At 39.7% G+C, this 72,089-nt stretch overlaps 1 protein-coding gene across 1 annotated transcript; it reads right to left on the minus strand.

The window, feature by feature from the left end:
* Positions 1-8,519: 8,519 nt before the first annotated feature.
* Positions 8,520-60,254, minus strand: LOC148025518 (flowering locus K homology domain-like). Its single transcript, XM_087692687.1, has 7 exons — positions 60,074-60,254; positions 59,212-59,538; positions 57,515-57,770; positions 42,770-42,918; positions 42,365-42,637; positions 40,971-41,165; positions 8,520-9,043 (listed from the first exon to the last, which is right to left on the minus strand). Exons 2-7 carry the CDS (start codon positions 59,524-59,526, stop codon positions 8,882-8,884), a joined length of 1,350 nt encoding a protein of 449 aa, XP_087548813.1. The 5' UTR covers positions 59,527-59,538; positions 60,074-60,254; the 3' UTR covers positions 8,520-8,881.
* Positions 60,255-72,089: the final 11,835 nt, after the last annotated feature.

Below are 72,089 nucleotides of genomic sequence, written 5' to 3' on the forward strand. Positions count from 1 at the left end.
AATGCTTAAGCAATTATTGCAAGAAAAGTTCAATTAGGATGGCTACTTTGTAGAAGGTTTCAAGAATGGATCTAAACTGGTTGCAAAAGGCAAATGCGTAGGAAGAATATTTACATTGGATCTAAATGTACTCGAGCTAAAGGCTATTATATTTGCACAAGGTGCAGGCGTTGTGGCGAATATTGACATTTGGCATAAACATATTGGCCATATAAATATGCAATGGTTGAAAAATATGCATTCACATGAAATTGTTACACGCTTGCCTAAGTTCAAAGTGACTATGTAGAAAGTATATTAAGTATGCCAATTTGAAAAATAAACAAGGTATACATTCCCTTGTAATAAACATGTAAGCATGTATTTACTTGATGTTATACATTTAGGCATATGGAGTTCAATGAATACCACATCAATAGTGCTAGAATAAGATGTAATATTTATTAATGATCATACAAAGAAGATATGGATATATTTCATAAAGGAGAAAAGTGAGGTGTTCTCTTACTTTCAAGGCTTTAAAAATTAATTCAAGAAAAAAATAAGTGTGCAAATTAAGTACATAAGGTCGAATGGAGGGGGAGAGTACCTCTCCAAAACAACATGGAATTCAAAGGCAATTCACATGCAAGTATACTCCACAACAAAATGGTGTTGTTGAAAGGAAGAATAGGTGCATGGCAGAAATTGCACAAGTCTTGATGGTGGCTGAAAAGGACATGCCTCGTTCTCATTGGACTAAAGTTGTCTCTACAATTGTGTGTATTATGAACAAGACTCCCATGAAAAAGTTTAGCCATTAGCTATTTGGTTTGATATCCTATGTTGTAAAGCCAGTAGGATAGTCATTCAACATATTGATGCAAAGCAACAACTTGTTAATGCTTGGAAGCAACTTTTCATTGGTACTGCCTCTCAAAATTTTGAGAATATGCTTCTCTTTTCTTGAATATCTAGTTGACTCCTTATCTTTATAAGGATGATTTTATTCCAACAAGCTAAAATTCCAACTTGTTTTTCAAGTTTTAGAACAAGGGCCTTTGTTGTTGGTACATGTGGAAGCTTTCACTCAACCACCAACACCCTTGGACTGCTTATTATTTCAAGCGTTCCAAGCCGAGCACTAATGGCTACCTCTCACATAGCCGATGCGTCATCCATATCTACGAGTATAGTGAGCTTACCTCCATGCCGATCGAGTTACCTCCTCTCTCGCGCACTCCGGTAGCTCCACGATTCAAGTGCAAGCTTCAAGCAAGCTCCATCCTCAAGCTCCATGCTCCAAGCTCCATTGCCGCGAGCAAGATAAGAGAAGAGAAGAAGAGAGGAGAAGATGCAGAGCTTCTCCTTCCCGGTCCCTCACCCTCACACACTCACTCCCTTACACTCTCACACTCTCTCTCTCAAGCACAAGCTCAAGCAAGCAAGAATAAGAAGAAGAAGAAGAAGAGGAGAGCCACTTTTGGCCACACACAAGAATGAGCTTCTCATTCACTTTTCAACTTTATATACAAAACCCTAAATCCCTTTTGGGCGGTCATCCCCTTATCCCCTTCTTTACATGGCCGGCCGTGGCCTAGGCCCTTTTTCCCATTGTCCTTCTATCTTCCTAGCTTCCCTTCCACCGCCCGTCTACATTTACAAATTTCACGGGTGAGAGCCTAGCGCTCCTTGAATTAAACCATGATGCGCTTGCGCTCTTTTACGAAAGTATTGACTTGCATTTTTCCTTGCGCGCCTTTCTCCCTTATTTAGGACTTTTCTCCTTGTGCGTCTTTGTCTTCTGTTTCACTTTGCCTTGGCCTTTGTCTTCTCCTTTAGCTTTTCCGAATTTTCCACCTTTGTTCGTTTGAGCGTTAACAGTACAACTTATGGAATAGTGGCACATCTTCTCTATCTTCTCATGATCGAGCTACTAGTCAGTTTGGTCTTAATGAAAAGGAGGCAAATTCACTTCATGTGATACTGTCAAAGGTGAATGATGAGTGGACCACTTCTCCTTTTGAAAAATGGAATCAAACTCTTCAAGTATCTAGTTAATCATATAGGTGAATATCTTATGGAGGCTAAGAAAATATCTAACTTTCAACGGGAGGCTAATTCTAGGTTATTTCTAAGATCCGTGGAATTTCTGTGCATGTTTGATCCAAGAGGTACCTTTAGAACATGGAAGGAACCTCTTTCAAAATCAATGTTCTTGTTTGGAGGATAGTAACTAATAGATTAGCAACCCAAAATCCGACTTACTAAGTTCTTATAAGTCTCACCTATGTGTGTTTTGCAAAAGGAAAGATGAGACCACCCACACCGAGATGGATCCATCAAGGAACTTGCCCTCTTGCTTTCCTTGAGGTGTTTTAATTATCTAATTATCCTAACACAATTATGTTTGACATGCAAAGACACCTTCCTTAATTAGCCATTAAACACTAATTCCTCCACTTAAATTATGGCAACAGACACAAAGACAACATCAAAGCAATCTTTTGACAATAGCTATAAAGCAATATACTTATCTTGCACCTTCTCCAAGGTACAATGTCAACCTGGCATTCCATCCCTTAGCCCAAGATCCATGTCCAATCTCAAGCACATGATCCACCAATCCACCCTTATCTAGTATCAGGGCCTTCCAAGAAGTCCATCTTGGGTCACGCAAGAGTTGGGGAGTATGTGGGGTTTACTAGCTAGAGCGCCCTTGGCACCCTCACCTCCTCCTGGCCAACAATTCCCTACAAAGAGACCTCTCACATATGGGGTCAGTCCCAACCCCTCAAGCAGCACGGTTAAACAACCCCTTGATTAAGGGCTCCTACCACGAACCTTAGGGGAGGATTAGTATGTAACTATATATTTTCCCATGAGGTAGAATAGCTTTTGTGTAAACACAATCAAGCAATTAGCTTATCAACAACATTTAGGAAAACATTCATTTTCCATACTATCAATCCAAACAATCACTTGGATATTCCATAAATGTCAACCAACCTTCGTTAGAAAGGCCATCTCTTCAAGACAAAATAAAAAATTATTTCCTAACAAATAGTGCCTATCAACAAGGCAATAAAAAGTCATTTACTTCACCTTTCAAAAGAGTGTCTTTCTATCTTAACATTAGAAGTTTTTATTCAATTTCCTAGTGTCTATGCCAAGTATAATTCTTTTGATGGTTTAGCCATACAATCAAGCTTCATATACAAACTATAAGCATTTCTAAGCCATGATATTTATTACTTGCACACTATTTTATTTAACTCATCATTACGAGGGTACCTTGTGAGCTTAAGTAGCAATTGGGTTTGCGAAAATCATCTCGGTTACGCCCTTAGAATCCAAAGTGTTCTTTTTCAGTGACATTCGTCACACTATATTTGGATGCTTCCGTTCTTTTGTTTGATACTCATACTAGGCCTTGGACAATCATAGTAGTTTCAACAATTCGATGAGCATCTAGGGCAAACGTCAATACTCTCTCTCTCTCTCTCTCTCTCTCTCTCTCTCTCTCTCTCTCTCTCTCTCTCTCTCTCTCTCTCTCTCTCTCTACACACACACACACACACACACACACACACACATATATATAGGCACCTAAGGAATGGTATCATAACTTTGATGCTTTTATGCACAACTCATGTTCTAAGCACAATAAAAACATGTTATTTCGATAAATTGCTAGAGCAATAGATAATCCAATGGTAGCTTGGACGGCTATGGAGAGTGTGACGCGCGGAAAACAAGGCTACTTCTGTAGTGTTATGGATCTGTCTTTACATGAAGATGGCCCATGATGGTAGGCTTATCATTTTGGTACTATATGATGATAACTAGAAGTGCTCATGATGAGCTAGACGCTTTGAAGACTTAGCTCAAGATGAGTTTTGAGATAAAGAACATGGAGCATGAATCTCTTATACTTGGTATGTGCATTGTACAGAATCGCTCTAAGAGACTCCTTTACTTATCACAAGCCCGAAAAACAAGGTTACTTCCGTAGTGTTATGGATTTGTGTCTTTACACAAAGATGGCCCATAATGGTAGCCTTATCATTTTGGTAATGTATGACGATAACTAGAAGTGCTCATGATGAGCTAGACGCTTTGAAGACTCAGCTCAAGATGAGTTTTGAGATGAAGAACATGGGGCGTGAATCTCTTATACTTGGTATGTACATTGTACACAATCGCTCTAAGAGACTCCTCTACTTATCACAAGAGTACATTCATTAAGTCCTTGAGTGGTTCCATTTGCAAGGTGGTAAGCCTATTGGCTGCCCGTTACCTTCTCATGTAAAGATTAGTCAAGCATATTGTCCTCAGCCAAATGATGAGAAGGTAGCCAAGATCTAGTATACATCCGTTGTAGGCAGCTTGATGCATGCTATGATAGCCACTAGACTTGACAAAGCATTTGCATTGAGTTGTAGCTCATTATATGGCTACACCTAGCATGCGACATTGAGATGTCTTGGAGGATATCATGAGATACCTTAAGGGTACTAAAAATATGTGTATTTGCTATGATGGCCAAGCTATTGGAGTCATAAGCTACATAGGCTTTGATTATGCAAAAAATGCAAATAGTAGAAAGTCCACCTCTAGCTATGTCTTCACCTTTATTGGGGGTGTTGTTTCTTGGATGTCCAGGATACAAAAATGCATAGCTTTATCTACTACCAAAGCTGACTACATTACAGCTACCGAGTGTTGTAAGGAGGCACTCTCGATAGACTGTCTGGCGGCAAACCTTGGTAGACCCAAACCTTGGTATGTGACTAACTCCTACATTGCATTTGGACTCTCTGAGTGCCATTCAGTTGGCACAAAATCCAATCTTTCATGTTAAGACCAAGCATATTGAGGTCCATTATCACTTCATCAAAGAGAGGATTGAGAACAAGCAAATAGAGCTTGTCAAGATCTCGACTAATGAGAATCCTACACATCTGCTCACTAAAAGTCTCCCAATGGAACGCTATCTCTTAAGAAGATGGACATATGATAAAGTGACATTTATTCCTCATTATGTTATACTTCTATGTACAATTTGTACTTTGTTGCTTTTTTCTTGTTTTCTCCACACTCTTAGCACATTTGCTTTAAGTGGGAGGTTGTTGAGGATTAAAGGCTTGCTCACTAAAAGTCTCCCAGTGGAACGTTCTCTCTTAAGAAGATGGACATATGATAAAATGACATCTATTCCTCATGTTATACTTCTAAATACAATTCGTACTTTGTTACTTTTTTCTTGTTTTCTTCACACTCTTAGCACATTTGCTTTAAGTGGGAGGCTAATGGGGATTAAAGGCCGCCTATACGTAGCCATCTATCTATATGTACTTGCACTTGCTCCTCACACATATATATTACAAGTGGCAACCCCCAACTACTATCACTTTTTCTTTATTCTTACTATGACAATATAATAAGAAAAGGCAAGTCTCACATTATGACAATCGGAATCCACACATACCATCTTCCTCTCTTGATTGAACCTCCATAGCTACTGAATCTCTTTCCTTTGGTTCTGCTTCTTTCTTACTTTCACTTCTGCTTCCACTCTTACTTCTACTTTCCATGAACAATTATACACATGGAAAATGGAGCTTTTAGTAGCTTGTCAATCAGATGCCACCATGACACATCAACTACAAGCATGAAAGTGAATTTGGCGACTCTTTAGTCAACTACTACTAACTACTACCTCAACACATCATCAACTATAGCTATCACCCACTTTCGTAGTACTTACACCTCTTCTTGATAATGGCACTAGTTATGGAGAACCATTAATTAAAAAGTAAATGGAATGCAAGATAGCTCCCTATAACAATTATGTGTATTTGACTAGCCATTGATATTGATTGTAATGCTGCAATGGTGAGTTGCAACATATAAATGAGATACAATTATAATCAAAGGTACTGTTGTATGCCACATGGATCACTGTGCCAAATGTCAAGCTTCAACCTTGTCAAAGTCGACAAGATGCTCTAAATTGACGTGGGCAAGGATAACATTATTAAAACAAGTTAACAACTCAAAGAGATTATTGGTACCAAATGTTCTAACTATGCCTTTGCCAATGCAACCTCTTGATAACACTTGGTGCTCACAACTCATCTCTATAGCAAACTGCATACTGCATGGATCACTATGCCAAATGTCTGACTTCAACCTTGTCAAAGTCTACAAGATGCTCGAAATTGACAATTATTAAAACAAATTGGCAACAACTCAAAGAGATTGTTGGTGCCAAGCTATGCCTCTACCAACACCTATCTTGATAACATTCGATGCTTACAACTCATCTCTGAGCCAAATGCCTCCTCTTGAATACTACCACATGGCTTACAAGGCAACCTATTATGTGCATGTGCTCAAGTGTAATTTGACTAACACAATGTAGAAACTATGCTAGACATTTAACTTGTTATAAGAGTGATGTCAATCTATCATTATGTGCATAAGTGCAATGTTGACTTACACCATGTAGAGACTATGCTAGGCATTGAACTTGTTAGTGATGTCAATCTATCATTACTCTATTGAGACTAGTGGAAGAAACCATAGATAATGTAATTAGCCCCACAATAGAAAATACACGTATGTTATTGCAAAAACATACAAAGTTCACAGAGTGCAATGCAACCTCTTTTTTTGTAACCAAGTGGTTACCCTAGTGCTAAGCCACTAATTTTATTAACCCACTAACCCGAGTTCAAATCTCCGTTTTTCTATACCTATACTAGATGGTTGTGCAGAATGTAAGAGTTGAAGCCAATACTTGGTCACCATGTATTGAACTTTAACAACTAAGCCAAATCCATTGGTCAAAATGTAGCCTCTCTCTCTCTCTCTCTCTCTCTCTCTCTCTCTCTCTCTCTCACCGTGTATTGAACTTTAACAACTAAGCCAAATCCGTTGGTCAAAATGTAACCTCTCTCTCTCTCTCTCTCTCATCCCTGATCTCCATTTGTGCAATCATTAAGGCCAAGAGACAAGAGTTAGTAATAAGCAGATACTGCGAAGTAAATTGATCCAAGAATATAAAGCTTTAACACCAATTTTTGGTGCAAAAAGGCAAGATGTACCAAAACAAAATAAAGGAATGTACAAGATTAACCACGAGACTCTTAAGTGTTTGGTGCCACCACACCTTGCTATGTGTTACAAATACATAGGAGTCACATTGTCTAGAATCCATGCAAAGGAAGTTGACATATAAAATACAGTTTTGCAATAAAGATCATTCACATGCCCTAAACCACACTATTCTTAGGATAAAATGCAAAGCTAGTTTACACAACCACTTGGCACATCTTATTTAGCAATACTTTCACAAATTATCACCACTAAAATACAGCATGTGTTACAGAAGTGCATGTATCATAAGACTCCATCAGGTCAATCAAAACAAACTACTTTTACAACACGCATGCATGTAATGCATGACAGAGTACTTCAATTGCTAAGTCAAAACAAACAACTTAGATAACGTATACGTGTGATGCGTAGCAAACTAGTTCTTCAATTGCTCAGTAAGAACAAATGACTAGAGAAACAGGTCTGTATGCACAATGGAATAGCTCTTCATTGGCTCGATTAAAACAATCAACTTATGAAAGAGGCTTGTATACAATTGACCTGGTAAGTAGCTCTCAAGGCATCTGTATTTATAATCAAGTAGTTATGTTGCCAACAACTAGATAGATCAACTAGTACACAGTTGAGAGAGCTTTATACTTCAGATGCTCACAAAACTACCATTTGTCTTGGGTGGCACTCTACTAGGATATGCTCCTTTCCTGGCTTTGCACAAAATGGCCCAGATTTGAGTGATCCTCTTATCATTATTCTTAAATGGTTTTACACTGACAACGCCCCCCCCCCCCCCCCAAAAAACCAAAAAAGAGAGAACCCTGTCTCTGAAATTGATCCCCACAAAATGTGCAACATAGAGTGAGACAATGAACAGTCTACGCACCCAAAATCAAGTTTACTTACATTTTACCTTCAGCGTGTAATTAGTAATGGCAGACCCCTTAACTGCAAGAATTACACATGCTCCACAAACCCCTTTAATATAAGAACTCTACCCTTCGGATCTGTAATAAATGCATGGCATTTGATAACAGACATTATCACAACATTATGGTACGAGCTATGGATGATCAACCAAACTTATCTCCACAAATGCTGCAAGGTTTAGCTTTCTTAAGGAGATCCTCTAGCATGTTCTAGTGATTGAACCTTCTAGCTTACTAATCACAAAAATACATTTAGCTAATCTGCATATCACTAATTTGTTTAATATTGTATTACAGAGCTTTGAAGTTGTTTATTGAGCATTTAGCTATGGTTCAAAACCCAACGAATGTGAGCATCAAAATTGCAGTGACGGCACTAAAAACGCATTCAAGTATGGCCTCAAAAGCTATCAATGTCCATTCTGATGGAGATCCTAATCAGATTTGCAGGCCAAACAGATAGATCACTGTAACACCCATGGAGGTTGATGACACTAACAATAAGAATATAATTCTGAATCAAGCCTTCATACTGAATTCACAAGTTTCAAAAAATCTACGGTGACTCAGATATGCAGATGTTCTTTCTCCTAAAATTTTCATGTGGTTTCTTAAAAGCTTCATGCATTACCCACTGGATAAACATAAGAACACACCATTGCATTCCAGCATGATGATTTGTGGAGGAACTTGGCATAAAACTAGAACAAAAGTGAAAGCTGATAGCAACAATCACTATGACAAACTACAAAAGGGTAGACGTCAATCAGCTAAGTTCCTGAATTCGGGCTCTGAAGATTCGTAACTCAAAGACATCACTGCTTTTCAATACTGGGAATACAAGATCCTTGCCTCTAATAAGTGTAATTCCCACTGTAAGGGGAGCCATAGGTGCTAGCAGAGAGACCTGTTGTGCCACCTGTTGAAGAATATAGACCTTGTGAATTGTATGAACTGTATGAAGGTTCTACTGAAGAATAAGAAGGAACTGGCATAGATGCTCCTGCCATAGAATTCTGCATTCAAGGACCAACAGCACATAAGAAACTAGATCACAACAGAAAAATGAATGAAACGAGTTGGAACAGGAACACACTTATTAACAGTAAATTTATTATACTGACAGGCCAAACATTATTTACAGTACTACTTATACTCAAAAGCCACACATTTATTAAAAATAAATTTGTTTCTTTGCAAGAGTTTGTCTTCAAATTTGAACACATTCAAGCCATTTCAGGGTTTGGGGCCTAGGCTCTGTAAATAGGATTTCAAACTCTGTTGCATAACACTTTTTGCACTCTTGGAACCTAGGCCCTAGGCAACTCTGTCCACACACTAATGGTGTGGGCTGGTGGTATGTAACATCAGCCATTACAAGTTGGGGTGAGAACTTAGTTGACATGCTGTTGGTTCCCAAGCTCCAGGTGAGCCCCATTTGGATATATAGTAGGTAGTAAGCTCAATGCCCATCCTCTATGTTCATTTTCATGCTTGTAAGGCTGGGAATGTTGGAGACCTATGTGGGCATATCATTGTTATCAAAGCACCAACTTCCTCTCACCTATATGACACAATAACATGTATAAAACCACTAGAAGCTCATGGGACCATGATGGTCCTCACTTGAAGAGTCTTTTCCACTCCCAAATAGGGTTGTATGGAGCACGTCCAGCTGCAGTACACATGGGAGTACACGCAAGCAATCGGTAAGTATGGTGAGTGCCTTTTCCTTACCTGATACTTATGTATGAAGATTGTGCTGGTATGGTTGCCTAATTGACTGCATGTAATCTTTCCTGTTTTCCACCTGAATGGTGGTGAAGACAGCTCAAGAAGCTATCACTCCAAGGGATCATGAAGTGGAACCAAGATCGCCTTGTCACATAACTTGAGAGGGTGAAGCCAAGGCCCAAAGGCCAGCTACCCAACCGGTGCTCATTCCTTATTCTTAGGTGGTGCCTTGGATAGCTCTGTTGCAGCTCTGTGGACAGGCCTGTTGTAAACGAGCACCTTGAACAGCACAATGACCACATGTGGCAAGGCCCAGCATTGACTGGTGAGATCATCACAGCACCATTGGAATGCTAGCATGACACAATCTCATGAACAGTACCATGTTAAACGGCTATCCACAGCATGAAGCAACATGATCATCTCACAAGACACTTGTTTGGCAACAAGATTGAAGACAAGTCCTGCTTATGATCACAGGTCCAGCACAATGAGCAGCTGTATGGCCTTACAAGTCCTAACCCAAAACTTGGGCAAGCATGTGTCAAATTCCAAATGTGGGGTGATTGTACACAATAGATCTTTGTATGAGAGAGAGAGAGAGAGAGAGAGCACCCAAAACATGGAACAATGGACAGATAGATGTCGAGCCCATGAGATGGCCTACAAACCCTTCTCCATGGTATGGTAGACTAATCTAGGAGAAGACAACAAATCCTAGAAAATAAAAATATATGGTCATGCTTGCACATGTAGATAGATATAGCAACCTATGACAATATAATGAATCCCACATCATATTTTAAAAGGTTTTAAATGTAAAGCTCATCGGAAAGCTTGAACCCTCATGAAGGAAGAGCCTTCACAAAAAGATATGTCGAACTATCTTGTAAGTAACCAGTCCAATCACAATCCATGAATTCACACAAGTGAAGAAATTTCCTTGAAGAGAAGGCTTAAATCCTTGGTGTCTTTTAGATGTACGGAAACACTCTTCACTGCTTGCCAAAGATTCACAAAAGGGTTGTGAATGATCTCAATTGACTGAGAAGCCGATACTATGTTGGTGATGTAAAGAAAGAAATCACAGCAACAGGCTACTGTAAACAATGCTTAATACTGAAATTTGGACAGCATTGATCCCCATAATAAGGAAATCAGTAAAATAAAACGTGTGGAATAAATGAAGAGAGAAAACAAAGCACAATGGTACTGAATCATACATAATAGCCAATGTATTGGCAAAATTAAAATGCAATGCTCAATAGATCAACAATGAATAATAACACACTTGATGTACTCGGATTGCATAAAATGTCCTTTTCTAGAAAACACTAAGCCTAAATGACTTAGAATACAAAGCAAGAAAACTTCTCATCTCTCTGACTTGTGTTCAGCCTATCCCACCGGTATTAGCTTTCTCTTAGCCACCATGTGTTCAAAACTTTAATTTCTGTCTGAAAAAACTCACTCTTCTATACAGTGATATATAGTGTGTGCTTTCTAAGCCCTTTAAACACACATAGTACCCAAGAGTTTTTGAAATAGGGAAATAGAGTGTGCTTCAGAGTAACAAAACGGAGTTTCAGTCCAAGGTGGAAACATTGAAATGGGACCCAAAATTTTATGTTGGTTTTTGGGAATAATTTTAACATATATTAAGCAGCAACACCATTTGCAACTCTAACCTTTGCACAGTTATACTTAAATTCCTAAGCAATATAAATGATAAACATAATATTGTAAGAGATTGACAAGCCCAAACTACCAAAGACACCAAGACCACAATACATGAGTTTCAAGAACTTTCACAAAATTGGTACTCAATATAAAAGATTGACATGATGTCAATAGACTCAAAAAAGTGTTCAGTCTTGAGTCAAGACTCAAGATTCAAAACTCATGAATACATAGTAAACTGGAATCCCATTGGAATAGGTAGAATGTGAACAATGTGTGCGAAAGTGCGCAATGGAAAGAGGAAAATGAACATGAACAGTGCGATTGGTGCCCAATGTTATTAGTGATCAACCCAATGATGATGCTACTAAATTGTATACAGCATGGGGCAAAATTAAGGATCAGCATGCATTGATTTTCTTGATATGGTGCATCTGCCAACTTCATCTCTATTGGCAAGGCAATGATTATCTATTTAACAGGTAAAGCAAAGCATAGAAGACACTTGGACATTGTGTTCAATGATATGCATGAGCATAGGTTGGTTATCAATGACAAGAAAACTAAATTCTTTTTGCATGAAATCCACTTTTTGGGACCTATTGTATCTATTGATGGTATTCGCATGGACCTTACAAAGATTGAGGCAATATGATCATGGCCACCTTTGAGAAATGTGCATGAGATCCACAACCTCTTGAGTTCATATTCTTACTACAGGAAGTATATACAAGGGTTTGTTGAAATTGCATCTCCATTGCATGCTTTGCAAAAGAAGAATGCGCCATTTAGATGGACAGCAGTGGAAATTTCAACATTTGAAAAGTTGAAGAAAAAGATGACTTCAGATCTTGTGCTTGTGTTGCCCGATCTAAGGAAGTCATTCGTAGTTCAATGTGATGCATGTGGTAGCATGCATTGGGCTTGTTATTATGCAAGACAACCAAGATGTGGCTTATGAGAGCAAAATTCTCCACATTGCAAAAAAGAATTTACAAGTCTATGAGAAAGAGCTCTTAGCTATAATTTATGAATTGTCAACGTGCAAACACTATTTGTTGGGGGTTGATTTTACGATGCAAACAGACCATCAAACTTTGATAGTCGTTTCTGAAGCAAACAAAGTTATCAGAGAAGCATATGAGTGGGCAAATCTTCTCTCTATGTTTCATTTTCAAATTGTACACATTGCTGGTAAAAAGAATGTTGCGGCCGATGCAATGTCACATAAGCCACAAATTTCAACCGTTGGCATGGTTTACCACATTGAGTTGAATGCCATGAAAGAGCAATCTCCTGCTGATTTGGACTTTGCTAATGTTTATGATCAGCTTTGCAATGGCTAGAGGCATGAGTACTTTGTGCTAAGAGATGGATCTCTAATGATTGTGTGTCAAAAGCCGTTAAGGCCAAAAGTTATCACTAAAAGTCATGCTCCTCCGTATGCAGGACATAGAGGTATTTGATGCCACCATCAAGACAACGGAGCTTTTCTTTTATTGGCCAGTTTTGAGGCATGATGTAGAACAATTTGTCAAGACATGCCAGAGGTAAAGCATGATAGACAAAAGATGTTGAATTTATTGCAACCCTTGGCCATTCCAGGCAGACCTTGTCAAAACATTGCAATGGACTTTATTTTTGAGCTTCCTAAGATACCTATAAGAAATGATGGGATATCAACTATCATTTGCAAGTTTAGCAAACAAGCCCATTTCATTCCAATGAGGAAGAAAATAAAGGTTGATCATATGGCACGATTGTCTTTACAGCACATCTTTAAGTATGGTGGTATGCCAAAGTCGATCATTAATGATTGAGACTCTCAAATGACCAGTTTATTTTGGAAGGGATAGTTTGAGAATATGGGTACCACGTTCAAATTCTCATCGTTCTTCTATGCACAGACAAATGGCCAGTTTGAGAAAGCAAATTCCACAATGTTAGATCTTTTAAGATGCTATGTTTCAAACCACAAGACACAGTGGGAGCAGTGTTTGCCCTTAGTTGAGTTTGCTTACAACAATACAATGCATAGTTCCATTAGCAAAGCTCCATTTGAGGTGATCGAGGGTGGCAAGAAGGTACCACCTATCTTGCAAACTAAGAATAAGATCTTTGAGGCTAATCGTTATGAGGAAAACTTGGAAGTGCGCACTTCGGAGATCGTAAGAAAGCAAAAGATAGAAACTAATTCCCACAAACGTGCTTTGCAGTTCGTAGAGAGCAAGGCTGAAAAAGACAAAAGGAAGAGAAAGATTGTATCCGAAGTTGAGTATGAGATACTTGGGGCCTTCTAAGTATTGAAGAAGATCAACGATGTGACATATCGGCTAAAACTACCTCCACATTGGTGGATACACAATGCCTTTTACGTCAATTTATTAAGACATTTTCATGGTGATGTGTCATAGAATATGTCTACTGAAATTCGGTCTGAGGTTAAGGAGCTGGATGAGATTTTGGTAACCAAGCTGATTTTGATACATGAGGAAAGAGAGATCAAGGAAGAGTTTCCAAGAGATAGGTAGTGAAATTTCAAAATTATTCACCAATGGATGCCAAATGTATGAAAGAGGATAACTTGACCTAGATACCTTTCAATTAAAGCCGGGCTCAGTCAGACTCAAGAGAGCAAGGGTCTGAAGTATTTCTTAGTGCTCAAGGGGAAGGTAGCACTTCTACTCCTCCACTTATGGACAACTCTCATATGCAATGGATCTTCGATGTATTTAGCATACATCCAAGATACTATGCTGATAGTATGTTTGCCATGAGGTCACTACTTAGTATACTAATGACTGCGAGATCTATGAAAATGAGTATGAGTTTCACCCAAGCACTAGAACTATACTTTTGCATCAATTTATGATTAGTTTGGCATTAATTTTTACCTCTGTTTGAGAAAAAATGTTGATCAATTTTAGCTCAGTTTTTTATCACTTTGAGAACCGTTTATGGTCACTTTTGAAATCACTTACGCATCAGTTTTTGCATTAATTACTAGTCAGTTTTTGCAATGAGTTTATGATCAATTTGGAGTCACATTTGCAAAAGTTTGTGATCAGTTATCAGATCAGCAAGTGATCAGATTATGATCAGTTTATGCTCGGGTTTCAATGGTTTACAGCTGGTTCGATGGACAGCAACACGTTAGTAAATGCCATTGATAGTTTCAACCATGGTTTATGCTGAATTGATGCTTTTCTATATTTCATAGTAAGAATGGTTGAGAAATATGAGCTATGGAGGTATCCAATGGGTTTCTATCAATAGTTTTGGATTGTTTATACTAGCTAGAAATTTTCAACAAGGTTTGGGGACATGTAGCATAGCTGGACAACAATGTGCAATGTTGTGATTGTGATACCTTATGTAAATTCCAGTGCAGTATGCCTTTCATTTGGCAAAATGCAATGCAATCGAGGACAATTGTAGGGATTTTAGGGGGGTCTATCACGAGATCATAAAATTTTGAGATGCTCTAGTCTTGCTGATAACATTTGATAAGTTATTAATCAAATGTGCAAGGTTTTTTAACACGTGATGCAAATGGCAGTTATTTCATGGTAACAAGCCAAGGACACCGAGGATGCAGTGGATGTCAATAGCAAAGTTATGATATGTTACCTTAGTTGGGCTTTGGGAGTCAATTGGTGTCAATTTTGACCCTAGGCTAGTTATTTGGCTAATAAGTGTTGGTGGTGACACTAAGAACTAGCATTATTAAATTAATTAATGTCAATCTAAGGATCAACAAAGATTGGGGACCACTATAAGTTGCAAGTTGCATAGCCAATTTAATAATGGATGGGCACATATAATTTTGGGCAAGATCAAAGGGGCTGAAATTAGTTTTCAAGATTATTTAATTTTATTAAGTAATTAAATGGATGGATAATACTGAAAAATGAGTTTAGAAGGCTACCACTTGGCAAAAATGCCCATGCAAACTAAGAAAACGTTTTCAAGGGCTGGATCTTAGCCATTCAGTTAGTTTATAACTTGGAGAAGAGAGAGAAAGAGAGAGAGAGAGAGAGAGAGAGAGAGAAAGAGAACAGCTTCATGGAATTGACAAGGATTTGAGATACCAAGCCATCCATTGTGAATTGGGGCAACATTTGGCCAGTTGGTGGTTCCATTTGTGCAATTCCTAGGCAAAAATCAAGGGGCGATTGGCCTAAATTGATTGCCGATTGTATGTACAACAAGGGACTTTTGGATCAGCAAAGGAGATTGTGGAATCTCAACTTATATTCAATCCATTAGCAATTAAAGTTAAAAAAATACTGAAAGGGGCGTCAATTTTAGGACAAACTGGATGTCTATTGTACAAGATTATTAAGATAAATTTTGCATTTCAATCTATGTTTATTTACCAATTGTTGTAATTAAGTGCTTAAATCAAGGAATTACCACCCTCTCCAAGAAGGAAGACTAGTTTCATTGCACATATCCTTGACTTGTGTTTTGTATTTATGCAATCTATTACAACATTGTCTCATGCTTACATCATTGTCACCACTTCTAACACACCCACACAGCATATACATGTGTGTAAGTCATGCTTTGAAGGATGCCACATTGGTAATTACATACCATGTGGATGGGTAACCTTTGTTATACAACTAGCCCTTTATGCTATTGGAAGATACCCAAAATCTTCAAGTGATGTCCATGGACAGCCCCCATTGGGGAAAGCACTCAAGGCCTTCAGCAAGCATTGGCACATGTTTGGGTGGCACTCTAGAGCTGCCCATGAACAAACTCTTAGGTACCATTTGATAGCACCTATTAGCAATAGGTTAGGCACCAATTGGCATCCCATTATTGAGTGCCCCTATTTAATTGTCCTAAGGGTAGTACGTTAAAATTTCACACCTGCATTATAGATTGATTCCAACCAAAATGGCTTGTCCCTATTCATTAGTCTGTCTACCAAGGAGCAAATGCTACAAAGACCCCTTACTTGCCTCATTGATTAGACCAAGGTAGAGACTTCATTTAAAGACAGGTTTTCCATTATCAACAAGGAGGGAATGATTTTGCTCTCTAGAAATCTAGGTTGATGGTACACTTGTTCCTTCATATAACTTTGTAATGAAAGTGTTGGAATGCACGGGTAGCAGAAGCATGAAGATTTGCAGCAGAGGAAGTGAATAGGTGAGTGAGAGTGAGAGTAAGAGTGACGAACAGATTTGGGTGTATCAACAAAATGTGTTGGTACACAAAGAATAAAATGTATTTATACTTGGGGCCCGTAAGGGTGCATTCACATGTACAACATAATACACGTGTAAAATACACGGAGGTGAATAAAGGACCTTTACATCCCAACAACCTCCCACTTAAAGGTCCGAAGCGAACCTTTAACCAACTCCCACTAGTCGTATGCAATGCTCATGCTAAGCCTTGCCTAGACTTTTAGTGAGAACATCTGCAGGGTTGTCCTGTGTTTTGATCTTGGTCAATGTGATTAGACCATCCTCCAGAATCAATCTGATAAAGTGATATCGCACATCAATATGCTTTGTGCGTGAATGATACATGGCAATTTTAGCCAGATACACAGCACTTTGGCTATCACATCCCAACACTGGAGTACTCATAGACATGCCAAGATCCTTGGCGAGTCTGCTCAACCATATAGCTTCCTTAGAAGCTTCAGTAAATAGCTGATATGTATTCAACTTCAGTAGTACTCAGTGCTACGATGTTCTGCAACCTGGAGCACCAAGAGACGGCTCCTCCAGGAACTCTAAAGACATACTCGCTAGTGGACCTGCAAGTGTCTAAGTCACCTCCCATGTCTACATCACAATAACCCTGCAAATTAAGTGCACCTTGCCCATAGCAAATACACTTTCTTTGTATACCCTTCAAGTATCTAAGAATACTCTTGACAGCCTCCCAATGTGGTTTGCCAGGATTTAACATAAACCTACTCACAACTCCCACTGCATGAGCAATGTCTGGATGAGTAGCCAGCATAGCATACATAAGAGAGCCACAAGCTGATGCATAAGGGACTCCCTTCATAGCATTGGCTTCCATGTCATCTTTTGGGTTGTTGGCTTTACTAAGCTTAAGGTATGGAGGTAAGGGTACTCCGAGAGGCTTAGCTTCAGCCATGTTAAATCTATCCAGTACCTTTTCAATGTACTTTTCTTGAGATAAGAACAACAATTTCTACGTTCTATCCCTACGAATCCTCATGCCCAATATATGCTCTGCATTCCCCAAATCTTTCATGGAAAAAGCTGATTTCAACTGATCTTTGAGAGCATCCAAGCTAGTCTTTCTCTTCCCAGCTAGCAACATATCATCCACATACAAAACAAGTATGATAGCGCTGCCATCTGTATCCTTTTTCATATACAAACAATGATCTGCATGGCTGCGCGTAAACCCATGAGAGAGCATAAAAGTGTCAAACTTTTTGTACCACTGCCGTGGTGCTTGTTTCAGCCCATATAAGCTGCGTTTTAGTTTACACACCAACTGCTCTTTTCCAGGAACTACAAAACCCTCAGGCTGTTTCATGTAGATCTCCTCATCAATGTCACCATGCAAAAAAGTTGTTTTCGCATCCATTTGGTACAGCTCTAAATCCAATACAGCAGTGAGAGCAAAAAGCACACGTAGTCTGGTCATCTTCACGACAGGTGAGAAGACCTCCTGGAAGTCAATCCCTTCCTTCTGCGCATACCCTTTGGCAACCAATCTTGCCTTGTACTTGGGTTTTCCATCAATTGTCTTTACTTTGTAAACCCACTTGTTTGGAAGAGGCTTTCTTCCTTTGGGCAACGACACAATATCCCAAGTATCATTAGCATACAGAGATTTAATCTCTTCTTGCATAGCTAGCTCCCACTTATTGCTGAATTTGCATGACTTAGCCTCTTTATATGTCAAAGGCTCACCCTCATCAGTAAGCATCACATAATGCAAAGAGGGGTCATACCTATGTGGCTACCTTCTTAGGCGTGTAGACCTGCGTACCCAATGATCCACATTCTCAGGAATCGGATCTACATCTGGAGGCATGTTATTTTCAGCATTTATTGGCTGCTGTAAGCCATTTTCAGCATGCTGTTCATGCTATACAGCACCTTCATTTTCATTTCCAGCACCTGCATTTTCATAATCAGCAAGTCTATCTTGTTGTCCATGACCTCCCTGTGCTTCTATTTGCTGTCCATCATCATCTGGCTCAAAGATAACCGGCTGATCATCAGTTTCAGCCTGTGGTACAGCACCATGAGGCTCATCATTTGAAGTAATAGATGGCTGCAAATTCTGAAATTTGACCTTTTTCATGTCTTCATCAGAGGCTAAAGTACTTTTCAGCAACTTTGCCTCATTAAACACAACATTACGGCTGCGAACAATTTTCTTGGACTGAGGTAGCCACACTCTATAGCCAAATTCACCCTCATCACCATAGCCCATGAAAATGCCTTTGGTGGATTTCGGGTCAAGTTTATTCCTCAGCTCATTTCTAACATGCACAAAAGCATCACAGCCAAATATTCGTAAATGGTCATATAAGGCGGTTTGCCAGACCAAACCTCCTCAGGAATGCCATTATTTAGGGACCTATTTGGAGAGCGGTTGCAAATGTGAACCGCAGTTTTAAGTGCCTCTCCCCAAAATTCATGAGGGAGATTAGCAGTGGACAGCATGCACCGCACTCTCTCACATAGAGTCCTATTGTATCTTTCAGCCACACCATTTGAAGAAGGGCTGTAAGGGGCTGTAAGCTCCCTCTTGATCCCATGCAAGTCACAAAAGGACTTAAATTCATTAGACATGAACTCACCCCCATTATCAGTTCTCAAGCATTTCAACTTTCTACCTGTCTGAGTGGTCACGAATGCATGAAAAGTTTTAAAAACAATGAACACTTCACTTTTCTTTTTCAACAAATAAACCCAAATCTTCCTGGAACGGTCATCAATAAAAGAAGCAAAGTATGCAACACCACCCAACGATTTCAAAGGCATGCTACATACATCAGAATGCACTAAGTCCAATACATTTGACTTACGGGAGACACCAGAGTAAAAGGAATTTTTCATTTGCTTTCCAAACTGACAGTCATTACAAAAATCAAGTTTAGAGCCTTTTCCATCAACCCTCTTCAAAGAGGTAAGAACATCAAGTCCTTTCTGGCTCATATGGCCTAATCTCTTATGCCATAACTCCAAATGACAGCCAATTTCAGCAACTACAAGAAACTTGCCATTCAAAGCTTTACAGTGCAGACAATACAAAGTGCCCTTCTTGGTTCCTTTAGCAATCAGCATGGAACCCCTTTTTAATTTCCATAAACCACCACCAAACAGTGTGGTGTAAACATGCAAATCAAGCTGTCCAACAGATAGTAAACTCTTCTTGATGCCAGGCACATATCTGACATCTTTCAACACAAGTTCTTGCCCATTATCCAAAGACAAGTGTATGGTGCCAATCCCATCAATGCTGCAAGCATGATTATTTCCAAGGTAAACCTTGCCATAACAGCCTGTATCAAAAGTAGCAAAACACTCCAAGCATGGAGTCACATGGAAAGAGGCACCAGAGTCTACAATCCAAGTCTGAGTGACATAATCATCAACTGACAAAAGTGCATCAATCACATCAGCCTTGGTGATCTGCATATCCTGCATGTGACATACAAGGGCATCATAATCCACTGCACATAATACATCAGCCTCTACATTTGAGAACTCCTCTATGACAACACTAGAGGCCACATTGGCATTTTCCTTGCCTTTACCTGCCTCAAATGCATCTGTCTTTTCCTCTTTCTTCTTTTTGTATCGTGCATTCTTCTCTCTCTCTTGTTCCTTCTTGTAATACCTCCAATCATGCTTCTCGTGGCCCTTCCGACCACACTGATAGCATGTAACATCATTCTTTACTTTGCTTTGCTCTTGATCCTGCTTCTCTGTCCAGCATTTGCATTTTTCTTTTCAGCCCTGCCTCTAACATTATAAGATGAGTTGCTGCCTTCTCCACTAGACTTACGTCTAATTTCTTCATTCAAGAACGAACCCCTCACACCATCATATGTGAGATTGGGATTATTGCTGAGAGAAACAACCAAAGTCTCCCAAGAGTCAGGCAATGTCATGATCAAAAAGATCACCCTCAACTTATCATCAAAATCCAAACTTGCATCCTTGAGCTGATTTAAAATGCCAGTAAATGCACTCAAGTGCTCAGCTGCAGGCTTGGACTCATCCAGCCGCATATTCACCAACTTACGCATTAAATGCACCTAATTAACAGGTGTGGTGATCTCATAGGTAGTCTTCAACTTCTCCCATATTGCATGACCAGTGCCTAAACCCTTAATGTCTGTCAAAATGTCATCAGTGACACCCATCTTTATATAAGCCACAGCCCTTTTATTGACTTTGGCCCAATCCGCCTCAGACATTTGTGCGGGTTTATCCATTTGCAAAGCATCCTCACAATCCTTTAAGAACAGTATGCCCTGCATACGATCTTTCCAAAGATCAAAGCCCTGACCATCAAATCGCTTGATTTCCATCAAACTTTTAATGTCAGAACTGGAAGAAGTTGCAGCCATTTTTTCACAAGTACAAGTGTAAAAGCACTGAATTGCAAGAGCACAAGCTAAATCAGCAAATACACTGCTGTTCTTGCATAGCCAGCAATAATCCTCTGCTGTTTTGACATAAACCAACCACTGCACAGGCAAATAATGCAGAAATTTATCAAATTCTGCACAAAATCCCAAATTTCCTGGTCCAAATGTGCGCAAATGTCAGCCAAACTGACTCAGCTGAGCAAAATTGCATCAATACATGAAAAGCCCCAATTTTGCTTGCTCCAATGCCAATAAATTTTACTCGAATGAGAAAATTTCCAACAAGTTTTGAAAAATCCCCAAATTAATTGAGGTCAATGCGCACAATGTCTGCAATTTCTGACACAGATGTCACTGTCAAGCATAAACAGCATCAAATTTGGGAAAAGCCCCAACTTTCCAGGTTAAAATTTGACCAAATCTGAGAACTATGCTTGCACGCGCGAACTCCCGTCAGTGGCAAAGAGGTTGCTTGCAGTAGACCTTAGAAAAAATGTTAAAATTTTCTGGAAGAAAAAACATGTCGAACTGCAGCCGTTGACCTGCGCTGCCTGCGGCAGCCTTGCGTGAGCTGTCGCCTGCTCAAAAACGTGACGAAAACAGCATCGCGCGACCTGTCTAGCCTGCGCCTGATGCTCGTGACCTGCGTTAACCTATGCAGCCTGCGCCTGGCTGCTCGTAACCTGTTCGACTGCCTGCCTGATCAAAAAACGACCTGTCCCTGCCTGCCAGGTCAAAAACGACCTGTCGCCTGTCTATCAGGCTGTCGCTTGCACAAAACGTGACCTGCAACACTGTCGCCTGACTGTCCAGCACATACATGTGCCTCGAAACAGTGACGACCTGACCTGTATGAGTGACGACTTACTGATTTCTCGCGAGCGAAGAGTTGGTGTTGTCTCACATGGACTTCAAGGAGCGCGAGCACCTTAACCTCACCTCTGATACCAGTTGTTGGAGTGCGCAGGTAACGGAAGCGTGAAGATTTGCAGCAGAGGAAGTGAATAGGTGAGTGAGAGTGAGAGTAAGAGTGACAAACAGATTTGGGTGTACCAACAAAATGTGTTGGTACACAAATAATAAAATGTATTTATACTTAGGGCCCGTAAGGGTGCATTCACATGTACAACATAATACACGCGTAAAATACACGGAGGTGAATAAAGAACCTTTACATCCCAACAGAAAGGACATCTTTTCTTAATCCATGTCTTTAAAGCAAGCTTTCTCCCATACAATTCATGGTACTAATCTAATTTAACACTAATTACAGTACGTAATTAATTCACATAAATTAAAATGCACACTTTACCACTTTAATCTTAGACAATGGATAGCTTATTGGCTCCAAAACTAGTGCCCCTCGTGGTATTTATTTAACTTTAATTGCAAATGCATGGAGTGCAACAGAGATCTTCTGATCTCCTCTGCTAATCCAAGTGCCTCTTGCTGTTAAAACTGACCAAAGAGCCTTCAAACCAATTTGACCCTTGGTTTGGATTGGCATTTATCATGCTCCTTAAAAGACAAATTAAGCTCTAAATCTCATATGGGCTGGCTAGCCTCTTGAATCTCCCTAAAATTCTTTTAATTTCAAATGCTAGAATTCAAGTCTTAAGCCATCAATTCTAAGCATGCATCCTGAGATGGCTATCAAATCCCAATTTCTGCTATAAATTAGAGTTTACAACAAAGATAACTTCAAAGATGGCAATAGGATGAGACAAAATGATGTAGCAAGAGAAATTTCGAAGTTTCATCACGAGAAAGGCTAAAAATTTGATGCTAGCCCGCTCATACAGCCATGGAAGTTATCATCTATAGCTTAGGACCACTAGAAAGACCTTTTCCCCTCCTATATGCTGTCACTTGCACTAGAATGACCTTGGGCTGCTATCATCTACTCCTAGAGAGCTCCAAATTGTTGTTGCCTACAGTAAAGATAAGTCCCTAGTAGTTGTAAATCACATTAGCAACATACCTTTCTCTCTAGCAGTCTCCTCTCTCGCAATGGCTGTAGTAGACTTCTATCAATCCCCAAAAACGTTTCCCACTTGCGTGGAAAAGTTTTATTAAGTGGTAGCCTTCTAATCTCATTTTCTAACATTATCAAGCTTATAAAAATATTTTTGAAAAATTTTCATTTAATAAATATTTTCGTGCCTAAAAAAATTATTCTACCACCCAATAATTGAATTGGCTAGGCCAATTTATCTTCCAAGTATCTATGAGTAGTTCTTGACCCTTAGATTAGCAAAAATTAAATAATTAATGTCTAGTCTCTAATGTCACCCCTAACATTAGTAGCCAATAAATTGACCTAGGCCAAAATCTAACACCAAATACCACTTAGTACATATCAAACATAACTTATTACAACTTTTGCCTTTGGCACGAACTGATATTTAGGGATTCTAAGTTCCACATTATGAAATAATTGACTTGCACCTCACATATGCAAGTCACATATGCACATTTGATTAACTTTTAATCAAATACCAAGCAAAGCAATAAAATTTCACATCCTCGTGACAAATCAACCTTCATTACATTGTCATATCTCTCCATTCTAAGAACATTCCCTATCGCATAAAGATTCTTAACTAGATATGCAAGGATATTATACAATCGGTCTTCAATGCAAAATTCAATAATGGAACTTATAACATTGCCTCTCCTCTCCTTCTTGCTACATTGACTTGCATAGCATTCACCTTGCTTTCGTCAATTCAACCTAAAGGTATCAAGTATTGAACCTAGGGAAGTTTGAGAGAATATCCATTTCTAGATGTCTCCTTTAAGAGTATGCCATAAAGCAATGGCTTTAAATGCTTTCTTTGCTTCATAAACTCCAACACAAACAAAACCATTTGCATTGGACCATTTGTTATCTTAATGATAGGAGAGTAATACAAATTCTTCAATTTATCACTCTCCATATGGAAGATTATAGTCTCACTATAATTGCTAATGAAAACTACCATGGATTCATTTAAAATCATATTCTCAAAGAGTTATTGCAATCTTGCAATACAACGCTTGTTCAAAGAAAAAGTGAATCAAACTTCTACTACCAATTACCTTTTGCTTTGTCATTATCAAATACTCGTGTAAACAAATTCTCAAGGTCGACACTTAGACAATTTGTTTACATATCTATTTGGTGATAGAAGAGTAAAATATGATTAAATGTGGGCTTCGAGCCTTGAATTCCATTACAAAAACATACATATATATTGTAGTACTTCAATAACTCTTCTAGGATATGATTTTGATGAATCTATTATAGGATCAATTAGAGACTATAATAAGATCATAATTTTTACAAAAGACCTATAGATCCAAGACATATTACTTTGTTATAATATTATAATGAAAATAACAAATGCTCCAATGGTAAAGCAAGTGTTATTGCGTCCCTTGCGATTTTTTTTAACTTGTACTTCAAACAAATGAAGTACAATTGAGATTCTTCAACCTTCTCCACTAATCAAGAATTTGGTGAAATTAAGCTATTGACCTGGTTTTCCAATCCCCAATGGATTCACCAAAAGCAAAGGAAGCATCGCAAAATTCAAGGCCAAAATATTTGACACCAAAAATCACCTAGAACCTAACAAACATAACTTGTTACAACTTTTGTCTTTGGCATTGGCATGTATTTTGGGATCCTTAGTCCACCGACATGAAATAACTTGCCTCCACATCACATGTGCATCTCACATTTACACATTTGATTATTAAATTAATTAAATACTAGACAAAGCATTCAAATTTCACATCCCTATGACAAATCTACCTCTTGAAATCCTTGCAATCATCCTTGATTACACTACAATGCTTTCGAGCTTCCCAAGGCTTATATTTACTTAAAGATATTGTCGAGCTCTGATCTAATGCATACCAACATAAGTCATGCATTCTCTTAAAAAGAATATTCCTATCCAAATTAACATCTAGGATATTACCATTGATTGATGATCCATGTAAGAATGTGACAGGGTAAACAAGTTGTCTCTATTGAGAGAGTCCTATATTAAGAGGATACAACTCACACCCTCCACTTAAACTAATAAGGGTTCTTGACCAATAAAACCAAACAATTTTACTGGATTATTTAATCCCATATCTTTGGTAAGTAGAAGAATTGATCAAAGACAAAGTGTACATGACAATCACTATGCTCACTAGATAGTCACGTTTCTTCTTCATCCTTGAGAATATTGTCAAGAAATTATGTATAAGGAGACAAATGTCACATTCTTCGATATCATTGATGAATACTCATAGCATTGGCCATTGAGAGTCGTGTCACACACCATGACTTCAAATCCTCGAAGCTACCACACGTCCACTCACCTACTCTGACTTTAAACACTCTCTCAATCACTTTCTCTTCTATGATAAAATTGGGTTGAAGGGTATCAACAATAGATAATGAAGGTAATTCAAGCTGCGAGGTGACCAATAAAACGTGGTAGATCTACAAGAGTTGAAGACTTTCCAAAGTACATTCTCAAATGAAACAACCTATGCCATACCACAACTTGGCTTGCACGTCCACCCATTGCATAACTCTAAGAGTCACTAGGTTTACCAAAAGTTTCATTAAACAATGCATAGTCCTAGGGAGTTTCTATGTTCCATAAGCAAAATCCTAATTTAGGAGGATCCTTTTGCATTAATAAATAGACAGACTGCCACCACTCAGTCTATCCTTGTGTGCAGGTTTCTCATTACCGTGCAAATTTCAACCATCAATCACAACCATTTGTTATCCAACCATCACCGACTACAACCCATCACCATCCAACTCGAGGTGGCTTGTTTTCAACCATCACACTGTTGTCATGAAGTTTCCATCTATTGCATCATCATAGCACTTGACCAACTTGGGTTTTCAATATTTTGTACTAAGCGACAAGTTATTACCATCTTTTCCACCAAGCAAATGTTGCAATACCTGTGTTTTTGTTGTCTAATGGACTACATCAACGCTCTCTCACCATCAGCTAACTATTCTCTACCTAGGGCGATCAATTCTCAGCCTATTCTAATGCTACACATATGCATTTACTAGATTTTAGCCTCCAAACTACTGTGTTTTGGTGACCAGTTTGTTACCCTTCCACATTGAGCACTCACTCTTCAGCATTGATTCATTCACTTCTGAGTTCTCTTGTCTCTCTGTATTTGTATTTTACATTTTGAGTTTGAGTTTTGCGTTTTGCGTTTAGGATTTGTGTTTATTGTCTTATTGTCTAAGTTATTGTGTTTTAGTAGCGTTTGTACATTTCCTGTTTTCTCAATGCAAACTCTAGCATATCTTCACGCGATATCAAAGTCAATGCTCATTTAAAGAGTATCTTGTGGTATTGTGGAGGCTTGGTGTAAATAACATGATTAAGAACTAATTACAGCAAGCATAAAATTCAAGTAAACTGAAAATACACAATTTACTACTTTAATCTTCGACATTGGACACGAACAACACGTAACCATTTCACAATGTGTCAAACACCTCAAGATCCTACTATATCTTATCAAGCTTCTCCATCATTGGAGGACCTAAGAAGGCATTACGAACTCCATGAGGAAAATGACACTTCACCTTCACCTTCACTTTCTTCTCTTTTGCCAAGCTTCATGACACATGAGGAGTTTAAAGAATACATACACATCACGTATAATGTCCATAGCATCCCTCCTACCAACTTTCTTACTACATCTCGAACAATTGGTGAGGCTAGCGACCTCTTTGATCAAGGAGGACATACAACATCTGGGGCAACTAGCGAATCATCTTCTTCATCTCAACCAAGCCAATGTCAAGTCTATATGACCCCTTTGAGTCATATGAATCAAAACCCTGCCCAGTTTCTCCTTTTGATGTGTAAGATCCAAATAGTTTTCAATATGCCAATTTAATCGACAAGGCTCTTGTCGCAAATATATATCTATATCTGTACTCATAACTATATCTTCTATTTCATTTGGGCATGGAGTTAGCACTTCTCTATCACACTTCCCCATCCCATCCTTCTCTCTCAAATCTTTTTTTTCTACATTTAGTAATTTAGGATCACATTCCATTTCTACATTCAACACACTAGGAGTTGGACCTTCCATCTCTACCAGTTCCTTCTCTTTCACTACACCCCATGTCACCTATCCTCAAGTGAATGCCACTTTGCACCCTAGAACATCGTTAAGGAGAACGCCACCCTTTAGCATTATGCCTTCCACCTTCCTACGAGTGTGATGGTTATCCCCCTCGCTACCCCTAGACACTCACTTCCATTGATCTCTAAGACACAAGGATTTCCCTTCTCTACTTATGGTGCGTCATCAAGCACTCCATGGGTCACTCCCACCAAAGGATTTTCATCCTCAATCCCATGTGTCCCTATTCCTCCTCCATGGGCTACTCATGCAGTCATCATGTCCATGCCTAGTCAATCCATTGCCACCTTTGGTTCCATTGTATACACTACACATATATATGGTGGGCACTCTAGGATTAATTCCCAAGTGTACTCCACTCCCCCACCCTGCCAACCCTATCTACCTTTACCATCCAACCAACCATTCATGTTGCTATGGCTAAGAATACCTCCGTGGATAAGACTCGTTTTAACAAGTCCGATTTCACCACTTGGTCAAACTCCATGCAACAAGTGCTTGAATCTCAAGGTCTTGGGACCTACTCATTGATCTAAAGCCTATGCTGGACCCTGGACTCACTCACTCTGATCATATCCACCAATAGAGAGTCACGGCCCCACGATACCGCCAATGTTAAGCTAATGCAAAGGTTGCTTCCTAAGTTCCACTCTCGATTATAGCATTTTTCCCTCATATATAAGTGTTAGAGTCGTCTCATTGATTACTATGCAACGCGAGATCACACTCAACGCATCAATCTAGAATTAGAGCTTTAGGAGTTATCCATTAAGGAAGGGGATAATCTCAAAGTCGAGTTGGCCTGATATAGGCAGTTACTAAGTTTGTTACTACTAGTTCATCGAAGTCAGATATTGATCAAATTACATTCCTTTTGAGCAAGCTTCCAAAAAAGTATTTCCACTTCATCTAGCACATCACCTCATTTGCCCTAATTGCCAATCTTCTAGGAGTTCGAATGTTAGTTCTTGTGTTTCCCAAGTCCTCCCCACATTCCTATTCAGAGAGGGATCCAGTTGTTAGCAATATAGTCAACTCATGAGAGAGTCTAGCTTGTGTGCTAGTGGGCTAGACATTTTTAGAGTATTTTAGGTATTTTTCCTTGGTCATTTTGATGGTAATTAATGTATTTATTGCTAGCTAACCCAATGCAATTATTGTATTATTATTGACTTGTATATTTACCCTCCCTCCTCCACATTCAATCGTTCATCACTTGCAAATCCAATGCATGCCTCGTTGGAGAGAGGGAATCAAAGCCAATGCCTGCACACCCACTAACTCGCAGTTGTACATGACTGTCATGTGTTTAGTATATGGATTCCATTTTCCAAGCACATCTCTAAGTTCTCTTTTGCAATGTTCTTGTGTTTTCTCTTTTCTCTTTCTTTTGTCTTGCGTTCAACAATTTATTTCAGCATTCTTTCATGCTTCTATTGCTGCATCCACCTTTGACATGGTACCAAATTTCAGGATCAACACTCTTGCTGGTATATTCTGCTGACTACAGGTCTTCTATCACTCTTCTCCATGATTGCTGGTCTCCTTCTGCCTGCTGCTGATTAGGCGACTTGCTGCTGCTCCCAATCGGCCTGTTTTCAGCCATCTGCTGCTTGCGTTTTGTCTCCAGCGGTCTGCATTTACATTTTCTGCGTTATCTTATTGTGGTACTGCTGCATTTACTGCCTATTTTATTTTGTGTTTTGATTCCTACAAGCTGGGCAACTGTATTTTCAGGTTCTATTGGCTGTAATCTTCACCTTCTGGCTGTATTTGATCAGATTTTGTCCTTTTGCAACAGTTATTTCATGACCAGCTATCTCTACATTGCGTGTGAACTCTGTTTAGTGCAGTTTGTGCTGTGTTTCAGCTATACTCTCTCTCTCCCCCCTTTTCTTTTCTTTTCTTTTTCCCTTCCTATCCTCTCCCAATGGCTCCCTCCTGTTGTTCTATTGATGATAAACTCCATGGGTCCAATTACCTAACATGGAGTGTTGTTATGAAAGCATGATTTGTGCAAAAGCAGTTATGGTACATTGTTTTTGGAGCTTTTGAGCATCCCGAGCATCCCACTCCTCTTCAAGCTGATTTCAATGAGGACAACACTGTGTGTGAACTCTGTTTAGTGTAGTTTGTGATGTGTTTCAGCTATACTCTCTCTCTCTCCCCTTCTCTTTTCTTTTCTTTTCTTTTTCCCTTCCTATCCTCTCCCAATGGCTCCCTCTTGTTGTTCTATTGATGACAAACTCCATAGGCCTGATTACCTAACATGATTTGTGCAAAAGCAATTATGGTACATTGAGCATCTCATTCCTCTTTGAGTTGATTTCAATGAGGACAACTATGAAGAAGTTGTGTTAACATGGGATAACAATAATGCCCGAGCATATTTTGCTCCTCTTCATTGTATCTCTAAAGTAGTTCTTCCAGCGATCGCCTCCTACAAGACTACTTCAGCGATATGGGCAAAGCTTCAGATGTTGTACAAGGCTCTTTCGACTATGTGTGCAATTACCCTTTATGGACAGCTCCAACAGATGCAGTTTGAGCCAAAGGGGACTATTCAATCATTCTTGCTTTGTGTTACACAGATACGAGATTAGCTTCCACATATGCAATCTACCCTTCCAAAGGCTCATCTTGTGGGAACTATGCTCTAAAACTCCCTCAGGAGTTTGATGGAGTGGCCAATGCTTTGCAAGCCTAGACATTATCGACGCTAGTGAGTTTTACACATATGTCCTCGACGTTGCTTGAGCATGAGCCATCTTCACAATTACAAAGAAGCCTTCCATCTAACTATGGCGGCTCCAACGAGGCATTTACAACATCAAAGAGGGGTAACAAGAAAACGAAGTCAAACAACTAGTGCTATCACCATGGTAAGAAGGGACATTTGTGCAAGGATTACACACAATTAGCAGCTTTGAGGAAGAAGAAGGAGAAGCAACATCAACAAGATATGGACTCCTCCACCAAGTCATCTGCCCCCCCCAACTCCAACTCAGATCCCCCGACTAAGGCCACAACCAAGGCACAGAAGGGATCCTCTTCTTTAGACTGAGGGAAGGGCTTGGTAGCCCCTCCTACTTTTTAGTGCAGGTGATGTAATCATCCCTCACAACTCTCCAGTGCCAAAGAGGGAGTGTGAACGGGGTGGTAAGGTGGGACTGGTGAGCCTCATCTATACAATATACACATGCACATGTTCCAAAGGGACTTCCCTAAAACAGATCGAACGTAACCTAGCAAGTATTGAAATCCTAGGGCTAGGATTAACTTCTAGGTTCATGATGGGTTGTTACTTGATAGAGAGTGGGATTGGCTCCTCATCCAAGCTCACGTAAGGTGATGCTTTGGCAGTCTTGGCCAAAGGCGGCCAAGAATGCATGTTCACATATGCTAAGAGGCGTTTTTGACAAAATGATCATATATATCATTGCGAGGTATTCATGATAGACATAAAGGGAGTGCTATGATTCTTCTTTATTTTCAAGTTTTGGTACAGTCGACATCAACAATCAAGTTCTCTCTGAGACACATTGATGGCAGCTTGATCACTTATTGCTTGGGTATCCATGGTCCTATTCTGGTGGTCTTTGTTGTATGGACCATGATAAGTCATTATCAATGTATCAGATCACCCATCATCCAAGAGAGGTGTTAGCAGTATTGTCAGCTCATGAGTGAGTCTTGCATGTGTCCCAATGGGCTGGAGATTTTAGAGTATTTTAGGTATTTTTTATTGGTCATTATGATGGTGATTTATGCATTTATTGTTGGCCAACCTAACACAGTTATTGTATTATTCTTGGTTTATATATTCAGGCCCCCTCCTACACATTCACTCTTCATTATTTCATCACTTACTGATCCAATGCATGCTTTGTTGTTGGAGAGAGAGAGTCGGTGCCACTACCCACGTAGCTAGTGGTTCGATGTTGTGTGTGATTGTCTCGTGTTTGATATATGGATTCCATTTTCCAAGCACATATCTAAGTTCTCTTTTGCAATGTTCTTGTGTTTTCTCTTTCGGAAAAATAAGGCCTAAATGGCCTAGCACCACTTTATTTGAGGACATAGACATTTCCCTAGACTCCAAATTGTTTGTACAAATGGATTCGTCCAAGGTTGCAACCGTACACATGTACAGATCGTACTGTACAGATCCGTATGTTTTTTTTTTTGAAAACCCCTTTTTGACCTTCAACGTACAAATTTGGGCTTATTTCAGAATTTTGCAAGCAATACTCTATTTCGCTCTATCTCTGCACATTGTAACCAGGTAATTCTCGCACTCTCTCTGGCTCATGGCCTTGGTCCCTCATGATGCATCTCTCTCTCTCTCTCTCTCTCTCTCTCTCTCTCTCTCTCTCTCTCTCTCAACCGTGAGCGGCCAATATACTACATGATTAATCTTGTCTCTCTCTCGCTCCCTCCTAAGTCCCTCTCCTTCTGTCTCTATTTCTTCCTTTGAAGTATGCTCTAAGCTTTGCCTCTCTCTTTCTATGTGTCACACAGCTTCCAGGATCCAATATGCCGAAGCCATGCAACCCCTACTGGCAAGAGCACACCAATGTCATCTGTGTTATTAATACACCGACCCAAGCTGGTTCCGGCACACGTAGATGGCAATGCAAGTATTGCAACTTCGAGGTCACAAGCACAATTTCTCTTGTCGTGATACACTTGACAGGTATTGGCACCACCGGCAATTGTGGTAGGTCCAAGCAGGTGCCGCAGGACATCAAAGACAAGCTTATTGCTGAGAATTCATAAATAGCAAAGGGTTCAAAGAAGATAAGGGGCAGCCAGCACACTCAAGATGCACTTCACGATGCACTTGTGGGGGAGATGGGTGATTCTTCCACACAGGATAGCCAGCCTACAAGGGGCACAAAGAGGGCCCATGTCATGCAGGAGGTTGATGAGGATGATGATGCACATGTGCTGAGACAAAGTACTTTGCCTTCACGTGTGTCATCTCTTTCATGGGTGAAAGAGAGACAAAAAGTGGCTGAGATGGAGATTGCTTGCACTCGTGGAGTGCAACATCTCCTTCAATGTACTGAGGACTCATCAATGGAAGAGAATGGTGACGGCCATAGCAGAGGTTGGCCACACAGACTCGTGGTCCAAGGTGGAGTATAACAAAATGCGTACCACGCTGCTTGAAGAGCAAAAAGCCTTGATAGACAAGGCATTGGTACCTATCAAGGCAGGATGGCAATCGTTTGGGTACACCATCATATCTGATGGCTGGAGTGATATGCATAGACGACACATTATCAATATTTTGGTGTCCTCGTGTCTTGGCACATACTTCTTGCGGGCTGTGGATGCAAGAAAGACAAAAGAATCTTTTAACATGGATGAGAGTCAAGACTTTTGTTGTGTAAAGACCGATTCATTAGTTTATATAGAGCTAAGAGTGGTGATTGGTGATTGAAAATTGATCTCTCATTGAAAACTGGTTTTGGTATCTGATGTTTGATTTCTAAAGTACCAAGTTTTACAACGTGCGACAAGGGTTTTGTGATTACTAATCAAATGCGTATTAGCAAACACCTTATTAGATTGTCTCATAGGCCTCTCTCACGATTTAAAATGTATTTGGATCTTTTTATGTTTATTTTGATAATGCCATATAGATTGATATTTTTTACAATGGTACGTATTTTTACGTACATAAAAATTTTATCTGTATGGAACAACGTACAAATACGTACCATACATTACGTATAGTACGTACACATCAACCTTGGATTCGTCTGACTACAAGTCAAGGGATCTTAAACTGCTCTTACATAATGAACGAAAGGTTTGGTACCAAACCACTAACACAACACTAAAACAAGTTGCACCATCCAATGAAAGGCCAAAGACACCTTCATGTCCACTTTGATGTTGGTCCTCTTTCATGTGGAGATGCACTATGAAAATAGTTTCTAGCAAACTGGGAGCTACTCCAAAGTCCAAAGTACAGAGTAACTTTGATCCAAGGCAACTTGGGAAGGGTTGAAAATGATTGGCCTTTGAGCTAACGAAACTAAATAAACTTTGAGAAAAACACTCTAGATACTAGCTGCAAAACAACAAGTAAAACTCATCAAGCAGCCCATGACTTTCACTCTGCATCGCCCACAAAAAATGTGTAGATTGATGAACATGAAGTCTGAAATTCTCTCAGTGCACGCTAAGAACTCATTGCCAGCAAACTAAATGCTCCAAACATGCATGAGAGTCAAGGCTACAGGAAACCTCCACGTGAAGGCAACTACCATGCAACTAATATGGCTAGGTATAAGAAATCAAGGCCAAGCTGAACACTACTACTCATATAAGCAATATACTAATGGAAACACTACTAGCTAAACACAAGCCAATAACTCAATCCATACCATGATTGACCACGGCTGCCCTAATCAGACACTAGGTATACTATTCTTACAAAGAGAAAACCCCTTAACCAGCCACATAATGAAGTCCATTTTCCAAATCAATTCTGTTTGAAAATAGTCGTAGCTAAGCTTGTATGTTCCTCCAACTTGGTAGTGTATGGACTCTCAATCATAATCGTAACATTCTAAAAGAAAGGCAAATTCATAAGCAAAATACAAAAAGGAGTACAGTTGACTAAAGCTTTCTTCAAGGGTCTCTACACCTAGCTTAATTTTCCCATTCATGAAGCTACCTAATGACCTGGCTGTTTAGAAGGAAAAATACTACATATAGTAGGCACCAACAACCCTGGAGCTTTCTAAAGGAGATTCAATTTGCAAGCAAATCTACAGAACAGGCTTCTAAGTTGAAGAAGAAAATGTCATGTTGAAGCAAGGAGTGGCTTACATGTCCACGTGCAAAAAGGACGTTCGAAAAAAAAGTTAAGTAAACCTTTCTTCAAGATCTTCTTCACTCACCTATATTTTTTCATTCCTTAAGCTACCTGATGGTACCTATATCTTCTTCACTCACCTATATTTTTTCATTCCTTAAGCTACCTGATGGTCTAGCTGTTTGGATAGGAAGAGACTAGATATAGGTACCAATGACCCTGGTGTGGGATATGGAGGATCAAAACTCAACTGAGAGTACACAATTGACAACAAAAGTAAAAACAAAGCACGACTCCCAATGCAATTACCAAGAGTGTTAAGAAAGTACAAGTACAACCCTTAAACCGTAGGGTTGTTAATGTGCATTCACATCCGAAAGCTTAAAACACGATAAGTAACCAAACTGTATAACATAAGCACATAAAATAGGAGATAATATAACTAGGGCAAAAAACCTCGCATAAGGAGAGTAAAAAGTGCCCCAGTGTCCTATCGCAAATTACGAACACTCCTCTGTGAGCGTAGGCATGAGTCAAACCCAACAACCCCCCTAGAGTGAAAAGTGATCAACATACAAGGATCATCCACCAAAGGAGATCAAATTTAAAGCATTGCGAAATGCTTCAAATTTGTCCAAAGAAGAGATTTGGTGAAGATGTCAACCACATTACTATTGGTAGGACAGTAGACAAGGCTGACATCTCCTGCATGTAGCCTCTGTCTAACAAAGTGATAGTGGATCTCTATGTGTTTCGTGCGGACATGAAACACCGGGTTCTGTGTCAATGCAATGGCACTCTGACCTGTCAATAATTCTATCAATAAACAAAGGAGTAGACTCCCTAACAAATATATCAAGATCAACCAACAAACGTCTCAACCATATACATTAACCTGTGATAGTGAAAGTTGCATTGCATTCAACTTCATAAGACAATGTGGCAACACTGAATTGTTTCTTACTATGACAAGAGATGCACAATGAACCAAGGAAGAAACAGTTTTGACTCGTGGAGCGACATGAATCAAAATCACCAACCCAATCTGAATCACTGTAAGCATTTAGCTACAGTGGTTCCCCCTTAGCAAAAAGGGGTCCAAGAGTCCTAGTACCCTACAAGTAACAAAAAACACGCTTTAAAGCTTACCAATCTGACATGCATGGGTTGTGTATATATCTACTCGAGGTTGAAACTGCAAACTGAGTATCTAGCCTTGTGTTGCATAAATAAATGAGACATCCAATTGTTGGAGCTGATGTATGGATGTCAAACAAATCACTGTCGTCATCCAAGGACAGCTTGAGTCCAATCTCCATTGGTGTGCTAACTGGCTTGCAATCCAATAAGCCAAACCTCTCAAGGAGTCTACCGATATATCCAGATTGTGACAATCCAATGCCTCTAGCAACATGAATGAACTGAATACCCAAATAGTAATGCAAAGGTCCCAAATCTAGCATTTCAAAAGTTTGCCGCAAAATTTTTCTTAAATGATGAAATCTGATCAATGTCTCCCTACAAGCCAAAATTCATCTACATAAAGACATGACCAACAAGGATCCCCCATCTTTGCATAGGTAAAGAATAGACTTTGATGGACTGTTAATGAACCCTTGGTTGAGAAAAAGGCATCGATTTTTGCATACCAAGCTTGTGGGGCTTGCTTTAGACAATACAAAGTCTTTTTCAACTTACATACCAAGCGTTCAGATCCCTCAACTACAAAACCAATGGCTTGCTGTACATACACTTCTTCTTGAAGTTTCCATGTCAAAATGCAGTCTTAATATCAAGCTGGTGTACAATCTAGTGTACAATTCAACCACGATGAGCAGCCAAAGCAACCATAGACCGAATGGTAGTCATACGAGATGTAGGAGCAAATGTCTCCTCATAGTCAATGCCCTTCTTTTGCACGTAGCCTTTGGCCGCAAGCCTGGCTTTATACTTACAAATGGATCTATTGAAACCAACCTTCCTTTCGTGGATGGGTGGTAAATCCCTGATTACAACTTAATTACAGCAACAAACAATAAATGCAAATTTAAAAATACAAATTTACCTACTGATCTTCAACAATGCACACTCGATTGGCCTCAAAATTAATGCCCCTTTCGGTATTTCTTTAGCTTTATTGAAGAAGTTGATTTACAATGGGATACCTCCAATCCCCTTCACAATCCAAACTCCCCTTGTTGTCCAAAGTGACCAGCAAGTCTTCAATCTGATTTGCCTCTTGATTCGGGCACTTAATTGGCCTTCACCTACTTCATAGACGATGGAAATGCCCCAAATTCAATGGATGGCTAGTCCTCCATCTGAATTTAGTTGAAATTCACCTTCAGCCTTGAAAAATCTAAGTCTTGGAGCTTCTAATTTCTGGCACGCTTCCCAAGGCTGCTGCTAAACTCTAATTTCTACTGTAAATTAGGATTTACAACAAAGATTGTAATTTCTCAACCTCCAAGGGTCCAAATGCTGAGATCCTTAAAGCATGGCTGTGAAATGGCTGGGAGATGAGAGAGAGAGCTGTAGAGAGAGATAATTCAAAGTTTTGTCGCAAAGGATGACTAAAAATCAATCAAATGCAGCTGTTGCCCTGCCACAAAAGCATTAAATGCTGTCGCCTATACCTAAGACATCCAAATCAAGTGTCACCTTGTACCTAGATACAATCCCCCAACTGTGGAGGGTCTAAATCTGCAATCACCTCCTCAAAACTCACTCATGGCTGGCTACAATGGCTGAAAATAGGTTGGCCATGGCTGCTCACAACTCTCCCACACTTACTACAGCAAAAATGATCTCTTCTCTTCTTTAGCCTTTTACCACCCTGTATGGACAAGTTTGCCAAGTGGCAGCCTTCCCAAATGGTTTTTCCAACATTATCCATCATTAAACATTAATTTTCAACCTTTAATTACTGAAAATTAATCTAATAATTATTTCAGTGCCCAAAAATAATAATCTAACTGGACAATAATTAAATTGGTTAGGTATCTTCCACTCTCAAGTCTCTCTATGCCATCTTTGACCATTAGATCAGCGTTAGGTACCATTAAACGCCACATCTTTAGTTTTACCAATTGACATTTATGGCCAAATGAATGACCTAGGTCAACAATTGACACCAGATACCGTACCTGTGCAACATAACTTATAGCAACCTTTGCCTTTGACATCTCGTGATTTTCTTGGATTCCGAGCTCGTAAATTTACTCTAACCCTTGTTGCACCTCACATGTGCAACATTTGCTTAACCATGTGATTAAAAATTAATCCACGGGTTAAGAGAGGTTTCAAAAATACATGTTCTCATGACATCTATCCACTTTTCTTTTCAGCTTATAGACCCACTTTGTACCAATAGCTTTCTTTCCAACAAGCAATGTCACTAAATCCCATGTTTGATTCTATATCATAGAATCAAATTCAACTTGCATTGTTGTCATCCAATGCACACTTTGTTGTGCATCCTCAAAACAAACAAGCTTCTCATCAAGTGTGTGTGCTGCCATAAAAAACTCCATAGTATTAGCATGATCATGCAGGCGGGCCTGTCTTTCTAATACAACCAGCAATAGGAGCATTGAAATGACTATCTATCATGGTCCGCAAGTACCATCTAGGCATCTGCCTCTTGACTATGTACAAGCTCCTTCTAAACCTCAAATTTAACATCTTGCTGAATATTCAGATCAGCCATAGGCTGAATTTCTACATTGCTCAATGGAGAAGCTGGTTGAACATCATGTTCATTTACTCAAACTCCAACTGTATCACCAAAAGAAATGGATAGCAGCCCTTCAAACACATCATTTACAGCTTGATATCTATCAAAACCAACAAGGGAGAATTCTGATTTTTCATCAAAAATTATATCCCTACTGACAAAGGCTTTCTTGGAAACAAGATCATATAGTCTATATCCTTTGCTCTCACTCCTATACCCAACAAAAATGCATTTGGCAACCTTGTTGTCCAACTTTTTTCTTAGTACTTTGGAAATATCAGCATACACAAGACACTCAAAAGTACGAAAATAGCCAATTGAAGGTTTCCAACTATTCCAAGCCTCAAAAGACATAACATTTTTTAATGCCTTGGTAGGGCACCTGTTGAAAACATGACAAGCACACATAACTACTTCCATCCAAAAGCCATGTGGCAAACTCTTAGCTTTCAGCATACATCTAGCCATTTCCATGAGTAACCGATTCTTCCTTTCTGCAAACCCATTCAGTTGTGGAGTATATACAATAGTATACCGATGAACAATGCCTTTCGACTTCAAAAAATTATTCAACAAGGAAGGCGTATATTCCCCCCTCGGTCTGAATGAAGAGCCTTAATCCTATAGCCAAATTGATTTTCAAAAAATGCAATAAAAGCCAAAAAAACATCATACATCTTTGACTTTTTCACCAATGAGTAGACCCAACAAAAACGAGTAAAGTCATTAATGAAGGTGACGAAATAATAACATCCACCCAATATATCCGAATGCACGATCTGTAATCTCGTTGTTGCCTTAGAAGCAACATCATGAAACAAGAATCAATGTTTTTTTTCTAATATGCATCCCTCACAAATATGCTCAGGAGTTCTCTCCAAGAAAGGTAAGCCATCTAGTATTTGAGTACATTGCATAAGAATCAAACTGCCATATTTGACATGCCCCATGTGAGCACGCCATAACTCTACCTAGGACATAGCAGGAGTAGGAGTAGATGCTAAATAGACCGACTAATCAATCAAATAGGCATCTAACTTATACAGTCCATGACAAAATGTACCAGTCAAAACCAAAGTCAAGCATTCTTTATCCCTAACCATTTATCATCATCAAATGTGACCTGCATACCACACTTTGGTAAAGAAGAAATGGACAACAAATTCTTCTTTATTTCCTGGCATATATAATGCATCTTGTAAATGGAGAGTAAAGCCATCAATGGCTTTCAAAACAATCTTCCCAACACCTCTGACAAGGTAAGATGCATTGTTGGCACACTACACAAACTTGTTACAGGAGCTGCAATAACAAAGAAAAACAAATCCATACAGGATGCAATGTACTTAGAAGCACCATTGTCAAAGAACCAAGTGCTAGTATCCTCAGTAGAGCTAAATGATCTATCAGCCCAAAAAGAGTGATAATTGCAAGTGTAAAAACAGTAGCCCCGGTCTATAACAACTCTGATACCAGATGTGGGATATGGAGGATCAAAGCTCAACTAAGAGTACACAATTGACAGTGAAGAGTGAGAGTGTGAAGACTCGACACGACTCCCAATGCAATTACCAAGAGTGTAATGAAAGTGTAAAGTACAACCCTGAAGCCTTAGGGTGGTTAATGTGCATTCCCACCTGAAAGGTGTAAAACATGATAAGTGACTGAACTATGTAACATAAGCACATCAAATAGAAGATAATATAACTCGGGGAAAAACCTCTTATAAGGAGAGTAGAAAGTGCCCCAATGTCCTACCACAAATCACCGACACTCCTTTGCGAGCATAGACATGAATCAAACCCAACACCTAGAGCTTTCTAAAGGCAATTCAAATCAAAAGCAAACCTACAAAACAGGCTTCTGAGTTGAATTAAAAAATATCAGGTCAAAGCAAAGCGTTGCTCAAATGTCCTCATGCAAAAAGGAGTTTCAAGTATTTCCGTAGGGTGTCTAAGTGATGCTGTCATGTCTTGTATTGCACACTTTAAGCTTCCAAACCCTTGACATTCCAAAGCCCTGACTACTTCAATGTGGACAATTTGCACATATAGCTCTCATATTGTCCATTATCCATCAGAATGTTCAAACCTGTAATGATTGATCTAAGCATTTCAAGCATTAGTTTCCAATGTCAAACATAGCTTTATAATTAGTAAAAGTGTGCTTCCTTAAAGAAAGTTCCTTTTGGCTTTTGGCTTAGCTATGACAAGTTCCCAAACTCTTTTAAGTTTTAAGAGCCAAAGGAGACTTGAGGCACTACTGATGGGGCTGCCCTACAATGCAAGAGGCATGGAGGAGAGGCGTACGGATAGGCTTACATAGTACAGCGAAGACTATGATAGTATGTGGGGAACAATACCTTGGGTCACAGACACAAGGCCTACCTGTGGTCTACATGTGATTATGAGGATGTGAAGGGGAGGTCAATCGAAAGTCCTATCCTATCTCTCTTCAATTCAAATAGGATAGCCATGCCAAACTTCTCATAGACAGAGTGGATTGAAAGCTTATATCCGGTATCATTGCTTGGTTTATGTGTTTGGCCAAATGTAGCCACACGATTGACTTACTGGATATATCCGTTGCAAAGACTCTCTTTAGGATACAGACACACACTCTCCTCTCTCCAAGGGAGATGGGAGAGGCTATATGGTGACTCAAAACTATGAGCTGAAGGAGAGATGTTGTTCTTAGGATTTAGGATTCTAGCACTTTCTTTCATGTTGAGTCAAATACGATCTGGCACTATAGACATCTTGATTTGTTATTCACTCGGCCCTTGTACTGAACCTTACATTTGTGTTGTATATTTGTTATCTTGGAAGTCCATTACAAAGCTGTCGTTGTACTTTGCCTCACAATATTTTTCTTGGAAGGAGCTACTAATAGAATTCCTCTTCTTTTGGAGAAAAAAGCGGGAGTTCCATTGATTTTTAGCCTCCCAAAAATTAAGTAAACTATTTTTCAAGAGAATGTTGTCATTCAAAAGAAAGATGCCTACCAACTAAAAATACTCAGCATCAAAAGACAGCACATAATGCCACAATTATGAGCTTAGGAAATACTAACAAGAGAGGACAGTAAAATTATCCAGATAATATGGTAATATTGACAAAAAGAAATACCAATCTTAACACTCATTACACAAACCTGAATCAGCTGTTGTGCTGTCTGCACTTGAGTAGCAGTCCCGTGAATCTCAACTGTCATTTCTCCATGCACACCTCTGGTTTCCTGTATCGTAATCGTAGCTCCACTATTCCTACGCATAAAGCTAATATTTGCACCTGCTGTGCCAATTATTGCATCAGCATAGGATAGTGGTATTTGCATCTTTTGTGTGACCTGCAAGCACGCAAAATTAATCTCTCTCTCTCTCTCTCTCTCTCTCTCTCTCTCTCTCTCTCTCTCTCTCTCTCTAAAAAAGAAAACCACCAGCAGTTTTCAGCTTGCACCCAATGCCAAAGCAAGTAACAATTTCTGGTTTGATAGCACTGGAACTTGCAATTAACCATATGGGAAGTCAATTTCTGCATATCTGCTTTTAATCTTGATGAATAATTCAAAGTGTGTTGAAAAATCCATCCAAAAGAGAGACCACACGACATCAGATTGACCCAGATCAGTTGGGCCCCTCTAAAGATGATAGAGACCAAGGGTTTCTAAAACAGCAAATGTGAAACAGGCTTCATGGGTTTCACAAGAGTTTTGTCAAACATTAGAAACAGGTTTCATTTGACATTGGAAAAATATGAGGCATCATACATAAATTGCATGTCTCATGTAATTGATATCTTGCCTGGCAGTGTTATATCACTAAATATACAAATGATCTGGCCTCTCCTAATTTGTAAGGTGGCAACCCACTATCTAGTGAACTGCAACAGTAGCCCCAACAGGCAGCAACCCCAAAGCCCATCTATTTGTGATTTACCCTCTAAGTGTCCAACCAAGAATCTCTACAATGGCTGCTGTGCAGGTGGCCAACTTCATTGTAATGGGTTCCAACAGGCAGCAGTCACAAAATCTACCACCGAATGTTGAGGATAAAAGAATCCACGATTCTATGAGCTGCAAAGGCTTCTCTAGACCCAAAGCTTACATGGAATTTTGACTACACAGAGAAGCTAAGAGGGGAAGCATATTGATGACCACTTGACTTTAACCCTTGCATCTGTTCTAGTCAGCCAGATAAGAAAGCAATATGCATTCTGTGATCATTCATCATCGGCTCCATCAGACTTTGAGCACATCAATGTTACAGTACTGAGACCAGACAACTTTCCACATGAACAGCTTACTTCACTCTCTAAAGTTGTGAATTTAGGATCCACACTTTCACAGAATTAACACCTAAAATGCATGAGTGCAGAAAGCAAGAACAGAAAATATATATTTGATAGTCTGATAGTAACGCAGACAAATCCATGACATCGCACATCCATATTACAAATATTGTCTCTGTTCTAACATAATATCAAAAATGTTCATGGTTTGGAATCATAAGCGAAATCAAAACCTGATAAGCTAAGTCCAACCACAACCTGAGTAATAACAGGGGCTGGTGGAGGCGGTGCAACTTGGCTATTCATCCCCCCCATTCCTGGGTCCCTGCCATAGATTGAAACTCCATGATGATGACTTTGGGAGTCATATGTGTCTGAAGGTTGATAGTAACTATCATGCTGAAGGGCAGGTGCATTGTAATGAGAAGCACCACCCAATCCTGATCCGGTAGAGCTGGGAAGAGGAGCAGCTGAGCTGGGCCCCCAAGAGTTCAAAGGCCCAGCTTGTTGGGCTGGTGTTTGTACAGCACGCTGCATATCACATGGCATAAAGAATCAATGGAGTTATTATTTCTTCCAATATGACTGAATTCAATTATTATTTCTTCCGGTATGACTTTATGTCCATGAGTCTATTGATGTTCAAACACAAAAGGAGCTTACACTCATCTCAAACAATGGTAATATTGAACGATCTACAAGAAACTTTCGGAGATGAGCCACCACTAACTCCATGGCTTTCTGCACTTTCGTGGCCTCGCCCTGAATCTCCACAACCCTATCATCTGGCAGTGCACAAAGTGGCAACTCTTCTGCAGGAACCAAAAATTCCTCTTTTGTAAGCAGCACTCTTTTTCATAAAGGCCACATTCCGCAAATTGTGATGTATCATGATTCATTAATATAGGCTTAAAACACCTAACCACAACCAAAACTAGTTTTTTGAATGTGTTTCCTCTCCACTTTTATGCTTCACATGGAGGATAAGCGTACATCAAAAGAACAAATGCCAGGTGTAAGTGCACCCAACATGGTATACTGTTATGTCATTTGCTGTGTGGCAGAATTATAAAACTGGGTTAACAGGTCACAAGTACTACACTGACAAGAGAACAGCTTAAATGCATCGTCGCCCCACATCAATCAAAGCAAGTTCTGTTAAGCTTCAAGAACCAGCGCCTGTGATATGTACATGTTTGTATGGTTCTACATATGCTGCGTATGTATGTCATAACCCAAAAAGAGACTCATGTATGGTTCTCTCTAATACCTCTTTTGCAATAGTGCATTGAACAATGAAAATTTTACAAGCAAGAGACATGCACGTCAAAATACAGAACTATAGAGTGAGGTTGGTACAAAACAATTCTGAAGAGAGACATTTACCTTCTAATCATACAATATTGGCTAGAGATGTTAACTCCGAATTCATGCTCAAACAAACTTTAGAGATAAAGGATTGTACAAGGCAATAGTAGTTTGCAAGAGGCTTTGAAAGTGCTTGTTGTCACCAAAGTAGTTTTGGCAACACTTGATGAGAAAAGTTAAGCACAACCCCCACAAGCAAACTATTGGCATGTATAACAATAAAGGAGTCTACCATGAAAAGCAAACCAAATAACAACAAGATCTTGATTTGGCATCTACCCTTCTTATTTATCACTTTTGCTCACTCAATGTGAGCTTTTACTAGATGGACTCCTTGAGAGAAAATTTTGCAAGTGAAATTGCGAAGAAACAAAGGGTTTTGCAATGGACATCGGAAACAATAGAGTGTATGATAAACAACATTCGTGAATGAACTCAATACCTTTGAGAATGGCTAATGAATGACAATGACAATACAATGACCTCAAGCCTTCAAGTCTCTAGATCCACAATAAGTAAAAGCTAAGAAGTCGGTGACATCAAAGTGGCTCAAAGTGACTACACTATCTTGAAGTTCTAGTATGGAGATGGGCAGCAAAACCTACAAAAGGAGAGAAGATGATGACTATGCTATCCTAACAAATGAAGGGTGGCAGCTCTATAGGAATCCTCCATAGAGTAGGCCGCAGCCTTCACAGGGCAGCAACCTATAGGCAGCAATGAAGAAAGTGAAACACAATCCTCTAGGAGGATGTGGGTGAAGACTCAAGCAGCCAAAACACAAGATCAGTCGGGTGAGCCACGACCCAATCAAGCCTCCCCCCTATGCGGAACATAGAAGTACTGATGCTACAATTAAGGCAGTGGAGAACTTTTTCTTTCAGCTTTGAGACATGATGTTGAGGAGTTTGCATGTACATCCATTGTACATCACAAGATTAAAGATGATATGCAGAGGGTTCCAAGGCTCTTGCATCGTTTGCCTAATCCTAATATGCCTTGGCAAAGCATTGCTATAGATTTTGTTTTGAATCTTCCCATGACACCTACTAACAATGATAATATTTGGACTATTTTCTATAGGTTCAGCAAAAAAATTCATTATATCCCTCTTTGCAAACATATCAACACTGATTATATGGCACAATTTTTTATGTAACATATTTTTATATATCATTCTATGCTGGAATCCACCATCAGTGACAGAGATCCACACATGACTAGCTGTTTTGAAAAGGACTACTTGAAAACATGCGTATCAAGATCAAATTTAATCATCCTTTCATCCATAAATTGATGGACCATCAAAAGATGGCAAATTATCTAATGTTGGATCTCTTGGGATTTTGGTACCAGAGCAAAATTAGCAGTGGGAACTAAATTTCTTGTGCATGGTTCCATTGAAAAGGCAGATTTTGAGATTGTGGAAGGTGGAAAGAAAGTTCTACCTATTTTGCACACAAAGAATAAGATCTTTGAGGTTGATAGATATGTAGAAAGCATGGATATCACTTAACAAAATATCAAGCAAGCTCTTCAAAGATTGCAAGAAAAGTAAATGAGGGCGATTGATTGCCATACACATGTATTGAAATTTGCAAAGGGGATTCGGGCATTACATGTTTTGAAGAGGCAACACAAAAAAAGATGATAGGAAAGGAACACTTGCATTTAAAGCTAAATGTGAACTACTATGGGCAATTCAAGATCTTGGAAAACATAAATGATATGGCCTACTGGCTGAAATTACCTCAGCATTGGAAACATAATGCTTTTCATGTTAGTTTATTGAAACCTTTTCATGGGGACGTGTCAGAAAATGTATCTACTCAAATTCAGCCAAAGGTTAAGGAATTAGATGAGATTTTGATACCCAAGCAAATTTTGGTACATAAGGAAGTTAAGGGTAAAGTTTCCGAGCACTTCTTGGTGAAGTTTCAAAATTATTCAACTATAGTTGCAAAATGGATGCGAGAGGGTAACTTGGCAAATCATCCTAAATTGTTTCCATTTTACCTCAATACATTTCAGCTAGAGCCACCTTTAGATCGGACTCATTTAGGTTCACCAAAGCAAGGGATCTAGAATACTACTTGATACTCAAGGGGGGGTAGCACTTCCACTCCTCAAGGTGGATCTTGGATGTACTTTGGTTGCATCCAAGGTATTGTCTGCTCACAGGATTTCTACCATTGGGGTAACTATTCAATGTACTAGTCACTGTGGTTTGCTATGCAAATGGGCATGGTTTTGAACTTTGCACCTAGGCTCTAAAACTATATATTTGCATTGATCCGCTATGTGTGATCAATGGTTGATATGGTGATCAAAACAGTGTTTGTTTTTATAAATGTATACATCCCTTAAGGTTCTAGAAGCAATTTTGTTTCAAGTGTAAAACTCATAACTTGGTTTTGCTGGTTGGAAATTTCAGCATGTTGTAAGCATCAATTGGGTTAAGCTATAGGAGCACATGTTGTTTGACTATTATGTCACATGCTTTACTAGTGGTTTCACATGCTTTTGTCACATTGTAGTGCGATCGAATGTGATCACAAAATTTTGAGGGGGAGACCTGTCCATGGACATGCCATGCACATGTGAGGTGTACATGAAAAGTGTGAGCTAAATTATGGGCCCGGTGGCAATCAAACCATGACTTGAGCAATGGCAAAAGTTGTGATGGACAAGTATGAGTAATTGCATCGTGATAATTCCTAGCTCTAGGCATTAAATGTCTACTTGGGAATGACTTTTGGTGTCATGGAACATTTAATGCCAAGGATTAAGGTTAAAGAAAGCTTGAACACTTTCAAGTCCTTGAATTTTAAATGTGGATTTTTGCTCAAGCCAAACAATTTTTCCTTTTTCACAATGAATTAATTGTTGGAAAATCATTTCTAAAGGTTGAGTTATGCATGGGCTAGTTTGCCACTTGGCAAAAAGGGAAGAAACATGCCATGCTAGCCTAGGACAGCAAGGGTGGTGCATTCTAGGCTGATGGAGATTAAGAGAATGAGTCGTGGATGCAAACGACCATTGTAGAGATGAGAGAAAATATGCTAGGCAACAACATCCTAAGGGCTCCTCTCAATCGGTGATGACCTCTGGACAGCACTAGACTGATTTTAGGCTCCATGAGCAACATGCGACAGCACGAAATGATGATTTTCATCTGTAAAAAGTCAATAAATCTAAATCTCTCTCTCTCTCTCTCTCTCTCTCTCTCTCTCTCTCTCTCTCCAATCACAGTTGGACTCATCAATTTCAACGATACAGCACTGAATTTGCTGGTACACCTTTGAATTTTACAATACTTAAGAGTTTCTCAGCTGTCTTAGGAAGCGTGGCATTGAATCTCAACTATGCATGAGGAAGATTTGCGGTGGAAAATTGAGCACATCTTAAAAGGATTGCCCCTCTATAGCAAAGGTGACTTGCATAAAAGAGAAGAAGATCCAATTTGTGCCCACAAGTGCTTCAAATGAAGAGGCAGATTGGGAATTATGTGCTGGTCACTTTATATAACCAAATGTTCCAGATTTTGTAAGGGAATTGGCTCACTCAAAGGAGGAAGCAACGACTTGAGGGCTTATCAATTGAGTTTGTGGGTGGCAAGGCCTTCCATCTTCCCAAGGATTCGAGTCAAATCTTAGTTATACTACATTGTGGAATACAACTTTAAAAAATATTGCAATGGCAGCTAATTTTGGGCTGATGAGGTGTTTACTATCTACTTTAAAGTAATAAGGTGTTTACTTCAATTTATGTCAACTTATTGCATCCTTAATCTATCACCCACCTCAATCATCACATGTATGAATCGATTTGGGGCTTCTTTTGGGCTGCGGCTTGATGTGTCTTCTTTCAAGGTTTTCAACTGTGATACATATATCTACATCTTGAGAAAGGAATGTAACAAGTCTGAGCCAAAGTCCAAGAAACAAGTATTCATTGGCTACAATTCCCAATCACAAGGATACCAAATCTATGATCCTGTCTACCCAAGCTAAGATGTTAAGTTTGTTGAGTTTCCAACTACAAAGGGAGGCGAGGAGTACCTCATTCTTGGTGATCCTCATGATAGTTGGGCACCTCGGCTAATGCCTATGGAATGCCTAGCATTTAACGGTCTTAATATCAAGGAGATTGCTTCACCACTAGATTCTCCGCCAATGGAAGTTCTAAAGACTTTAGCACACATAGAGTGATGAGGGGAGTATTAGCTTCCTCCTCGTTGGGCACTTGATACACTCTGTGATGCTAGGATTGAAGGGCTTCCCAAGGAGTGGCAACCACAAGATGGACCACAGCAAGCACATTCAAGGGAGCCTGTCTTTACAAATTACAAGTTGATGACCCATGTTATGCAAGATTGGGATCCGACATGAGTGAAAAGGGCAATAGATACTGACCATAGGCAACAAGCCATGAAGCATGGGAGAGTTAGAGGCTATTGAGCACAATGACACTTGGCAACTTGACCCATGGCCTGCTCATCAAAAGGTGAATGGAGCTAAATCAATCTTCAACACCAAGTACTATAGCAACAGCACACTAGATAAACAAGGCACAGTTGGTTTCCAAAGATTTTGCACAATGGCCTGGTGTGGACTTCGATAACACCTTTACCACTACAATTGGCACGGCCACTATTCAGTCAACTCTTACCTTAGCTAGCCATAGGAGTTCGCCAATGCATCAATTGGATGTCAAGTTAGCCTTCCTAAACAATGACTTGAAGGAGGAAATCTATGTTGATTAGCCTCTTGGGTTCTCATCGTCAAATGGTAAGGTATACAAGCTTAAGAAGACTCCCTACAGCCTTAATCAAATTCCTCATGCATGGAACCACAAATTTGATTCCTTCATTAGAGAGAAGTTGAGGTATCAGAGGTCTGCATCTAGCCTGAATTTGTATGTCCACGCTTCAATTGGAGGGCTCTTGTTGTTCATGCTCTATGTGGACAAACTCATTTTGACGAGACCATGCTCAAACAATCAAGCAAACTAAGGAGGCACTTCATGAGAAGTTTGAGATGACTTGGGGTCTTCTTCACTTCTCTCTAGCTCATGAGATATAGCAGTCCAAGGAGGGGATCTTTCTCTCTCAATGGCAGTATATGCAAGATCTTTTAACCATTTTCGAGATAACCAATTGTCAAACGATCTCTACTCCCATGGATCCAAACTAAAAGGCTACAACCCATGTTGATTCAGTGGCAACTAATGCTTCTTGATATCGACATTGTATTGGGTCTTTAATTTGGCTTCTTAATATCTAGATTCATCTTTGCTCTCCAATTGGTTTGCTTGTAAAGGTTCATGAGTGAGCCCAATAAAGTTCATTAACCAGCTAATTTGTAAATTCTTCAGTTTCTAAAGGAAAACCCTGACGTTGGCCTATTTTGTCCACCAAATACACGTGATCCATCTCTAGTGCTACAAGGTTGGACGAATTTGGAGTGGGCTGGTGATATTGATCAAAGGCGGTCGACTACGACCTTTTGTTCCCTTCTAGGTGCAAGTATTGCCGCTTGTAGTAGCAAGAAATAGCCGACTATTGCTCTTTCTTCAACAAAGGCCTGTCAGAGTAAAGCAATGCGAAAGCGAATGACAGAGACAAAGAGTAAACAGAGGGAGGAGGGGGGGAGAGAGAGAGAGACAGTGAAACGCAAAAAATCTGCAGTGAAGAATGCTATATAAGGATGCAGAATTATACACGACTGCAAAGAGAATATCTGCCTATGTCTCCACCTTGAGGAGCTCGATCTCTGTCAGCCCCGAGTGCTGTCTCTGTCACCAACAGGCTGAAATTTTTCCAATACAAGTGTTCAAGTCTACTAGAAACTCAGCCTTTGAAAGACTGAAAAGAATGCCGGAGAAATGCCAAAAAATAGGCGGGTCGGCTGCATTTAATGCAACCAACTGCAGTCGGACTATCAAACTATAGCCACGTGGCAGTGCTAACATGACAGGAGATGACTCTTAACACCCCCTCTCAGATCCTGGACAAGGCAGCAAATGTAGGGATTTGGAATGTAGATGAAGTAAAGCCTGGGGAAGTGCATTCGTAAACAAATCTGCAAGATTGTCCTCAGTCTTACAATACTCCGCATCAATGATCACATCCAAAAGCTTCTCCCTAATGAAGTGATACTACATCTCTATATGCTTCATCCGAGCATGGAATACGGGATTCCGTGCCAAGGCAATGCAACTCTCGTTGTCGCACTGCAAGATAGTAGGACAAGTCTGGGGGCAACCAAGCTCCAACAACCACCACCGAAGCCACATAGCCTCGCATGTGGTAGAAGACGCAGCCCGATACTCTACCTCAATCAAAGATAGGGCGACCGTGGGCTGCTGTAACCGGCCTGTTCACTGGAAAGGGCGGTAGTGCACAACTACAATATATAAATACTTTCACCCAATTAACAATCGCCCACTTTACCTGAACTTAAAGACACAGAATCAAGAAGAAATACAGGAAGCTAGAATGCTCCTGTTGCCACACAGACACCCTGTTGGCCCCTAAGTTAGGCGCCCCTTGCGGTATTTCTTTATTTTTGAAAAGAGAAAGTACAATGGGCTGTCTTTCACCTATTCTGGGTGAAATTTGACAGCATAACAATACAATTACTGACCCAAATCAAGTTGACCAGGAGGGGAAACTCCGCCCAAGTCTGAAACTTCTGGTTGGAGTGCAGAATTGACCATTTCAGTCTGTGAAATTACTGGTTCAGACCTGTTCTGGGACCTGTTTACAACTCATACTGTTCCCTGTACTGTTCAGCCCACTGTAATTACTGGTTCAGACCTGTTCTGAAACCTGTTTTCAGCTTATATTGATCCCTGTATTGTTCTACATCATCTGGGCCAAGTGCCCCTTGATTCTGACATCAATTGGGCTCTGAAATAACCTCTGAACAGTCCAGAATCAGAACTGATTTGGTGTTGTTTCAGACACCTGCTTGGTGAGGTTAACACCCTCACCTGTCCCTGCTGGGAACTGCAAACAACTGCTCTTGTTCCTGAAGAAAAGAGGCTCTTGCCTCATGCAAAAACAGCATATTCCACACAGTTGTACCTGAATCATAAGAAAGGCCCTTGATTCTGCAGCATAACCATACTGACAGGGAGAGAAAAAGAGAGAATAGGAAGCAAGCTCAACCCTCTGTGCATCATAGACAGGGTAGATCCTTCTCTCTTTCACAAAAAATGAGCCCCCCATGCATTGAAACTCGTTTTTCTGCTGCCCTCTCTCTCTCTTTTGGGAATTTATGCCCAAATTGTGACACATGGCATACATGTAACAATTTTCCTGTTTAAACCTTTCGGTCTAAAATTCTCCATCCTCGGTTCAAAATTTGACCTCGGCACAGACCAGAGGATTAATCCTCATACAAAAACGAAGATAATGACGCGAACAGATTCTGGGATCCAAAAATAGTAACTCCCTAAATTTTAGGAGTTGCTTCCATTGCATCCCCACTAGTCTTCTGACCATCTTTGCAGACTATGGCTACATCCAAATCTGTAATGTAGCTCAACTGAAAGTGAATTTCCACTGATGACCCCACATGGACTAATCTCTTGAAGATTTGTCCATCTTCACTTTGAACTAGTCTCTTCCAGGCTAGTTCTTCAACACACTTGTGTCCATATACACTTTCACAAGTCTCTTCCAGGCTTGTCAATCTACAGTGCCATCAGTCTCTTCAGACTTATACTAGACCGTAACTGTCCAGTCTTGACTCACTAGACACTCCTGTCCGTTTCACAAACTGGCCATGCAACTCAAGCGTTTAGATTTCAAAAGGGATCCTTCCAAAAATAAAAACCAAATAAAATAAGTAATAAAGAAATCAACAAAAAGGTAATAGTTGTCACAGCCTTGTGACAGCTGTTTCTTGCTACTCCAAGAGATAGCACCAACACCCAAGGTAAAACAATAACCTATAGTAGACCGCCTTTGATCCACATCACCAACCCAATCTAAATCACTCTAACCTACAAGAACAAGATCAGTAGCACTTGTACCGGCTGGATAGAAAATCCCAAGGTCGGAGGTCCCTCTCAGAAACCAAAGTACCCTCTGAGCAGCCTACCAGAGGTGCACTTATGAACCCAGTCAAGAGACCTACAACAAAACATAGATCAACCCGTGTGTTGAGGAGCCAAATCAATGATCCAATCAGCTGATGTAAGCGAGTAGCATCCGCCAAAGGAGAACCTACATGTGAAGTGGCCTTTCAGTTCGGATCCATAGGAGTAGAAATGGACTGCTAATCCTCCATCTCAAAAGTCACCAAGAGCTCCTGTACATATCTCTACTAACAGATGAAAAGCCTTCTCTAAGACTAATAAATCTCATGGCCCAAAAAGAAATGGAAAAGTCCTAAATCCGTCATCTCGAACTTCTAGTGTAGGGCTGCCTTCATCTCTTCGACCTTCTGGATATGAGCACCTACAATAATCAAGTCATCAACATACAAAACAAACAACACCCGACCTCCCACAGAAGTGTGCACATAAAGCTGCGGATCGGCCCTAGAGCATCAATATCCCAACTTGGCCTAGAGGAACGAATCAATCTTCTTGTTCCAAGCACGCGGAGCCTGCTCAGGTCATACAAGGCCTTCTTTAACCTGTAAACCTGCCCATCTAAGGAACCAAAGCCAAGAGGCTGCTCTACATAGATCTCCTCCTTGAAATTACCATTCAAGAAGGCCGACTTCACATCAATTGAAAAACAAGCCATCTCTTATGACCGGCCAAGGCAAGAACAGCACAAATAGTCACCATGCGAGCTATAGGGGCAACAATATCATGGAAGTCAACACAAGGGCGCTGTGCAAAACCTTTAGCATCAACACAAGCCTTGTGCTTGTCCAACGAGCCATCACTATGGTACTTGGACTTGAAGACCCATTTGACACCAATCACCTGCTTATGAGAGAGATGAGGCACAAGGAACCAAGAGCCATTCTACTCAATAACCTCCAACTCGACTTTCATCGCCTTCCGCCAATGATCAGACTGTAAAACCTCCTTCACTGATGTAGGCTCTCTATCCTGCGTAACACAGGACATCAAATAGTAGTTAGAGCAAACAAGCTCCGTAGAATGTGCGTAGTACCTCCATGACCTCCACAGTCCATCCTGCGATTCCCACTCCTCAGGGACCCCCTTGATCCCTAAATTATGGAGTGTGTCATGGCCCCAACGAGAAGGCCGGATCTCTCCTCGGTACTCCCCATCTACTAAAGACTCGGGTACAACCATCGGCGGAATCTCCACTGGGGTAGCTAGTGGAAGAGAAGACTCAAAATCTAAAGAAGAATCTCCATCAAGAGACTCTAGCTCCAAAGGAACTATCTCGGGAGCCCAACTCTCCTCTACATCTCCAAGTACAGGATGCTCCTCACCCCCCTCTGTGGCCGAAACTTCCACGAACCGCACATCTTAGCTCGTGTAGACATCCCGTTTTATGGGATCATACAAGCGATAACCTTGGGATTGGGAGCTGTAGCCAACAAACACCTGTCATTGGGAAGTTGCCTCAAATTTGTTACGTTGTATCTTCAGGATGTGCACATAGGCGTCACACCCAAAGATCCTGAAATAAGAGACATCCGGCTTAGTCCCAAAGTAAGCCTCAAAAGATGTCATCCTGTCAATGGCCGAAGTCTGGAATCGATTTAGGATATGGACTGTCGTAGCCATAGCCTCGGCTCACAGAAATTGAGGTGTTTGTCAGTGCTCCATCATGGTGGGTGCCATCTCGATCACACTTTGGTTCTTCCGCTCCAAAATGTCATTCTCTTAAGGAGCGTTGGTATTAGCAAACTCCTGGTAAATGCCCCTATCTGCACAAAAATGAGTAAACTCATTAGAAACAAATTCACCACCCTTGTTAGATCACAAGGTCTTCAATCTCCGGCCTAATCGATTCTCCTCAAAGAGAAATCAATCCTTGAAGTAGAAGAAAGTCTTCGACTTCAGTGTCAAGAAGTAGACCCATGTCATCCTACTGTAGTCATCTACAATCAACATGAAGTACAAGCTCCCCTTCAAGGACTCATTTCTCATTGGGCCATAAAGATCCATAGATACAAGCTCCATAGGTGAAGTAGACCGCCTCGAAGTGTTATTGGGAATCGCATCTCTATGCTGCTTCCTACAAATGCAAGAGACACATGGCTACTCATAGTTCAAGTGGCCAAACCAAGCATGCTATAGCTTAGACTATATCTGAGAAGTAAAAAGAAGAGAGGTAAGAGCGGAAGAAAACTTCAATTTGTAGATGTCATTTTCCTTATACCTTGAAAAGAGAACCTTCCTCTATCCATGATCAAGAACTCGAACAGCATCACTATCAAACTCCACCAAGAGACCAAGAGAACAAATCTTATGTACCAAAAGTAAATGATACCCTAATCCTAGCACGTGCAGCACCTCGAAAGTGTGGGTACCACCATGTCCATCTGGAATCAACTGCATCTCACCGCGTATAGCAATAGACACAGAAAAGCTATCTTCGATGAGAATCTGCCCACGCGAGGGTCGCAAATGGGCAACACCAATTGTCGAAGGAGTCATGTGCCGTGAGGCAGCATATGGCCGGTCTTACCACAAATATGACGTGTTGATTCTTTCTCTTTGTCCTTCTTAGATTTGTTGCCCTCCTCCTTCTTTAGGTCCTTTCCCTTCTTCTGAGAGGCTTGACCAATCAATGCCTCAAAATTGGAAGCATTCTGTCCCTCCAATTGTTCCTCTTGGTCCAAGACCATAGGAACCAACTCTTCCCATCGAAGACTCGACTCCCGCCTTGAAGCAATAAGAGCGGAATAAAAAGAACCAAATTGCGGCGACAACAAGGACAATAAAGTGATCGCCATGTCTTCAGAGGAAATGGGCTTCTCCGCATTTTGAACCTGCATCTAAAACTGCCAAAGCTTGTTTGATGTCTTCTCGAAGCGAAGAAGACTTCTTCACGGACAAGGTCTGCATTTGCACCTCTAAAGAAACCCTCTTCATAAGGGTCATCCGATTGTACATCTGGTCAAGCTCTAGCCAAATCTCCTGAGCCACCGTCAAGTGCTCAATATGGGCTATCACGACTGTTGTACAAGACAGAAAAATAAAAGAACGAATCCTGGCATTCAACTTGTCCTAATGAGACTGGGCTTTGATCAACTCTGTAGAGCACTTCAAGAGAGTTTGGACTCATCTCTCATCGAGGGCCGGTTGATCTTCTCCATCACAAGTTTCGCCAAAATGTAAGACTCCGATATGGCCAACATCATCACACGCCATATGCGGTAATTGTCACCATCAAGCTTTTGATCTGATGGAAGAGCCAGTAAGACAAGCATCTTCTCATCCATGACCGCCTGGAACTCCACGTCAATCTCTGTAGACATCTTCACCTGCAATGCCTGCAAAAACGCAAAAGAAACCCCCTCTAACTGTGTAAAGGCAGCCAGCTAGAGCTCTTGTCTCCGCATCCCAAGCCTTCTTCAGCCGTCGAAGGCAATGAAAAGGTGAAATCTGCACTTGAAAGCCAAAAAACACAATCTTTTTCCTTCTCTAACAGCAGAAAAACAGCAGGCAGCTTCAGCAAATCTTCTCTTTTCTCACATGCCCACGCTCACCTCAGTCTTGTTCTAATGTACAGCCCACCTACTCGCACTTAAATGTTGAAAACACAGCCTTGTGTCGCACTGAAAACTCCTCTTCAATTAGATCCACCCTAGATCAGTCCTTCAATACTTTGATACCATGTCAGAGTGAAGCAGTGTGAAAGCCAATGACCGTGACAAAGAGTGAACAGAGAGAGAGAGAGATAGTGAAACGCAGAAAATCTGCAGAGAAGAATGTTGTATAAGGATGCAGATTCCAAAATTATACACAGAATGTTGTATAAGGATGCAGAAAGCGAATGACTGACGAAGAGTGAATAGAGAGAGAAGAGAGAGAGAGAGAGAGAGAGAGAGTGAAATGCAGAAAAACTGCAATGAAGAATGATGTATAAGGGTGCAAAGAGAATATCTGCATATGTCTCCGCCTTGAGGACCTCGATCTCTGTCAACCTCAAGTGCTATTTCTATCACCAACAAACTGAAATCTATCCAATACAAGTGTTCAAATCTATTGGAAACTCGACCTTAAAAAGACTAAAAAGAATGCCGGAGAAAATGCCAAAAATAAGCAAGTCGACTGCATTTAATGCAACCGGCTGCAATCGGCAATACTACCACGTGGCAGTGCTGACATGGTAGGAGATAACTTTTAACTTTTAACAAGGCAGAGTACTAAGCAGCATCTTCTACCACTTGTGAGACCATATGGCTTCAAAGATCGTTAGGTGAGCTTGATTGTCCTCAACCTAGAGCTACCAAACTTCTATTGACAATGTAGTTATTGAAGAGCTTGGGTGAGGTGCTCATGAATGCTCTATGCAAGGTTGGGACTGATTTGTTAGGGCTGCCTTCAACGCTAAAGACTAACAAATCTTGCATTTGTGGGCTGCCATCATCCAATGGCTGCTAACACCTTCATATTTTATTATCTTTGCCTTGCACTTTTGCATTTTTGCAGTTTCAAACTGCTGCTTCACTCCCTATCTTCTACTATGTGCTTAGGTCTATGAACTATTGAACTACTGAACTACTGAACTCTTGTTTGATTCAGCTGATTTTGACCGCAAAGTGCTCATATCTATCTCTAACTCCTTTACCTTCATTTGCTCACTTGGCACCTCCATGTTCTCCTGATGACAAGCTACACTAAAACTAACTACTATCAAAATGCGTTTATACTTTTCCAACTTCTAGAGTTGTGTTTTACTTTTAAAGCTGTATGCCCAAATTTTAACACAAATTTAATAAGATGTTCACCAAAAAGCCCAAAAATGCTTAAAATGGTTGTGTTCACCAAATGCCAAAAAATGTTCGAGCAACTGATCTGAGCAAGCTCTTTCCTTTCCATTGTTTCCTTCTAGCCCCCTTACATCTTGTTCTTGTCATCTATGCCAACACCCTAATTTACTATCTTTGTAACAAATTTGGCTCGTTTCCACAACGTCCCTTGACAAAAGATTTCTCCAAATTACACCACTAAGCTTACACCACATTAGAAAGTAGGGGCCAAGTTTTGATTAAAACTTGCTCCAAGTCCACAAAATGCCAAAAATGTCCAAAACTATTTGAATAGCACCTCGTCACTCCTTTTCATTGCTTCCTTTCTATATCCCTTCCATATTGTTCTTGCCATCTAAGCTAGCATCTTGATTCGAGTCATTTGGAAGAATCGAGGTGTTCTTGCAACACCCCATAACTTTGAATTTTTACAAATTTGGGACCTACATTAGGGATTTCAAGCCAAAGGCCCCAACACGATGCAAATTAGGTGCACTTTGAGTTTCTGCCTAAAACCAAGGCCTGTTCGACACCTTTGGGTAGGTATTTTAGGTCTTGGGAAGGGCTATCAGAATAGATGGTCAAAGTGCAAAATGGCAATTTCAGTAAATCCATTTCAAAACATAAACGTTTTGGGGTGAATTCCACATTGAGCACTTTACTATAGCTGACTGAGGTAACATCAAATTTAAGTAAGCTGCTCTAAACTAGCAAATCTTGCCAATGCATAGAGCGGAGAGACAACACATGCATTTGAGAAAGGTTATGAGACCTCTGAACCAAATTATGCCACCTACAACTTGTTCATATTTTGATCAAGTTTTTTGTTAACATGTTTTATCATATGTTTTGGTTACCACAAGAAATGAGCTGCAAAAAGGAAATTTCTGTCAAGGGCTAAATTTAGTGCACTTTCTGTAACAGTCTACATATATCAATTGACTTCCAAGATAGACACTAGCCAGGCACGAGTAGTATTGACAACAGACAAATACATGACTACCAAATGCAAAGCCATACCTACAACAGATTACATCAAAGCCAGCACCAACATAAAACAGGAAAAAGCTATGATAATGGAGCACCCAACTAGAAGCTGTGCTGCAGTCCTTACCAACAGACATTACACGTACAATTGCACCAGATGCATCTTGAATGGACTTGATAGTAGTGCCCTGCCTTCCAATCAAGCTACCAGCCTGTGTTGCTGCCACTAGTAGTTTGGATGAAACTACCCCAGTTGAAGAGCGTAGAGCAGAACCATCACCTTCAACTTCAAACCCATCAATCACACGCTTATGTACCTTCAGAAGGCCATCCATAGCTGGAGAGATGACCGCCTCAGGTTCCTCCCTTGCAGACACCATAACCTTAAGAAAGAACAAATATATGAGGATCTGATTGAGAACATGTACAGGATCCATCAATTATGAAATACCTAAATCCAGCTCTCAATTGGGAAAATCCTGCTACAATTCAAGTATCAAAATCTACCAAGCTAATAAAGCAATGGCATCTTGGAATACTCTAAATGATCTATTAGAGCAGACATACTTTTGTGTCTCTGTTTAAAGAGTCTCTTTTGACTTATGGTCAAGAAATGAATCAAACCATAAAGTCTTAATTGTCAATAGACAAGTCCATCAATTATGGCGCTTTGGATTTCCATACAGACAGTTTAAGTGATACTGTCAGGGTCTCCATAATTTGGCAAACCAAAAATTCAGGCTATAAAAATAGAATCAGTGAACATAGATGTGTGTAGCCATATCCAACATAAATTCGCATTGATTGTTGGCTTGGCCTAAACAAACAAGTTCTATCCATCAATGGTGCAAGATATGGAAAGTCTACAAGTGTCGGTTTATTGTTCAGGAAAACTTCTTAAAAAATGTTTGTATGACAGTGTGTAACCTAGCACTTGGAAGTAGGAGAATTGTTTTAAAGAGCTTCAGAAACCAATTGCAAAATGTGGTGTCATGTGGACTAAAGTTAAAACGTACTGACTACCATGGTATTACACATCAAAGAAATTTATTGTGAATGCCGTGAAAGTGGGGTAGACATGATTCATGACAGTTGGGCAATTTCACTTCTACATCTAAGCATGTTATTATCAAGCATTCCCTTGTCCTAAGCATGCAGTCTGCTAGTTCAAAGACATTGGTTTAAATAAACAGGAGAAATAGAGGAAGCACTATCTCATAGATCCAAAGTAGACTTCAAGGTTAAACCAGCATGTAACTGTAAATATCTTATGCAACAAGTTGGTGATTGCAGCATTTCCTTTAGAAAAAAAAATTTGAAGCTGCACGTCTCTCTAACCAAAACTACAAACTTTTCCACAAACTATTAAGGGAAAAATTTTGTATCAGCATCGAGATAAGTAGCCCCTGGCAAAAGTGAGGAAATCTAGTGAAACATAATGTATGCCCCTCTAAGCATGGATGATAACCTATAGAGGAAGAGTAAACCATGTGCATGTATTCAAAGCAGGGAGGTTGTGTAGTTCACAATGAAAGATGAGAAGACTAAGGAAATTGATAAAGCATCCCACTAATATGACACCATCACTCGGTATATTTTTAGTCCTCCAAAGTTAAATCTCACAAACAACTGTCAAACCTATCTGGGCACTTCAAATAAACTGGAAAATTAATAGTATCAACTATCATGCAATTATTGTACATTGTAATAACAACAACAGCACGCTTTAAAACCATTACGAATTCTGTACAGGCACCATTCTGGATTCTGTTCACTTCAGGAAACGTGTGTATTAATGAATGTCTAGGAATCTTGTTAGCATACCACTCTTTCAAGCGTCCCCGGAATGCCTTCAAGGATTTTGATACGGGACTTTGTTTCTTCGCACATCTTCTTCACAAACTCACCTTTTCTTCCAATAATGCTGCCAACTTTCTGGACAGGGACAATCAACCTGAAAACATTGTCACCAGGCCACCCAGGCCACTTTTTGTCACCTACAGCTGCTGCTTCCTCCTCCCGGCCCCTTTTTTGGCCAGGAGTGGCAGGCAGACCACTTGCATTTAAACCAGGCACATCTTGCTCTTCAGACAAAGTTCCCACCTGAGCCACCCCTGGAGCTGCTGCCATAGTAGTCATGTAGCTCCTTATCTGCACAGTAAAGACATGATGGCATGACTTGCTTGCCAGTTGCAGAAATTTGACAAAACAAGGGTAGCTTCTACTTCGAGACTATCAATCCACTGAGTTAGAATTCTTGAGATTCTGGACCATAAAGTTGTGTCCTGCTAGAGCAACATCTCTCAAACACAATGAAGGAGAAGGCTACAGCCACCTTGAATTCGTGAGAATTTCCTTTTATGATAATATGTAATGCAGCATTATGAGTTCCTAAGAAGTTTTCTTTTGTGACTCTCTGTGCGGATGAAGCAGTGCCACTGTGAGCTACAAATGAGCCTCCTCGTGCAAATACTTGCAAACACACAGAACTAGTCAGCAGCCATAACTAGGTGCGAACACACGGAAGTAATCAGCAGTTCAAGAAGTGAAGGTCGATAAGGAAAGGAATACAAAGGTTTAAGCCAACGCCACATACACACAGACAGACAGACAGACAGACAGAGAAAGAGAAAGAGAGAGCGCGTCTGTAAGAACTGAGCGTTTAGGGCAAACTTCGGGGACATACCTTTGGCTGAGCCCGACTGTAGAGAGAGCACTTGCCTCTGCTGAAAGACAGCAGAGATAGGATTGATTGTGTATGCTTTCAGCTCAGGGACCAAACCTTCCTCCCCAAACCCAAACCTAACAACAAACACCTAACAGTGGTGGACGCGATGGTAGTGAAATGAAAATGGCCTGTCACAGTCTCGTAGGTGTATACGAAACGTCGAAATAATCGTGAAGGCCTATTTGAAAGAAGTAATTTAAATTATTTGAGCTTTCTTTTACATAAATATTTGGGTGTGACTAAATACAAAGAGAGGCGGGTGAAAGTACCATTATAGTCGATTCAAAACATGTACTAAGGATAACGAGTATTACTTAATCTTTTCTAATTCTTGCCACATGTCGGTATGGGCACCCAGTGAAAGCCCTCCTTCATGTGGCTCACTGCATGGCAGGTCTTCGGATCCCTTTTGCACAAGGCCACATCAGAAAATGAAGATATGGAAGATGAAGGTGAAGCCACCAACGTTGGGAGCTTGGGCAACAAAAGGAAACGAGAGGAGCCTAATTCATCAAAGGCCAATGAAGATTCAACTCAGGACAGCAAACTGCATGGAGAAGCAAACACAATGGATGATCAATCTTAGGACTCATCTGAAGATTGCAAGCTTTGCATGGAGGCCAACCCCCAATTGGTTTTTGGCATACTAGCTAAGGCTTTGCATCGTAACATAGAGGAAAATTGTGATGGCATTGGCAAGAAGAGTATCATCAACACGGTCAAAGTATCAAACAATGTGTTGTGCTTTAATACTAAGGTTGTCCTCATGTTCTTTTTAGGAAAGCCATCAAAGGCTATGGACATGGTTGCATGGCTTAATACCATGCTTAAAGGAGATGGAAATGTGGATCAGTTTTACTAAGGTTGGAGGGGCTTTTTTGAAGTTGTCTTTGATAAGCATGAAGGAGCAAAGAAGACTGCCACAAGGCATTCTATTTTGGGGATTGGATCGTGTTTATATTGTGCAATGGCAGCTTGCCAAGGTTGGAAGAGACACTCTTAAGAGAGAATGCCCAGTTTGAGTGGAGATCCCAAGCTTACCAATAGGTCTCTAGAATTTATTATTGGATATTACAAAGGGCCTAGGAAGAACTCTATACGTCCCTCCACTTGCCATCCCTTACAAAAATAGAGTCTACTTTTTGTGGGATACAGCTATTGAGAAGCCTAGCTTTGTGGAACCGAATGTTCCACCGATTGCTGCAAATCAACTAAAATTATGCCTAGTTTGGAGTAGATTTACTAGGGTGTGCTTCAATAGTGGAGCCTTGGGATACATTGCAAAGAGTGCCCAAACATCAATGAAGTCAAAGAAACAAATGATTGCCTCGTTAAGAAAAATCAATGGTCTAAGGTGGTCAAGACTTGTCATCCAATTGATGTAACAAAGTATGCTCATTCCATAGCTAGATTGAAGGAGCTTTCAAGAAGGATATCAATTGTGATTATGATTGGAAAGTGGTCAAATACTAAATGCATAGAAGACAGGCAAGTCAAGTCAAGCCAAAAAGTACATGTGAAGGCTTGCCATGTATTTAAAATTTTTGAAGCAAAGTGGATATACCTCGAAATAGCAAGGGAAAGGCAAGTGGTTTCATGCATCTTAAAATAAATTCTATTGGGCATTTGAATAGGGAGTTCCAAACATGGATGCTAAAGTTTGACAAACCAATGGATTATGACATAGCAGACATTTATTGGGCAATCCAAACCAATACTTGTTTACAAAACCAATATTAGTAGGGATAGTTCTAGAGGGATACAACCCAACAACAGGTGGATGCAAGATTAGGGCGCATTAGAGAATAGTGATAAGGGGTTTTACTCTCTTCAAAATAATCAAAATCACATTCATGAAGGAACACTTATACTAACCTCCATCATCAATGTCAAAGGTCTCAATGGTGAAGTGAAGGGAAACCTTTTTTGGAGATGGGTGAGAAAGTGGGATTTTAATATGTTGATACAAGAACATAAGCTTCATCAGTGGGGTAGCCAATCTTTACATCATGGAGATTACACATGCTTCTTAGGGGGGAATACTAGTGAGGAATTTGGCTATCTTATTTTGATCAAATCTAGAAGGAACTTTTGCATAATAAGAAATGAAGTGGAAGGAAGGCTCTTAAAGGTATCCATTAATTGGTTGGAAGACAAAATCTCATTGATTTGGTGATAATCACAAATATGACAAATCTAGATTGAATTGATCAACTCCGCTAGTTGGAAAAGCTTAGTAGGGGGATACTTCAATGCTATCATTGATACCATTGATGCCACCACATCACTAGCCTCAATGCATAACAATGAGCTATAGGCTTGTGCCATAGCTACCAAGTGGCTGGATTTGATTGATATTAAGGTCTATTTGCAACTAGAGCAATGTGCTTTAACATATAACTATTTGAGGGCACTCCTATTTCTACTCATCTAAATGAGTTCCACTCCATTTTTCAGCCAACTTGTCTCATAGGGCATTCAATTTGAGAATAATATTAAGTCTTTATTCTTGCTTGTCGCACTACTTGGGTATTGGGATACATATCATATTGCTAGAGTATTAATCCCCCTAAAGATGGTTTTAAATGCTTCTATGTAGAGAGCACCTTGCTTCTAGAAGAAGTGAATAAGAAAAACATTGATGCAACTCATACTTCTCATGCACGGGAATAATGATCACCATGTAGAGACTCACAACCCAATAGGGGCAAGTCTAAGTCTCAAGAGTAGTCACATAGTAAATCATGTGGTCCTAATTACTCTTACTTGTCATTACTGCAGGCAACAGGGTCAAATAAGGCCACATCATCATAAAATGCACAATGATAGGCATGAAAAAGGCAAAGTGAAAGTGCATGATAATGCAAAGTCTTTTGATGATCACATTATTCCTAAGTCCATTATTAAGATCGAGGAGATAAATGCATCAGAGATGAACGATGTTGCATAGCACATGAATATAACTATTCAATAAAAGGTTTGCATATGCTTTGTTAGGCAAGCTTACCATAAATTTTTTGAATTTACTACTATAGTTCACTTGATTAATAGATCTCCATGCACTACTCTTGGTGGTAGAGTTATAAAGGAGGAATGTTCTAGTAAAACTCCCTCGTATACATACTTGCGAGTCTTTGCATGTGAGGCTTTCTATCATATTCCCAAAGAAGAATGTAACAAGTTGGATTCAAAGTTCGTCAAATGCATCTTTTTTGGATATGGTGATGTAGGTGAGATAGACTATCGACTTTAGGATCTACAAGCTCGGAAGGTTACCCATAGCCACAATGCTATTCACAAGGATAAGATGTGTAAGAGACTAGAGCATGTGGTTGAGGTACGCATGGTGATCTTTTAGGACGTTCCTCTTGTTACAGTGTAGCTAGCCCCAATTAGACAACCCATAAATTGTTGATGACCTAGTGGCCTAAGATCCACCTGTTGTGCAATATCATGATGTTAGTCAAAGAGGACATGCAATATAGGCCCCACAACTAGTTTTGACACGGGCTTGCTAGAGCCTCACATCCTCTTGATCATTTTGAGCCGCTTGTGCATTATATCTTGGTGAGAGATTCTGATGAGCCCCTTACTTATAAGGAGGCTATGCATAGAGGTGATAGTCACTCTTAGGAGAGAGCCATGCAATCTAAGGTTGATTCATTACAAAAAAATCATATGTAGGACTTGTTTTTCTTTCTAGATGGTAAACATGCATTGCCATGCAAGTGGGTGTATAAGTTGAAGAGCACCCTTGGTTGCCCTAAGCCCGCATAAAAGGCCCGTTTGGTTACAAAGGGTTTTTAATAGGAAAAAGGAGTTGACTTTGATGAGATATTTTCCCTTGTCGTCAAGATGACTATCGTGCACTTGGTTGTACAGTTAGATCTAGAGCTTTATCAGAGGGATATGAAAATAGTTTTTTTACATGGGGACCTACATGAGGATATTTATATGAAGCAGCCTAAAGGCTTTGTGGAAAAGGGTAGGGAACACTTAGTGTGCAAGTTGAGAAAGAGTCTCTATGGACTTAAGTAGGTACCTAGAAAATGGTGCCACAAGTTTGATGCTTTTATGCTTTCACAAGGCCAATCCCACTATGCTATGGATCTATGTCTTTACACGAAAAAAGCCCATGATGGTAGCCCTATCATTTTGGTACTATATGTTGATTGTTGCTGGGAGTACACATGTTGAGCTAGATGCTCTTAAAACTTAGCTCAAGAAGAGATTTGAGATGAAGCACATCCATAGGAGTACATCCATAGAGTACTTGAGCAATTCCATATGCAAGGTGGTAAACCTACTAGTTGCCCATTACCTTCTCATGTGAACGTCGATAAGGCATATTGTCCTTAGTCAGATAATGAGAAGGTCAAGATGTCCAAGGTTCCACATGCATTTATGGTTGGCAACTTGATGTATGCCATGATGGCCACTAGACTTGTCATATAGCATTTATAGTGGGAGTTGTGGCTCGTTAAATGACAACATCTAGTCGACAACATTGGGATGCCATGAAGGGTATTATGAGATACCTTAAGGGCATTGTAGACATGGACATTTGTTATGGTGGTTAGGATACTAAAGTCGTGGGCCACACAAACTCTGATTATGTAGAATATATAGACAATAGGAAGTCCACATCTGGCTATGTCTTCACCTTTGCTGGAGAGGTGTGGTTTCCTAGATGTCTAGGGTGCAAAAATGCATGGCCTTGTCTACTACCAAGGGTGAATACATTATAGCCACTAAGGCTTGCAAGGAGTCCCTATCATTAGGCCATCTAGTTACAAATCTTGGTATGACTATGATTCCTGCATTGCAATCAGACTCTATGAATGCCATCCAATTGCCATGTGATCTGATCTTTCATGCGAAGACCAAGGACATTGAGGTCCCTTATTACTTCTTCAGTGGAAAGGTGACTTTGAGGACAAGTAGATAGAGCTTATCAAGATCTCTACATATGAGAATCTTGTAGATCAACTTACAATAAGTCTCCCAATGGAACGTTATGTCTTGTGTGTGTGTGTGTGTGTGTGTGTGTGTGTGTGTGTGTGTGATAGCTTTGATATCTACAAGCATTTAGAGCAATAGTTGACGTACCTTTTTTGCATTGTATGAGAAGCCATATTTCAAATCCCATGGATGAATTGGTGGATTTCCAAGGTTTACTTGTACATGGCACTATGAAGGTATTTGCCATAGCTCTCATAAGCTACACATACTAGACTTAATGGAACACTTATTGTCTCAAGTGCTTTGAGCAATGTGGCTATGGTTACCTATCACATTACCATTTCATTCTCTCAAAAAAATTATAATGAACTCATCGATTTACCTTCTCATTTAGACTATCCAAAAAAGGGTTGTTGATAGCTCCACAATCCAAGCAATGAACCTTAAGAGACCTCCGCCTCCATAGCTTCAATTGTCATGCAAGCTTTATGTTGTTAAAGAAGAAGAAGAAGTGGAAGCGAGAGCTTCTCCCACACCGGTCCCTCACTCTACCTCACACATGCATGCGCACACACAAACTCTCTCTCTCTCTCTCTCTCTCTCTCTCTCTCTCTCTCTCTCTCTCTCTCTCTCTCTCTCTCTCTCTCTCTCTCTCTCTCTCTCTCTCTCTCTCTCTCTCTCTCTCTCTCGTAAGATGTAAGCAAGAAACAACAAGAGACAAGATTGCACACCATATGAAGGAGCTTATCCTTTCATTTTTTGCTTATATACATGACCTTAGTTTTCTTGGGTACCCTCCCATTTTGAGCCAATTTCTTTGGCTTAGACCGGTCTTCTCTTGCCTTGCACACTCTCTTTGATTTTTTACAACTCTTTTTCAACTTTTTAAACCGAGATCTTAATGCTTGTGTCTCACTCAAGATGTTATTTTAATTTCCCCAAGAGTGAAGCCAAATCCGTTTACCAAGTATTGTTCTATCCAAGAAACTACAAGTGTTGGAGGGATGCTCTAATTTCCAATTCTGTTTTATTTTAAATTTTTGCATTTCTTTTTATGCTTCCTTTGTCGTGCTTCCTAGAAGGAGTTAACATTATCCCCTCCTAGACTTATACCAGTCCCGTGGCACTCTGTAATCTAGTAGATATCACTGTGTGGCTAGTGTTGCTTAGTTATATGAGAGTAATCACCACTAGTGATGGTATAACTTTGGACCATTGTTGGTGTGGATGGGATTGGCTTGCCATCAAGGTAAAGGAGGAAGAAGGCATAATGATGAGGGCCACCAATGTTGTTGGGTAGTTAGGTCTCTCTTCAAGTTGAGTCTTCAACATAGAAGAAAATGTGCACTTCCTAAGGGTGTGTCCCTACCTTATTGTATTGTGATTATTGTGCAAGTGTGAGTGCAATTGGGAGATGGGTCCAAGCAATCTTGAAGTTTGTCCCACACTTGAGGATCTAGTTGGTGCCTCGTTTGGTGCTAGGGAAAGTGCAATGCAAAGCTTTGGGTGACAAGTCTACTGATGCTCTTAGGATGTTGTGCCCTTGAGGTGCCTTAAGTCTGTGAGGTGGGAAAGGGCTAGGGGGCTGGAGGCCCCTTGGTGATGTGACTGTGAGTGGGACTTTTATTTACTTTTATAAATTTATATTCTCTTCTCTTCATTTTTTTGTTTGTTTGTTTTTTTTAATGAGAACTTCATTATGGCTCCATTCTCCTTCTCCTCCTCCTCCTACCTTAGCCTGCATTCATCTTCTTCCTTGGCTCTTTCTACTTCTTTCGCTTCTTCATGTATGACCTTTCATTGTTTTCTCAATATTGTAATGATAAATTTTCTCCTTCCTTCATTTTCAAAGTAATTTTGGCTCTTTTGGTTGCATTTTTGGTTATTTCTACCAAGTTTTTAAGCTCATGCATAGTGGGTCATGGAATCTCTCGCTTCTCAATTCTAGTACTCTCTAGCACAATTGAGCTTGTAGAATTGTTGATGTGAACTTTGATTGAGCCACTTCCTCTTCTCTAGTTTGGTTTGCTATGGGGATTTTGGGATGGTGTTAGAATAATGAGATGTACTCATGTGACTATGTACTTAGAGAATATCTAGGAATATAATATTTAGATATTTAGAAGAACTAGATATGATGGATCTAGAACATGTGGATGATACTCCAATAAGGGAACCTACTATATCCATAACTTTCTTCTGCATATATGTGTCCTCTTAGCTATTGCAATGCAAGTGAGCAATACAAGTGTGTGATTCATTTTCCATCTCATTGTCTCTCCCTCTTTCTCTCACAATCACTTTCATTACATGGTATTAGAGCATACCAAGTTCTTGAGGGCCTAGGTTATTAGCTTTCGACTTTTGTATACTCGATTCATCGTTAAATTCATTTCTTGCATGCAATCCAAGTCAATTTCTTTCTGTGTAGATAGTATGATTTGAATCCATGTCAAGGTAAACCAACCATATACACATGCATCTTATCCTCATTATCTTGATATCATCTTATCATGTCCGCCTACTTCTTGCCTATTCTTATCATCTTCACCTACTCTTATCCTCTTTATTATCTTTCCACCTACCATATCACCCTCGTTCTATCTTCTCATCAACTACCTACATTAGCTTTATTCTTCTATTTTTTCACCTACCTTCTTAATTTTATGTTGTCTCATTCCTTATTGAGAGAGAGATTATGTGTTCATCACCTCTTTATTATCCTTGGCATCCTCTTGGCTTCTAGCTACCTATCTTGAAAATTATAGTAATGCTCTAGCTTGACAATCAAATATCATTAAAAAAGGTGCCAAGTCATCAACTACATCAGTAACCCAACATAGGTGCAATCTCTAGGCTCTAGCTCAACATCAACAACTAGCCCCATCCTCACTCTCCAATGAAATCCATGTCAATAACCATCAATCAACTACTACCAACACATGAACATAGCTAGAATCTCCAAGCTCCTACTTTAGATTCAACACTAATCAAACGTGGCTCCACAAGCAATACTATGCTACTTGCACACTAGTTGAAATTGCGGGCAGATGAGATTTCGATTCACATAGCACAATCAACATCATCTATTGCAAGTCCAGTCTAGCTAGCTCAGTGATGATCAATGATGGCCATCATTCCACCTGGTATCACACACATAATGATCAAAGTCCTCATCCCACATTAATTTCACCAACTAGCTCAATAATATTTTTTTGATCTAGGTGACGGATCAATTAGGATATCTAGTAGTGTGGGACTTGGGTCTTTATTGGTGCAAATCCCATTAGCACATTTAGTGCAATATTCATGTAGCATTTGACGGCCATCTTCAATGGGCATTCAAGAAAAAAAGATGCATACTCATACTATAAGCTTTAAGCTTATATTATTCATTAAGGTTAGTAAACCTTTGCACTATCATATTAAGCCCCATTTACACTAAGGGCTCTAGCCCTTGTTCACACTAAATTTCCAAAGGTTGTGTTTACATTGAGGCTGGTTCTACTTATAACCTTGTTCACACCTTAAGTACTTTGCTATCAAGTGTCTTTTGATACTAGTATTAAGCTCCTTTTCAATATTTAACATCACAAGAAATTTCTATCATATCATGCAACGCCTATGTTCAATCTTTGTGTCCTCATTAAGTCCACCGTTCACTTTCTCCTGTCAACTAATGGACAACATGGAAAACTCGTTGATAGATAATCTCAATCCTCTACCAAATGAAGGCCCCCCCATACCAACCTCTCTCTCATGATCAATTAGAAAAACAATTGAAGAAGGGGACACTCTTCGTATCTTACATCTTGAGGCCCAAGAAGACAACATCTGTAGCCTCTCTATTAGACTATGTTATTCTAGACTATTGGATGGTACTTTAGTGGCAAAAAGATGGCATAACCTCATTATTCTCTCAGTTGACAATGTGGATACTCCATCTACAAACATGCTATCTCATTCTTTTCTCTTACCATTGTTTCACACCACTGCGATCAAGTTCCAATTGCAGGACATCATCTATCTACGTGACAAGCCCATCTCTTATGAAGTTTATCGCGGAGCAAACTATGGTGATCAACTCTTCATCAAGGTATCCATCAACCAAAGTAGTAGTCTCCCACCTCTTCCTAGCTACATGGCTTGGTTCTCAAGAATTGCTTTTTGGATTATGACATGGTGTGAAGGCAGCAATGGTTCGAGCATAACTCAATCTCAAGCGATGACTTGAGCTTTTTGTCAACTTATGAGAACTATAGGCCCAAAGGAAGCTGTGACACTAGACATGATATATTTTCTCATTCATGGGGAAGAAGCAAGAGCTAAATCTTAAAGAAGTGGCTAGCAAATAAGGCTAGAAGAAGGAGGAAGAGGAGGACAATGCTTTCTCAAAGTTTGATTTTCATCATCTAGAGGCCAATCTGGTCATATCAAATTCTTCTAACATGTTTGAGGCATTGCTCCAATGGTGTGAGGACATGCTAATGCACCAGTATGATGTAGTAAATTGAACAAATGTTCCTTGCACATGCATTTTTTGACATGTACTATTGGGAGTCCAAGAAAATATTGGCTTGTATAATAATTATTGAGTGGAATTGTATGAGTGGATATCATATGCAAGATCTTCATGAAACAACCTTCCCATAAGTGGAGGTAATGCAAATGCTTACAGTCTAGTGGAGGCATTTAATTGTCATCACACCAAGTTGTGCATGGAGCTTGTGTAACCATGATTTGTTTCAACTACATTCATTCATTTGTTCTAATATTGTGGAAAAAGGAACAAATGAATCTCCCATGACTTTTTGCAACTATGGCTTTTATGGTGATGTCATGAAGAAAAGTGAACCAAGTCGTTGGATGGGACCATTGACATATGACTATGCAAGAACCAAAGTTTTTTTTGCAACATGAGCATATCATGAGTTTCTTAGTTTAATGCCATTTAAACTTCAGATCTTAATCATTTGTGAAGTATTTTGTTTGTAATGAGTTATTAACTAAACACAATTGAAACTAGCAAGTTATATGAACCTAAAGTGTCTTATGCAGACAACACAAGCAAATCTATTACAATTTCCAAGTGGTTGTTTGAAGGATCCATATGGAATAGAAATTTAAAAGATGCATTGAGTCAAATGATTTTCCATGAAAATTGTGGTATATGCATTGATGAAAATGACTATTCTGAGGCAAGCGATTCATACAGTTCATCACTTAGTCTCAAAAGGCACCAAGGTAGAAACACTTGAAGGGCTCCTTCATCAATGTTGGACAAGCAATATTTCTTGTCGAAATGATAAAGCACATGTGGTCTAGCAACTATTGTGCACCTTGCAAATGGCCTTTTGTATTTGATACTTGTCAAAGAATGCTCACAAGTAGCTTACCTATATTGAATATGCCTTGAGATTATGATGTGCAAATATGTAGTTCAAGCTAAATGATTTTAGAAGAGAACTTTATTGTAACTATTTAGGTGTTTCAATTCAATTATATGGCTTGAAAATGGTTGCTTAGCATTCACAACGGCTGTGATTATTATGGTATGACAAGAGAAAAACTAAATTATTGCCCCATTGGTTAAGAAAGTTTGCTCAAATGGGCCTGAAGTAGGCTTCCCTTTTGCTTTATATTTATCATGTTTCTTTTAAAAGTCCCTTATAGGGCTAATTTTGTATTTAGAGTTGGGATATTTTTTCATGAGTAAATATTTCATTATTTTCTTTGAAATAAGAAACAAAGCATGTGCACTTCTTTCTTTCATGTGTTGTTGTAGCTACTAGTAGTCATGAGATGGCTATTTAATTGCAACAATATTGTTTTAAAGTTGCAAATTCATATTCTTTTAAATATATTCCATATCATGATTTGTATCTACAACTGCCTTGGCAATGAAATTTCCATTAATAGATTATGTACGTTGATATTGTCCGCCCCATGTATTGGATATTTGAAAGTAATGCACATGGTACCCTGGTGGGAATGTATTGAAAATGTGGCTCCCTTGCTACTCCTTGCTAAAGCACACCAAGTTTTTAAGAGTAGGCCTATTCAAGATGTGGTTTCTTAGACTATGCTTATTGCAAAGTATGTCAATCAAGGTCTCAATTAAGAAATATTGGATTCTCACAAACACATGTAGCTTGAAGGATTTCCTACAAATTTTGTCATATATGTTTACTACTTGAAAGCTTGTGTAACCATAGGGATTGTGGAAACAAGCCAAGAACTATATGCAAAATCCTTTCAAAATGGGTTGGACCAAGAGTTCCATGTCAACACCACACCGATGGATATGTATCCCAAATGCAACTTGCTCATAAAAGCATGCCAGCTGTTCGACAAAGTACTAGTTAAGGATGTTATCCTATGGAGAGCTCTAGTTGCAGCATATGTTGAACTTGGCCTTTGAAGTCCTCAAATTTTCAATCAAATGCAATTGGAAGGTGTATTCGAAGAGGTCACCACATTCATTCTCTACTCGAAAGCTTGTGGGACCATTGGAGCCTTAGAAGTGGGTTAGTAATTACATGCCAAAATCCAATTTGCAGGATTGGAAAATCTCCCAACTTTGGATGGATGCATGAAGAAGGACATAAGTGTGTATCTTTGGATTGATCTAAGCAAAGTAAACAAGCTGTTCACTATTGTTGATAGCTTACATAGGGAGTTCTACCTTGAATGAGATGCAATCTATTACTCTTGGTTGTCCTAATGATTAGAGGTATATTGAGGACATGTTTGAGGCTTACATATTGCACTACCATAGGTGAAACAATATAGGGATCTTAGGCTAAGAAAATAGTATTTATAACTAAAAAGTGAAAAAAAAAAGGAAAAAAAAGATAAGGTTTAACAATCTTATAACTAAAATAATATACAATCTTACAAAACATAAACACAATAATTTTTGTGCTAACATTTTATTTTTGCAAGGTCTTGTTCCCTTTCACCCATTTGAGATTGTTACCCTCTCAATTGTTCCATCCTTACCAAAATACTT

This window comes from Lygodium microphyllum, chromosome 14, assembly GCF_053477565.2.
Source record: "Lygodium microphyllum isolate KBCC chromosome 14, Lygodium_microphyllum_v1.1.10, whole genome shotgun sequence".
NCBI lineage: Eukaryota > Viridiplantae > Streptophyta > Polypodiopsida > Schizaeales > Lygodiaceae > Lygodium > Lygodium microphyllum.

Excerpts from the sequence above, each read along its gene's own strand:
- LOC148025518 (XM_087692687.1), bottom strand. The coding sequence starts at position 59,526 with ATGACTACTATGGCAGCAGCTCCAGGGGTGGCTCAGGTGGGAACTTTG. Across the intron at positions 42,919-57,514 it reads TGTACGTGTAATGTCTGTTG|AAGAGTTGCCACTTTGTGCA; the intron begins GTAAGGACTGCA and ends TGGTTCCTGCAG. Across the intron at positions 41,166-42,364 it reads CAGCCCCTGTTATTACTCAG|GTCACACAAAAGATGCAAAT; the intron begins GTTGTGGTTGGA and ends GCGTGCTTGCAG.